Source organism: Cajanus cajan, chromosome 10 (assembly GCF_000230855.2).
Source record: "Cajanus cajan strain Asha chromosome 10, NIPB_CcT2T_4, whole genome shotgun sequence".
In the NCBI taxonomy this organism is placed as follows: domain Eukaryota; kingdom Viridiplantae; phylum Streptophyta; class Magnoliopsida; order Fabales; family Fabaceae; genus Cajanus; species Cajanus cajan.
In genome coordinates this window covers 42,846,055-42,918,143 of record NC_138526.1, presented here as the reverse complement: position 1 = coordinate 42,918,143, position 72,089 = coordinate 42,846,055, and the positions used below count along the sequence as shown (strand labels likewise).

Here is a 72,089-nt window from a genome sequence, read left to right as displayed (position 1 = left end):
ACGACCCGTTCTCAAACCAGAACGACCCGTTCTGGGGTTACAATTTAACCTACAACAGCCACATATGGAACGACGCGTTCCCATCTTTAGAATGGCGCGTTCCCAAATTGGAACGGCTCGTTCCCAAATTGGAACGACCCGTTCCCATTTAGGGATATAGGCTATTTTGGTGGTCTAAAACGACCCATTCCAATTTTGGAATAGCCCGTTCTGGGCTACCCAAAAATAGTTCTTTTGAGTAGTTTGGAACGACCCGTTCTAGGCTACTAAATCACCCCTAAAAAATTACTGAATTACCCTAAAAAAGTATGAAAATTGGGGTGTTACAAATACATTGAAAAAACTCTAAATACATCTTCTTCTTCTTTTTTTTTTTCCTAAAAAGGTTATTTTTTTTCATTCACCCCCTTTCTCCAAATGCAATCATCTGGCAAGTGGTGCTACCTATCAATTCTTCAAGTCACTTCTTATCGCAATGACCAATTGCAATTGTGTTACAAGAACTTCTACTTAATGATTCTTTGAGTCGCTTTTAATCGAGATGGTCAATTGCAATCTTGTTGCAAGTGGTCCTACTTGCTAGTTCTTCGAGTCATTTCTTATCACAGTGGTCGATTGTAATTGTGTTGCAAGTCGTCCTATACTCGTTGATTCTTCGGTGCTTACATAGTTGTCATCCAAATATAGAATATTACAATTTGCAAGTTCATTAAGATAAAAATGTCATTGACTTGAAGTGAAAATTGAAAACACAAGGCTTCCTTCATTGACAAAAAAATTTAACGAAACTTGACGGAAGTACTAAATAATAAAACACAAGCTTTCAAAACCTAGTGTTAGTTTCTACAAAATGATATTACTGAAAGTTATGTGTGAACACTCCTTCTCGCTTGCATGTTATTCTCCTAACATTTTTTTTCCACCTATTGGTCAACATAAAGCACCCTTATTGAACCGTCCTCCACATGATATTTAACTTTTAGATGAGCAATTGACACCAATGCACCTAATTTTCCAAAGTTGACCTCTCAAGAAGAATATTGTATAAGGATGGGGAATCCACCACCAAGTATTGTACCAATAATGTCTTCGCCTTCTTGCCATCACCATATGTGGTTTTTCTAAGTCCGCATAACCCCAAACTATGATTTGCTCACTTGTGAATGCAACCAAAACTCATGTATATGGCATAAAGAGGTATTTTAGGATCTTCAATATTATAAAATCATCCTAGTACAACATGTATGTTGAACTACCTTGGTCCACCAAAATGCGCTTTACATTAAAACCCATCAAAATTGCTAAAATGAGGATTGGATCATCTTCATGAGGTGCCACTCCATCATAGTTGCCATCCAAGAAAGTGACATCAGGATGATGACTCCCTCTTTTTTCCACCATTTTCATTATTGATCGAGCATATCTATTTTCTCACTGTCAACATGATCTCTCCCCCTACAAAGTCTCAAGAAATCATGTTAAAGTCTCAATATATTGTTTATTGGTGACTTGATGTCCCTTTGACCGAGGGAGGAGGCATGAGTGGATCTCTACCATCTCGATCATTCCTCATTTTTTTCTCCCTATAACCAATTTATCTCGAATACCTCCCCTTTACAATATTTGATAAATGTCCTTCCTTTATGAAGCATTTAATTTGCTTGATAAAAACAAAACATTTCTCTATGTCATGGCCAAATGTCTTATAAAACTTGTAATATGTTGACTTCTTTAACCCTATTTGTCAACCCGTTGTGGTAGAAAAAGTGAAAAAATTGGCATTGGTCATATCTCTAAGAATATGTCACCTTAGAGCATTCAAAGGAATCTAATGTTCCTTCTCTTTGTCATCCTTATCCCAATTATCCCTTCTTTTTGTCTAGTTACTTAACCATGTTTCTGGAAGTTTGTTTTTTGTGTTACAAAAAGTACTTTCAGAAATAAGAAAATTAGTATTTTAAGAAGTACCTTTCAGAAGTCTATTTTTTTACATAATTTTTAAAAGTTCTTTTTAAAACAATAAATTTAGTATTTCAAAAAGTACTTTATGAAAATATAAAAAAACGCATTTCCTTTAATGTTCTAGAAGTATTTTTGAGAACACTAAATTTAATATTGTGCTTTCAGAAAGTATGTCTAGTTATCTACTGTCATGCTTATATATATTTTCTAAAATATTATATTTTTCTTTTGAGTACTATTATTTTTTATTTTTATCACATTACCCTCTTTCTCTTTTCAATTTTTACATACATCAATGAAAACAAGTGAATGTAAAGTAAGTGGAGAAAGGGAATGCACGTGAAAGGAAAGGAAGTGCTTGAAGAAAAAATGTGCGTCTTACATAGCACCTTCGACACCATCAAGGAAATCACATACTCTACAACATTGTTACGCACTAATTTTGCACCTCAATGTGTGGGAAAATTGAAAAGGGAAAGAGGATAATGTGAAAATTGAAAGAATTAGAATTATTTACTGAAATATGTGAGTGGTGGGAGGAAACAAAGAGATACATGTGAAAATTGAAAGAGAAAGAGAAAGAGGTGTATGAAAAAGAAGAAATGCTAAATTGAATATTGAAGGTATAAAATTAAAAAAACTAGAAGGAAAATAGATTAAAAATATTTTAAGAATTTTTTAAATAAAAAAAAGAGTGTATTTATGAGAAGAAGAAAAAAAGGAGGTATGTGGAACATATTGCACTTCACAACACATGGCTCGTATTCTAACACAAAACTTTATGATTTAGGTCCAAGATTCTGATGTAATACTAAAAGCCGTATTTGTATGTAGTGTTGGATTCTGGGCTTCCATCGATCAATGGGCCTATTTTGTTTTGCAGGTAGCTTGGAATGTTGTAGAATTCATAATACAGCCCAAGCCCAAGTAGATCAGTATATAAATTTGAGGTCGTGAATGTGTCAGGTTTCTTGTATTGACAACAATCGAGCATGGAATTCACGATTATTATTTTCTTTTACTTCATTTAATTATTTTTATACGACTCATACTAAAAGTATTGTTTTTTTTTAATAAAAATCAATCTATATTATATTTTTTTAATAAAAAATACCACTAATTTTACATTTTTTGAAGCTAACCCGATGAAAATGAGGAGCTGACCCAATAAAATAAATTAGACTTCTTTATTATATAAAAAAAAAAACTGACTTTATTAATTAGCTTATTATATTCAAATCTAGAGTAGGAGGTCTTATTAAAAATAATAATAATAAGAGAGAGAGAGAGTAAATCTGAACACTAACCATTACTTTCTTAAAAACCAAGTAACAAGTAACAAGAGTATAAGAAAACTTGTGTGGCGAAAAGCAGGTTTATAACTAGAAATGAGTGTTTACAAAGGCGAAGAAGCAAGAACGGAAAATGGGCACTATATATGTTACAAAGGGGTTAGAATGATGAGAGAGAGAGAGAGAGAGAGATTATGGAACAGGGTAAGACTTGTTATGGCACATGCACCTGTAAGCCATTGGACATGACTCAGCCTCCGCAAGGGATGCACAAACGAAACTGACCATCACCAACCTGCATGGCGAGCATGACCCACACGCATGCGAACAATCCGGCAACCTCGACCCTGCTACTTCCACTGTCTCCACTCTTCCTTCCCAATACAACATTTCTTTTCCATCTTTTCTCTTTTCCTCTCCTCCATCTGCATCCCCATTTACTACTTAATTCACATCAACAACATATTCATTCAATAATAAACACTCATAACAACACATTTTTCTTTAACCACTCTTTTACTTCTTAAATTCAATGAAAATCATAAAACTATAAGTGAAGTAAATTTATTAAATAAGGTGTCTGAGTTTTCAATAAATTTTAAGGTTTAATTAAATACAATTACATTTTATAATCATTGGCTATTATTGATTGGAAATTGTCCTTTTTTTATAAAATGTAGAATGATTTAAATTGATTAAAAATGTAAAAGTTTTTATACTAAAAATATATCAAAATAACATTCTTGAATTCATATAAATGGGCAATTTACGTTCTAAGCTTTTCTTTTTCTTTCATAATTATGTATCTAAAGACATTAAAGAGCACACACATATTAAGGGTCCATCCACATGATTAATTATGCACGTAAGTTAACTACATAAAATTTGTTTAAATAAGTTTCTCGAAAAGTATTTTTAAAAGAAAAAAAATAAATTAAACTCTTTCTTAAATTAATATTGACTTATGCATAAGTCAATTTGTAAAAAAAAAATTCATATTATTTTTTAAAAATTTATTTTTAATTTATGTATAAGTTAATTTTTATAACTTTTCTCATTTTTTTTCTTATTATCTTTGATTTCTTTTTTTTTTCTTTCTAAAAATGGTTTTAAAGAAATTTATCTAAATAAACTGGTATTTAATCCTATGAATTACGATAATTTTTTGAGTATCTAAAATTAAGAATTTGATACTTACGCAAACGTGAGGGGTTTATGTGCCTTGCCGAGATGATTTGTGGAACACAGAGCAAAAGAAGGAGAAATGCAGCAGCAGCGTAGAGAGAAGTGGTCCTCATTATATATTTTGTGAGTGTTGGTAATATATTTGAGATCACGTAGAGCGGTGAAGGGAGGAGGAAAGGAAGGTGTGTATATATATAACTAAGCAACAAAGGGTGTGTGTGGAAATGGAATTGAAGCAGTTCACAGGCAAGAGGAGAGTGTGACAAGAGTAAGAGGAGTTCACATGAAAGAGGGTGGTCGAGCTTTACTTGTGCCATGGAAGAAGGAGAAAGCAGTAAGAATTTAAAACGAAAGAGTTAAAAGTGCTTCTTTTACGTGAAGCCTTGCCACATACGCACAAGTATTGTGGGGTAGCATAAATGCAGCACCCTAAACTTTGCACTTCCATTTCCTTCTTATTACTACACTTAATGTTCATGTGCCTTTGAGTTCGGCTATTAAATTTACTACCCTAGGCTCTCATGGTGTGACTATCATCAATACTTCTCTTCCATTGCATATATTCATATGGATTTTGAGGTTGGGATCAAAATGTCCACCCTCGATATGCTAACCCAAATTATAAATATCAACTCTTTATATATAAACACACACATATATATATATATATATATATATATATATATATATATATATATATATATATATTTATATTTTTTCATGACTAATTTTTGTTAAGAAACTTAATTATTTAATTGTCCTCATATCTTATTTATAGGCTAGGACTACTAAAATTAAGGACTCATTGGTATGAACTTTTAAATTTTGGTACATGATTTAATTAAAAATAATATATTTCATTACATTCAACAAATAACATTATTAACAAATTTTAAAAAGATGTACTATATTTTTTATTTAATGTATTTTTATATTTATATTATAAATAATTTTAATGATGAAGATTAAAAGTGGTGCATCTCCAAATTAGAAAGACTAAAATAAAATAATTTTTTTAAAGACTAAAACCAAATTTGAAAAATTTTAAAGATGTCAAAAAGATATTTTGTATATTTAAAGTTTCATAAAAATATTTTGAATCATTAAATAAAATTGAAATACATCTCTAACTTAATTTAAGCTTTAATGGTTCTCTTAAAAGAGCAAAAAAAATATACATGCAAGGAATGCTTAATATGTTAGTCTTGACTTTACATAGTACAATGAAGATTGTTTTATAAAGACTTAATGTTACGAATACAAAACATATAGCGGATAATATTCCTATTTACAGGATAGGATAATAGACTTATAATTACAAAAATCTTAATTAAATAATAAAATAAATTATAAAATAATTATTTAGGATAATCTTTTAAATATTCTAAGATATATAAAAGATAGATAAACTTAAATATATTTTTAGTCCTAGTAAAATGAATGAGTTTTATTTTTTGGTTTCGTAAAATATTTTCTGTATTTTTCATCCTTTTAAAATTTGTAAACATTGTCTTTGGTTCTTCTATAATGAACAAATTTTTGTTTTGATTCTTATAAAATATTTTTCTTTGACTTTCATCTTTCTAAAATTGAAAGTCACTATTTTTTATTTTTTATATATATATATATATATATATATATATATATATAATAGTACTTATTTCAAGGATTTATAAAAGATTTTAAAAGTGTCACATGTAGATAAAGTATTACAAACAATGTGAGTATCACTTAGGATGGTTAAATAACTTTCTAATAAATACATAAGTAGTTAAAAAATATCACACATGAATAGGAACTAAAACAATAATTTTGAATTTTAAAAAGACAAGAAATTTTTTTTCTTTTATAAAAATCAAAATCAAAAACATGTTTATTTCTCAAAAATCCAATGTTATTGATCAGTTCATGAAAATCATTATAAACCAATTTCTTGCATTTAGAAATTCTAAGGGACCTAATTCAATAATTGATTCCTCTAATTACCAAGCTAGACACCTTGCACTAAATGTTAATAAATTGAACAACCAACAATCTCAAAACTATTCTTAGCCTTTGAAATTGATAGGTGATTAGATTTTGAAATTGTTTTTCAACCAAATTCTAGATCAAAGATGAGAGATCAATTCATCCAAGCAGTAAGAATAGAACCATAATCACTAACACTGAATAATACATCATATATAAATGAATCAAAAGGAATATATAAGAGTTGATGGTTTACATTTAATCCCAACAAAACAAAAGGATCAACCCCTCATGATGATAAGAACCAATCCAAGATACAAGGAAAATGGAAAAGAGAACAATAAAAATCTGTAAGAACCCCTATTCCTAGTTGATTCCAAGATCCTTCAAGCTTTGTTCTTCTTTTCGCCATGTTCCTTTTTGTCCTTTGTTTCTCCTTTTATATGTTATCCAAAATAAAATAGAGTATGGAGGAGAAAGATTAAACTGCTTAGCATTTTCCAACCGATTGAATAATTTGAGCATTCTTCATAGTGAAGAAACATCAATGGTTAAGCTCCCAGAGATTTGTTGAGCCCTTTGAGGTTAGATTCTTCATGTTCTCTGGACCCAAACCGCTCAACGCTTTTCAAACGATTGAACAATTTTGGGTTTTCCAAAATCCTTGTTCTCTGCTTTCAAACTGCTTAATGCTTTACCAAGGCTGAGCAATTTTGGATTTGAGTTGGAAATATGCTTGCTTTTTCACCTACAAAACCAAAAACTCAAAATCAATATACAAAATTCTATCAACTCTCAACAAAATATATAATTTCATATCCTTTTGATTCTAGTTACAAACATAGGGAGTTTACTTATCGATTTCATATAAAACTAACTAGATAAGTGTTTAATATGATCAACTAACTAAGTAAATTAGACATTTATCAATCCAAGGTGAATAATATCATATAAATTTGGAGACGTGTGTGTGTGTGTGTGTGAACCCCTAGTGTCCAACAATGATATCAAAGCCCATGGTTTCGACCAAATGATTAGCTCAAAATTGATGGATTTAAGTGTGAGATCCCTTGTGTTAAAAGTCTTCTTAATGATGTGGATGTTAGGTGGCATGTTTCGTTGATGTGAACTAACAGTGATGCAAGTATCTAGAGTTAGCTATTGTCCATCATTAGATCATGAGGAGAAATAAAAGTTTATAAAGCATACATACTTATTGATGTGAACTAATAGTGATGCAAGTATCTAGAGTTAACATGTGTTCACTATAATGGGTTATTTTATATTTGTATTTTTTATATATATATTTTTAATTAGAGGAGCATAACCTAATTTTATTTATGAGTTCTCTATATATAGAGAAAAATTATAATACAAGAAACAAATGTTAATATTCCTATTCTAAAAATAAGGAAATAAATATTAAAATAATCTAAACAAATTAAATTTAAATATTTGAAACCTAAATAAAAGATTCTTATCACAACTAATTTATTCTCCTAAAGACATTTAGACATATTTCTAACACCATTTGATCAATGAAGAGAAATAAAGATTTATAAATCACACGTGATTTTCATTAGTATGAGACATTTTGGGTGTGACGTAGCAAGTTGGTGTTTTAGTAGCCCAGAACGAGCCGTTCCCAATCTGGAACGGGCCGTTCCAAGCTATTAAAATGACCATTAAATCGTAGCTGAGAACGGGCCGTTCTGGAGGGAGAACGGGCCGTTCTGGTTGGAGAATGGGCCATTCCGGAGGGAGAACGGGTCGTTCTGGAAGGGAGTACGGGTCGTTCTGGTTAAAAAACGGGCCGTTCTGGATGAGTTCCAGAACGGGCCGTTCTGATTTCAGAACGGACCGTTAAACATGTAATTTTTGTACGTGTTGAGGAGGTGCAGAACGGGCCGTTCCGGTTTCGGTACAGGCCGTTCTGGCCACTCCGGAATGCTATAAATAGGGGCTATGGGCAGTTGAGGGGAGGAGGGTTTTTTAGAGAGAAGGGCTCTGGAATGGAAAACTGACTTTTGAAGGATTGAAGTTTCGGGCTGAGCTTCGGAAAGGGGATTCCGCTTCTTGGCTATCTTGATCTAATCTTCAGGTAAGGGAAGCTAGTTGAAGTTAAGTTGATAAGTTGCTATAGGTGTGGACATGTTTATGTTGTAAAGTGGTTGACTTTGCTGACTAATGTTGTTAATGTTGTATGATGAAAAGTCGAGTTGTGAAGTATGTTGTTTATGCTGTTAATGATGTAACGTTGAGTCGTACTGTATGATGCTAATGCTGAATTCCGTTGTTGAGCTGATTAATGATGAGTTGTGTTGTGGGATGTTCATGCTGAATCATGATATTTAAGTCGTTTTGTATAATATTGAGTTGTTTTGATGAAAACGGGTTTTCGGGGTTTTCGGGGTTTTGATGAAAATCTTGAGGTTTTCTTGATTTTGGCTGCATGTGGGTAAAGCTGGGACTTTTGGGTTGTTTGATGAAAATGTGATGTTTTGGGCCGATTGCATGTGTTTGGAAAGCTGATTTGGTGCAGGTTTAGAAGAGATTTTCGAAGTTTGAGGGTTGCTGCTGGGTATCACGCCGGGCGCAGTTTTTCGCGCCAGGCGCGTGACCATCAAAGGGCCCCATTGGGCAAGTTGCCGGGCACAGTGGTGTATGCGCCGGGCGAGCTTGAGGGTATGAGCCTCTGGATGGCCCCCCACCGGGCGTGGTTGGACCGCGCTGGGCGCGATATCAGTAAGTGACATTGTTTAGGGATTTCTGGTGTGGCGTTGGGCGTGACCTTGTCTCGCCGGGCGTGGAGACTCCTTGGGAGTCTCTGCCAGAGGTGGCGCCGGGCACAATTTATATTGTGCTGGGCGTGAGACTTTGGGGAAGTCTCTGCTTACCCTGTGCCGAGTAAGGGTTTGCACGTCAGGCGTGTGAGACCCTCCGAGGTCTCTGCCTCCTAGCACGTCGGACGCAATGGAAATTGCGCTGGGCGCGCTGAGCCCTGGTGCTCTCTAGTTGTGCCGCGCCGGGCGCAGACATGATATTTGATGTTAAGCTGTTATGTATAGAAATTTGCTGATAGATATGCTGAGCTGAGTTGTAGTTGTTAAATATTGCTGTGCTGACTAGTTGATAATGCTGAATTATGCTGTTGAGCTGAAATTGATGAATATGTCGTGCTGTTAGATGTTATTGCTAATTAAGGATGTTTAGGTCGTGCTGTGAGCTGTGTTTAGATGTTAAGCTGAGTTGTGCTGTATGTTGATATTGTTGTGCTGTAAGTTGTTTAGCTGAGCTGTAAGCTGCTAATTGCTATATGCTGATATTGCTGTGCTGTAAGTTGTTTAGCTGTGCTGGATGCTGATATTGTTGTGTTGTGTTGAGTTGTATGTTGTTATTGCCGCTAAGTCGGTGTTGTTATTGCCGCTAAGTGGGTGTTGCTATTGCTGCTAAGTCGGTACTGTTATTGTCGCTAAGTTGGTGCTATTGTAGCCGCTAAGTCGGTGCTGTTATTACTGCTATGCAGTGCTGTGCTCCGTGCTGATAGGAGCTATTGTAGGCCGTAAGGCTGAGCTGTTGATCACTAAGACTAGAGGAGATGTTTTCGAAATTCCTCATCCCATTGTGTGGATTGAGTGGCTGTGGTGCTCTTAGAGCCCAATTTGTTGAAAACCCTCCCTGGAAAGCTGATCCTTGGAGTGGTAACTTGTTGTTCTCCTCTAGGTCCTTAGTGGTCCCGTGTGTGGGCAAGGTCGAGACACACGTGTACAAAGCGACCACGGTATAGGGGCCAGGTCGAGCTATACCGCTTACAAGCGACCAATACTAACTTATGTGCGTGACGACGCATTGTGTGTTTACTGCTGTTTACCGCTGTGTACTGTTGTTCTCTGCTGTTATTGCTGAATGATGTGAAAGGTGTGCTATTATATATATTAAGCTGATGTTGTTAAGATGATTGATGTGCTGATAGCTGTAACTGTTTATTATTCATATATTTATATATGTATGTTGTTTCTTTCACTAGCTTACCCTTTGTTGTTTCCATGTGGTTTGGACTGCGATGATCATACTATGTGTGGGAGCAGGGCAGGGTTAGGTTGGTGTTTGCTGAGGAGAGTCTGCAGCTAGCAGATGAAGTTTTCTTCTTTTGATGTATTTAGTTGCTTAGTTAGCATTTGCTGGATGTATTTTGTACACTCTGATTCTAGACGGATTTTGGACCTTGTATATATATATATTCTAGACCCTATATGTATATACTTGTTCGTTTCTGTGTAGTATTCTGGTGTGCTGTACTGTGTGTATTGACCAGGCGGGTCGTTACATTGGGAAATAATCAAAAACAAAATCAGGAGAGTTTAAGCTCAAAGTGAACTATATCATACTAATGTGGAGACATATATGTATATGAACACTAGACAATGGTGGCCCCGAACACGCTCAAGATGGGTGACTACCCAATGCCCCATTTTTATAAGAGTGTCAATTTTCTAATTTATATAATTGTAAAAAAATTGTATAATTAGATTATATAAGAAAAATATTATTGTAAAAAATAAATTAATCAACAACAATTAATCAATTTGATATGTAATGTTTCTATTTCTCAATAAAAATCTACTTATAATTTTAAGAAAAGTGTGATACATAATATAATATATTATTGGCTTGCTTCCTTTAAGTTTTCCTATTGTTAATAAATTAGAATTGCCTTGAAAATTTTCTCTTTTCCTTTATAAATACATACTTTTAAAGTAGTTATTGTAAAAATTAACAAATTTACCATACATGGTGATTTGAGATTGTATGATAGTATAAAACTATTTTATATTGTCATTTTTTTCTTCTCATTTAATACTTCGTTACATAAATTCAAAATAATGTATAATATGATTTTACAAATATGTTAATTTGAATTATTTAGGATCTGTTGACACTATATGTATTTGTGTAAGTTTAAAAAATTACACTAAATCCTATATTTTTAATAATTTTTTTTATATAATACAACTTTAACTGATTTAACTATTAAATTATATGATATTATAATTAAAATTACATATATTAAATTTCATATGATTTGAAAAATTCTAGATATGTTATCCAAAAATGAATATTGATACATATTTTAAATATTATATTATTATACATTAAAAAAAATTAATGTAATGAACCACTAAATAATTTTAGAATTATGTAAAATTTGATAACATGATCTTGAGTATAATATTATATAATTCAAGAATTAGTTTGATTAAAAAAAATTTATACAAAAGTTTATTAAATGTATAAAATTTCATCTATGATTTTAAACTTACACTTAATGTCAATACACCTTAATTTAATTTAAATTTATGTGACACATATCAATTAATTTAATTTCAAACTTTGTAAAAATATATAAACTTGATTTATTCAATTTTTTAATTTAATAATTAAATAATTGAAAGTGAAGATATATCACAAATTATTAAGTAAAATAATTTTATTTAAAATTATTATTAAAATAACATGATTGCCATCCAAATAATATATGTAATATCATTTTAAAATTGTTATATATATATATATATATATATATATATATATATATATATATATATATTTCTTAACAAGATTGGATGTAACGGCATTATACTAATAATAATTCTTAAATACTTAGTCAAGTCAAAATATAATTTTTTATTTTTATTTTTTACTGAAAAATAGTAGATATAGAAGATAAAAGAAACGTAATTAATATTTATATAAAAAATGTGGGGATCATGTTAATATTTAAATGAGTTATATTATTTACGCATATTTTTTGTAATACTCTTCTAGACACTGATAAAAAATAAGAACTCTTCTACTTCTAGATTGCACTTGGTAGAAAGTAGAAACGTATCTACCCCTAATTCAAGGACAGCGTCTAATTGCTCATGTAATCTCACCTAATCTGCCTTAACCTATAACTACAAATAAATTAAAGAAGAAAATTTCTTTTGGTTTGGATCGTTAATTTGGATTATTTTTAAAATTATAAATATGATGGTATGTTGATGTTGAATTTCTTTGCCTAGAAAAAAAAATGTTGATGTTGATTTGAGTATTGAATATGGGCACATGAAACTCGAACCCACTTAAACTTATATTATTTTTTTTATAAAAAAATCTGTACTTTTACAATTATAATATTTACACGGCGTAATCTTATAATTTAAACTTTTAGATTATCTTTCAAATTTTCTTTTATTTTACTATCTTTTCTTATTTTTATTATATACTCTTTTTTTTCTATTTTTTTAATGTTTTATTAATTTATTAATTGATCACATAATGAGATTGATTTAGTTTGATTGAGTTGGCAATTTATTTTTTGTTTTTAAAATTTCTAAACGAACTCAAACTATTAAATATTTAATATTGATGTAAAGTATTCCTAAACCCGATCTAACACTTATGAGTCCATCCCTATAATCTAGTGAGATAAAACAAACACCTTTTACAAATTTTTTTCTTCTGTATTTCTTTTTATTTGATCACTCCCTTTATTTGATATTCCTCCCGTCTTTTTCACCTCTCTTCAGTCCATAGAAAAAATTATAAGAAAAACTGTATTTTTATTTAAAAGATTCAAATAACAAGAAATATACAACTTCCTTAGTGTTTCGAGTCTTAGTTAGAAATAACACATTTATTTTTTATCCATCCACACACTAATATAGGAAGAGTCTTTTATATCAGTTGAAAAATACATTCTATGTTAATTTTATAATTGATGTAAATATTACCTATGTAAAGAAATATGTTATTTTTTTACATTAGTTACATTTTAACCGATGTATAAGTGAAAAAAAAAAAAAAAAACAATTTCATGGCAACAACCACCCCTAACTTCTCACCTAAACACAAAACAAATATCTATGGTTTTGATGTGGTGAGATATTGACAATTGTCATGTTCTCAAATGCCACATAACGTTAAATTTTGTGGACAATATAATGATTTTTTTTTTATTAATTTAAAATATTTTTGTATTGTGTAGTTGTATAAATCATTTTAATGCAGGCCAATTTAAATGTATATTTATGAAATTACGTACTTGTGGTGTCACATGTCGCAAGATATATATATATATATATATATATATATATATATATATATATATATATATATATATATATATATATATATATATATATATATATATATATAGGATGTTCAAATAATACCAGCGTAATTTTTACTAAATATTACACCGCTTAATAACTTTATATTAAATGTGAATTTTGAAAATCCAACTGGTAGATTGAAAGTTCATATTCCTTAGATCATATATACAAAATTTTATATTAATCCAAGATAATTTGATACTTCATTCTTATAAAACAAAATTGACGTAATATATATATTTTAAATATACTAAAATATGAACATTTTGATTACCTTTAAGTTGTTGTTCAATTTTAACAAAATTTGATATACAGATATGAACTTTTAATCTAACGGTTGAATTTACAAAATTCACATTTAATATAAAGTTATTGAACCGTGTAATACTTAGTAAAAATTACACCAGTATTATTATAACCCTCATTATATATATATATATATATATAATTTAGATGATTATTAATATATTTTATATTTTTAAATCTTATTTTTTACCATAAAACACTTACTCAAGAATTAATTTCATTTTATGATTTAATTGTTTAAATATTAGATACTTTTAATGTTTTCTTTGTTCATAAATAACACAGGAAGAAAATAATTTGGAAGTTGCAAATCTTGAAAGAAAACCATCATTTCAAGTTACATAGAAGACTCATTCCAAACAAGTGAAATTTGTTATGAACTAGCCAAGTCATAGAGCAACCCTATAAGACTATATGAATTCGCTTAGAGTAAGCTACTTCGATCCTCTAAGCGAGCAAAATTCACTTAGAGCTATCATAAGAACACTTTAAGCGAGTGAAATCAGAGAGCACTACTAGAGGCACACACACATATGCTCACTCAATGCGAGTTACATAAGTGTTTTGAGTGAGCGTATTAGATTTAAAAGTCCATCATAATTGTTATAATAGGATTTCTAGAAGGTATTTGTATTCAATTCCTATCATTCAATATAAGCATAATTAGAAAGAGTTCTTGTAAAGGTTATTATTGTAATTATGGATTGCTCAAAGGTTTCATTTTTGTTGTGTAATCCTTAGTCATGAGTGGCTAAGTCTTTATTGTTCGAGATTGAAGTAGCTACTCAAATTATGTAATTTTCTCTATGTTTTTCTTTCAATAAATTCTTTATTTAGTTAATCATTTTATTTTTGTACTTAATGTTTATTTTAGCCTAATCAACCTTTACATGATTCTATAATTTTTAATCCAAGTTGAAAAATATTTTTTAAAATCACAACCTATACAAGATATTGATACCATTTATTATAAAGAAATTGAAATATAACTTATCAACTTTTGGTCCTTGACATCAATATAGAATTTTATCCAAAGTTACTAAAGAATTGAGATTCTCCTTAAACAACCTAGACTTTTTCACCTAAGAAATTAGTAGGGGTGTGCATAGTTTGTTTTTTTAAAAAAACCACACCAAACTGCACCACACCATTTTAATAAAATGATCTGGTTTATAAATTATATAAACTACTTTAACAAACCAATTTAAAACTGAATTACTTTAATAAACAAGTTTATAATCGGTTTAAAACCAGTTTCATAATAAAACCAGTTTTTGAACCAAACCTTATAAACCAAAGGATGAAGGAAGAGGTGGAGGTGGCGCAACAACAGAGCAGAATCTTGATCTTGACTGATTTAATGGTGGAGATCGCGAAATGGCGGTAGCGCTGCTCTGTCTGACGGTTCCAGCAGCTCCCTCTCATCACCGCCACAATGCGTGTTTCCGAGACGAAGATCTCTCCGAGCCGAACCAGTCCGGTTCAGCGGCGAGCCATCCCGAGCCGGAGCCTCGAAAGCAGAAAAAATGCGCACGGAATCGCGAGATAGGTTGCGTTGTGTGAAAGTGAGAGTTATCGCTGAACAGTACCACTTGTTAGCGTTTGTCTCATATCACATTGACAGGAATAGATGCGAGAAATGAAAATTAGAACTGTTGAAGGGATTCCTTATTTTTTATTTTATTTTTTCTCCACTGGACATCATCACTTTGGGGTGCTGTAGATCGTTTCCCACACTGTGGAGAAACGGTGAGTCCGAGCGAGCAACAGAGTGAGTGTGAGAGTGAGTGCGAGTGCCTGAGGGGGCAACTAACCAATCTAGAAATCCAAATATATTAATAAACCAAACCTTTAAAAAAATAGGTTTAGTTTTTTCGTTTTATTTTATAAAAAATCTGGTTCAGTTTTATTATAATTGGTTCTAGTTTTTTAAAAATGGTTCAGTCTAGTTTTAAATTCAGTTTAGTTTTTTTAATTTTTTTGAACACTCCTAGAAATTAAGGTTGTTTAAATATAATTGTGAATTGATGAATTAACTATATAATTACAAAATTGAGTGAAAAATTAAGAGGTTTTAAATAAGGAAAGTTAGTGAATCAATCTTTAACTATTATTATTATTAATTCAAATCACTCAAAAGTTATCACTTTATTCAATTTTTATTAAATTTAAATATTTTTTGTTGATCAATTTCAAATTCTTATTAAATTATTTGTTCAATACCAAAATTTTAATTTTGACTATATGTTGTTTAATTTTGATTATACGTTGAATTCTTTCCACAAGTTTATTCTATATTTTCTTTATGATTGAAACTACAATAATCATACTTAATATGAGAGCGGGATAAGATTATAATAACTAATACAATCTGTGATAAATCACACCGAGTAAATTTTATTGATCACTACTCTAATGTAGTTAAATATTGTATAAATGTCAACCAACGCTTAAATTTATTTTGCACTTAACTATATATTTTGTATATAGTATGTTATTTATTCCTTACATATAATTGTGTACATGATATTAGTGACAAATTATATATTAAATCATGAGTTGAATGTATCTTATTTGGTTTTTTAGCAGTGTAGTAAGTGAACCGTATCAAAGTATAGTAATGAGTTGGGTGAATACACTAGCAAAGGGCTACTTGATGCTTGATCCAAACGAAATCAAATGCTTCATTCTCTTTGGCATGGACCTTATTTACAAAGATGACCATACCACAAGCTTTCCCCACATCAAATCTAGCCTCCTCACCCTCACCACGCACCACCTCCTTTGGCTCTTGGGCTCTGCCGTAGGCAATATGCATCATTTCCCTCGTGATCAGGGATGGTAAATATACCTGTACCCGCGAGTAATACCCGAACCCATCTCGACTTTGACGGGGAATATCCGGTTTGACCGGGTACAGATACGGGTATGGGTAAAACCCGATATATTAAATCGGGTACGGGTACGGGTACGGGTACGGGTATGTACTTACCCGCCCCGTACCCGTACCCGTAACCGTCCCCGTTTTCATTTTTAATTTAATATTCACTTTTAATTTAATTATATTAAAAAAATTTAATTTTTTTTATGTGTGATTATTTATTATAATATGAGATAAAGAAATAACCTAATTATAATTATAATATAATAAAAAAATAATTTAAAAATATCATTTTTTTTACAAAAAAATAAAAAATAAAAAAATTGACGGGTACGGGTAAGGGTATACCCGATACTCGACGGGAATGGGGGTGGAGATGAAAATCTATACCCGACGAGTATGGAGACAAGGATGGAGATGAGTTTAACTTGCGAGGACGGGGACGGATATCATGAAACCCGTACCCGCCCTACCCGGTTGCCATCCCTACTCGTGATTCTGGTGGCGTTAGGCAGCTTGAACCATGAAGGCGTAATGTCTGAGTTAATGGAGGGACTAAATAACAAACTCTAAATTATTTGTCGAATTATGACTAGTCAAAATTTTTTTGAGGAACCAAAAGTAGAAAGGAATATAAAACCAGAGACCAAAGGCATAATTACTCTTTCTTTCTATATAAAACAATTTAATTATTTTTAAGTTGATATTACACATAACTTTTAATCAAACAGTTTCAAAGTTTTTTCTTTAACTATTTTGAAATTCACCTACTAGAGTACTAGTTGTGTGGATACCTATAAATTTTCTCTTCAGTTGTGTTAAATGAGTAATTTTAAAATTTCAAGGGCTTTAAAATGTTTAAAATTTAAATTTCCTTCTCCTTTTAAAATTTAAATTATTTAAAGGGCATGCACTCTAATTTGTTAGGATAAAAATGAGTATTAAATAGAAAAGAAAAATAATATAAGACATATTCTTTAATTAATTAAAAGATATATAAATATTAATTAAAAAAAATAGTATAATAATTTTAAATATATATATATATATATATGATAAATTTATTGTTATTGATTAAATTAACTAGTTTATTTATTCTTGATGAATACTAATTCAGTTTTATATATAAAAATGGATGTAATGCAAGATAAAAAAAATTTAACAAGTTACCTTCAATTTTGCGTTTCTGAACATCGGTCACTACATATCATAATAGATTATGATGCTCCTTCCCTGTACAGCTAATAATAATAATATAATTAATAATTAATTAAAATAACATAATTAATAATGATAATATTTTTAATAAATAATTAAAAATTAACTTTCCCTTTATTTCTTTTAACTAAAAAAATTATACTTTTGATGATCTATTTCATATAAAATTTTCTTTACTTCATTTTTTTAATGAACTTTTGTTTCAAGCTTTACTAAAATACCAGTCAAGTCAAATTATAAATACACATATTTGTTATCGATATTTATAGGATTTTATGGTATTTGTCCATATAATTTTACAACGGTCAAATATTATTGACATTTAATTTTAATCTTCGTGATTTTACCTTTTCAAAAAAAAAAATAATGATATACATGTGTTTAATAAATAATTATTTTTTATTTTATGGATGTAAGAGGTTGTTTTTATTTGGAGAAGAGAAGGAAAAGAAAAAAAGATGATGATAGTGAACTAGCACCTTTTATAGACGCCTACCCACCAATGGGAAGAGTAGGGACAACACAATAAAAAGGAGACACCGAACGATGAATATGATGACGACCCATCATTAACAAGAATCAAAACCTTATTACTCTATGTTCTGTAACCACTGAAGGAGAGTGTCTGAGACTGTGTAGCCACCACACCATGCCCACCTTTGTCCGCAACACCTCCCTCTCACGCAGCCGCAGGGAACAGATTTCCAAGTCTAACAGCTACAGACGCAGGAGAGCCAAGGAAAGGAAAGTCTTTCTCACTACCTATAAACTTCATTCTTTCACACAGTCCACATCGCCTAAGCCAAACAAAGTCCCTGCTCTCAACCTCAAGAAAGTTGTTGCCTCTGTCTTTAAGCTTGTGCAAACCACCGCAGCTTCTTTCACATCCAAGTCCTCTCTCTCCACCCACTTCTGAACTCTCTTCTTCCCCACTTTTCAACCACTTTCTTTTTTAGACTGCTCTCTCTCTCTCGTTCATAATGGAAAATGACTACATTCTTCCGTTTATTCTGTATATATTATCAAATATATGATGCTTTATGTTTTCTATTTTCACCATATGAATTGTGTAAGCTAACTTTAATAAATCACCCATCTTTCAACTTTCAAGAACTTCCTCATGTTCTCTAATTTCTTGGACCCTTTCCCTGAATTATCATATAGAAAGTTCAACAACCATCATGTATAAAGTTGTCAAATAATTGTATCTATTAAGCGTGTGGTTATAAATTTACTCATGAGTTGCATGTGTAGTAGATATCAGTTGGAAGAAATCAGTCTCTTAAGATCAGCAAAACTAATGAAAGTTCAACAAATAAATATATTGAATGAAATGTGCAAATTTTAGTCCACACCCCAGCTAATCATAATTTAAGATCAGCAACCTTTAATTAACAAGTGCCTAAATTTAGGATGGCAAAAAGAAGAAAAGAAAAGAAAAATGAAGAAACCAGTTTGAGCCTCACAAAACCTGGTTAGAGAACCGTGTCCATACATACGTAACAAAATCCTTAACCAATGGAAGGTTCCCTAATCGAACAAGCAGAAAATTGCACCTCCTGTCATGTTCAAGACAAGGAAATGAGAAAGAAAAAAATGTTCTTTACTCTTAACGTTGAATGCACTGTGCCACATTCTCAAAGGGTTAATTAATCAACAATCACCGTCATTATTTATCATGACACCTGAAACTTATGTCCTTAAGAACCAATCTCCTTTTTATGGCCACAAACCTGCTCGCCGTTCCCATCGTAGCTCTGGTGGATGCGGGTGTCTAAGTCTATGTTGCTGCTGTTTTGGTTGGTGTCGTTGTTGCCTTTGCATAATCCTCTTCATAATTATACTCTTGGTGGCCCTTGCTTTGTGCTTTTATTACCTTCTTAAGCCTAACATTCCCTCCTATGACTTTGAAAGCATTGACGTTGTCGCTTTTGAATTGCGAAAGGAAAACAAGGTGTACACTGATGTTGTGGTTATTGTGAAAGCAGATAATCCAAATAAGAACATTTGGTTGGACTACTTAGAGAATAACATTGGGGTGATATATTCAGGGTCAAAACTTTGCTCGGGACAGATACCACCCTTCTTGCAACCAGGGAATAACATAACAACGGTTAAGGCAGAGTTGAAGGGGGAAAGCCAATTAAGTTCTGAAATTGAATCCCAGTTTATGGAAGACCAGAAGGAAGAGAAAATTCCTTTGTTAGTAGTAGTGAGGCTTCCCATAAGACTTGTTATCAACGATTTTATACATCTCAGGAAATTTGTGGTTCATGTAAATTGTTCGCTGGTTATTGATAAGGTGCAACCCAATAAAAGACCTAATATTTTGAAGAAGGATTTCACCTATGGAATAAAGTTCTAAATGGTTGGTTTGTCGGTTATTTCATGAATCTTTGTATATATTGGTGGCTGTTAAGAAGTGGAAGGCAAAGGAAATTGGGGTTGACATGGCTTACATTTTGTTTTATCTGTCAGAATCAAACTCGGTAACAAATAACTCAGACACCTTACTCATCCTACTAAAATCGGTGCCAAGGGACTTATTTGCTTTGATCATGGTGATTGGAGTTTGGTTTAGAGTTTTTGTTATGTTTTCTTGGAAGTCATAATACAGGGGAAGTACATTTATCACACAAATAGATGTGTTTGATCAAGTTTTTCTTTGGATCAAGTTTTTCTTTGGATTAAATAGGGAGGGTTGATGGTGAGAATTTTGTAGAGACTTTTAAAGCATGAGTTATCTCAGACAGAAGATAGTCAGAGAGGAGAAAAAATTGCTTTCTGTGTAGAATTTAGTTTAGCTCAACTGTACATGAAAATTATCTTTTACTCAATCTAATTGGTTTCAATACTTTATTCTTTCTAGCGTTCTAATACTCTATTGAATAATTTTCATATTATTATTTTCATAAGTTTTCTTGGGTGTCTGAATTCCTGGCTGAATTTGCTAATGTCCAACTTGCATGTTGCAATTTGTTACAACTTGATCACAAAGATAAACCAAAAAACAATGGCAACAACCATATGATCTGCCTCAATCCATTTCCTAGACTCTTTAAGAGATGAAAAGAAAGTCACATAACATGTCTTGTTAATGCTACAAATTTCAACAATCCCAGATATATCACCATCCAACTTCAATCATACAAACATGGTTTTGTAAAACTGTCTACCAACACAATTTGAATCACAAAGTTAAGGTTTTTCGAGTCTTTGTGACTGCAATTACGGCCACATTTATCTATATTTTCCCATGACATCACAGATTACAACGAAACCACATATCAAGAATTTAAAACTCTGCATATAAATAATTAGTGAAAGAGGTTTCTGCCAGAATTGGTAAAGAAGCATCAATATTTAGGGATCTCTTGGAGGAAAACAGAGGATGCTGTGGTGTAACCAGAAATGAGAATAGGATTTCTTACATACATAACACACCTAAAGACAAAACCCAAGTTGCAATACCAAATCAATATTCAAGAGGTTTGAAAATCTAAGTAGGAACTCCCTGGGTAATTTTGTTAATTTTCTTTATATATATGACACATATTCATGTTTATTTAAAAAAAAATCTCACATTATTTAAATCACTCAAGATTTGAGTCATTATATATCAAAATGTTCTTAACACTTCTAAAAATGTAAGTAAAGAGTATTAGGCTTGCGTGCACCAAATTGAGACTTGTAAACCTGTTAATTTACACGTATTTCTTGGATAGAATTATCTAACATGTTAATCCATGTATCTGCCTTATAAACTAACACTGTTATCATAGTATCATATTTCTAACATATTCAATATGGTGTCAATTGTTGGGATATAAACAAGTCTCACATCGATAAAATAAGAGAAAAAATAACAACTTATAAAAACACACATATATTCCAATGCTAGAGAGGTCTTTTGGATAATAACTAAAAGTAAAACCGTGAACAATATCTCATCACTGTGAAATTGTGTGTGTAATAATTTTATATAAAAAAATACCCTTATAAAAAATATCTCCTCACACAAATACCATAAAATAACCTTATATAAAAAAGTAAAACCGTGAAAATTTAGGCTTAAAGTAGACAATATCTCATCATTGTGAAATTGTGTATGTATAACCTTATATAAAAAAATACCCTTATAAAAAATATCCTCTCACACAAATACCATAAAATAACCCCAGTATCAGAGCCGTAAGGTTGGATGCCGTAACAACCCTTATACTTGCATGAAAGGATTGTTGGGATACAAACAAGTCCTACATTTTATAAAATAAAAGAAAAAATAACAACTTATAAAAAACCCTTATACTTGCATGAAAGGATTGTTGGGATACAAACAAGTCCTACATTTTATAAAATAAAAGAAAAAATAACAACTTATAAAAATACATACATACTCCAATTTTAGAGAAGCCTTTTATGTAATAACCTTATAAGAATAACTCTCATAAAATATCCCCTACAAATATCATAAAATAACCCCAGCATCAAGAAGCATGCACATGCACCACCGCAAAGTTAGTATTGAGCTTAAGGCTGCCATTACCAAAAAAAAAAAACAGAAATTGATTGTCCTTGTCGAATTTCACTTGTCATATTTCAACTCTTATTTGCTCAGTCTGTAGGTGAATTAATTTAATCACTTTGAACATGTTAGTAGCATTAGCACACTTGTATGATGTATGTCTTCCTGCTGATCCCTTCAGAAGTCCGATAATTAACAACAAATAATTTCTAGAGAGTGCATCTATATGTGCTCATACACTAATAACGTATATGTATAAACAAGAATTGAATGCCTTTTTAATTTAACATATTGTTGTCTATCTTTTTAAGTAAGCATGCCTCTCTAATTTGTATCAAAGTGCAGGATCTACACTCTACACTATGTATGTCTCAAAAGTCATGTTTATTAATTGTTAGGTTAATGCATTTTTCTAAAACAAGTTACGTAAAGAAAGATAACGAAGAAAGATTATAGGTAGATTTCACGAGATAGAGTGATATCTTCTAAACCAGAAAGAAAAATCTCAAGTTTCAATAAAAAAATATATTTTCATTATATCTGCAATTATGATATAGAGTTGTCTGAATATTGTTCTCTTTATCTATAAACGTATTAAGAATAATTCGTATATATCAAAATGTCCTCACGTCTGTCTGACGTACATTTAGTGGATATGTTTATGAGTAACATAAATGAATGATTAGTTTGAGTATTTTTATGAGTAACATTGTGTAACCTTGATGGGTAAAGCTCCTTCACAAAGCTGCTAGAAATGTGCACAGTTATAAAGAGCAAGGTAGTTTACAAGAAATTATAACTTCAAACTTTGATATCATCAATTTTTTTTATTCGGAAGAATCGAATACACTAGTAATAGAATTTATAATAATTAAACACTTTACTTAACTTACTAAACTAAACTCTTTCGTTATCATCATTGTAATCGTAAAAGAAAAGAAAAAACTCAAATTTGAATTAAGAATTGTATTAAAAATCATTGTGATTGTAAAAGAAAAAATAATCCCACGTTTGAATGAAAGAAATAATATTCATTTACCCATAAAGTTAGAACCTAACTTTATTCCTTATCCAAATAATTGTTGAGTCACACTATATCGTAAACAATTGTAAACAAGGAAGAAAACAAATTTAATAGCAATACAACATAAAAGAATAGCATACGATTCTCTCACGCAAAACAAGTAAACAACAACCACCTAAAGTGCAACTTAAGAACATAATACAGGAATCCTGAGATGCTGCTTCGGATTAAAATATACACACATTTACTAATAATTGTACTTTTCCACATTTTTCCTTTAAGAATGACACTAAATTAACGAAAGTTGAGAGTGCTCGATGATGATCATCCTATGTGTCTTTATTATTTATTTTTTAAGCTACCTAAGTTTTCTCTCTCTCAATAAATTATTTTTTATATGTACAATTAATAAATCAAATTTCTGTAAAAAAAAAAACATGTTTAATTCAATTATTTATTAACTATGGTGAAACTTGTTGATTAATTTCTTTGTTATTTTTAAAATCTTTATGACCACGCCTAAAAAATGTGCACCCACTTTGTGGATGCACCCTTGCATGTGTTAAGAATAACATGAGTTGGTGAACGTCCCAGAATGGTGTTACAAGGAGTGGAGAGGAGGTGGGTCAAATTGGTTATCGGTTTTTCACTTTTGCTTAACATAAACGCAAGTAATAGATTATGAGTTTCTTGAAGCACTGAGTTTGTTTTTTACGTAATTTTTTTTGAACTTGTTACCCTTCAAATAGAATTTGCAGGCAAAACAATTAGATGTGTCAGCGCGTGTTCGTTACAGTTCAGTTCAATCATATCATTCTGTGCCACACCACTGTGTTTGCTGCGCGTGCTTCTTTCTTTTTCTCTGAGGAACGTGTGATTCATCAATACACTCAACTCTAATTTTAATTATCCATTAAAGTATTACTTATGTGATTAATTAACTATATTAAGAGTTGTACTTGGGGTCTTCGTATTTCTAAACCATAGGCGGTAAATTTCAATTCTAATTACATACCCAATTCGCTATATATTAATAAGTGATTATTATTTTATATCCTAATATCATATTATAATATATTGTTAATAGAGTGACTCACAACTTAATTAAAAACTCTTATTGTTTCGGTGATTTACACATTGTTTTTATGTTATTCCACAAAGAAATAAAGGATCTGATTTTATGATTGTAAAATAATAAAAATAAAAATAACTATTAGTGAAAGTGTCAATCATACATTTCTAATTTCCCACAAAATGAAAGATTTATATACAATTTAATATCCACACACTTTTATTTTGTACAATTTAATTAATATATTCACATTTTTATAAATATATACTTTTTATTAAAAGCAATGATTGACCTATACCATAGAGGTTTTTTACTTATCATTTAACTATCACACATGATTATTATTCTCATGTATAAATATAACTAACTTTATCTCTCGATATGAGCAAATAAATTTAATTATACATGTGTATTTATAATATTAATGGTTAATATTTTTATAGAATTGTTAAAATGTATAATAATGATTAATTATTTTTATTTACAAAGTTACAATTGGTTAAAACTAAATAAATATATACAATTATCATCTTATACTTCCTACACTAATGATTAAAAATAGATATGAAATAGACTATTAAGAGGAAAATATTTATCTAATGTACATTCACAATCTCTAAGAAAGATTAATAACTAAAAATATCTTGAAAGTAATTAAAAAAATCTTGAAAATAATTTAAAAAAATCATGAAATTATTAATATTTAATAAAATTCAACTTCTATTTACAAGTAGTTAACTATAAATAATTATATATATATACAATTATTATCTATATTTTTCATTTCAATGGTTAAGTGTCTTACCAATGTTCCAAAATTTTTGAAATATCCAATGATTAAATGTGTCTTAAAATGATTAAATATGTATAAGGTGGAAATTTTCTAGCAAGACATTTATAATTGTTGTTTAATTTTAGCTTGTGGTCCAAATATATAATTTTGGTGCGCAGTTTGTGTCAAAATACTAAATATTTTGTATGTTGAAGTAACAAGTTAAGACTAAAAGATAATTAATGATAACAACTAGTAGTAACTCTAGAAACTTGGTGTGCATAATTCCAACGATGTGGTACTAAATTCAAATTGTTTAGGCTATCCGTGGATGTGAACAAGTAGAATTTCATGACCATGCCCTGCTAGCCTTTTCCACTGGGGATGTTATCACTTATCATAGCAGTTTGCAAAATTGACGTGTCCAAAAACTGAGGTGGAGTGGAGCAGTTATTTTTCAAACACACCACAACCGTCTCCTTCTTCCTTCTTTCAATAAGTCCCACTATTTTGTCGCACTCTTCCTTTTTCAAACCACTCTCATCTAATCATCTCCACAAAAGTGCTTAAGTTACTCTTCCATGTTCTTCCTTAACTTCTTCCTCATTACTACTCTGTGTCCATAACCAGCTCATTTTTCATCAGGTTTAATAACTTCTACCTTTCCTTGCTTGTTTAATAACCTCCAATGAATTCAGAAACTGCCATCAAGTTATAGATATGTTTGGCATATTGTTCGGTTGGTCCAAAGCTTCCAAATGGTAATTAACTAAATTACATGTGAATTGATATTTTGCTTAATAACCATCATGCATGCATGTATGAGTTCAATATTATATAACCTTTGTTTTTGTTTTGTTCTTTGGTGAATTTCAAGTAAGAAGGCGATCAAAAGAGCGAGGTGCAGGCTCGGGCTACTCAAGAACAAGAGGCTTGCAATAGCAAGGCAACTGAGAAAGGACTTAGCTGAGCTAATACAAAGTGGCCATGAAGAAACTGCATTTAACCGGGTTTGTTAATGCTACATACTCATTTGTTAATTATTTTGCCTGCATAATTATCTCCCTTCATATCATGCTTTTGATTTTAACAAGAGGGAGTTTTCTTTCCATTAAATATGAGTATTAGAAGTTGCACAATTGTAGATACTGTTACTGTTCAATAGCTTAATATGCTACTCTGTCTAGTTTGCTAAATTCTCCTTGTAAATCTCAATCTACCGACAGTATGTGTATTTTTTACGTATATACATGTTAGCACTCGTAGATTTTGTGCATCCACTTCAGGATCGGTGTCGAGGTAGCATTTGTATAGGATCTATACACTATATCACAGTTGTAACTAAAATACTGCTGGTAATGATTGATGAATGAGGTATAGAATCACTTGAGCCTCTATAACTCTTATGAATGATGAAGAACAAAAGTTAATTAGTGCCTGAACTAAATCTGAGTTAAACTATGAAATTTTGTATGCAATAGACATAAAAATGCGAATGGTTGATGGGGTATTCAAATTTAGTAACTTATCTCATCAGTGTTTTATTTTTTTTCTCCAATCTATGTTAATAATGTAGATTTTTACTGAGCATCCCATTCTTCAGTCCCAATTCCAAATCTTAGCTATAATTTTTCTCAAAATTTCAGGTTGAACAGCTTTTGCAAGATGAAAGCCTAGCAGCTGCTTATGAATTGCTAGATCACTTCTGCGAATTTATCCTTTCACAATTCTCCTATATCCGGAGGCACAAGTACTAACTGCTTTCTATCTGTCTAAGTCTAAATCTAATACATTTGCTAGTCACAAAATTTTTCTGATGGTTCATATTTATAAAATCAGGGACTGTCCAAATGATATTAACGAAGCAGTTTCTAGTCTTATATTTGCTTCAGCAAGATGTGGAGATCTTCCTGAGCTTGGTGTCATCAGAAACCTCTTTGGACAGCGCTATGTGAGAGGTTTGCAACTACAGCTGTGGAGCTATTTCCAGGGAATCTTGTAAACAAACAAGTACTGTTTTATTTTATTTTTTTCAGTGAAGTATAATCACTTTACATTTGATGCAATTCAACATTTGTTAATGATGTATACACATATTCATGGAATTTCAAAATCACAGTTGAAAGAGAATTTGTCAGTAAAGTCTGTGCCGGATGATCTGAAGTACAGAATGATGGATAAAATAGCGAAGGATAACTGCCTCCAACAACAGGTTTTAGCCATAGAATACTACCCGGATTGGCAACAAGTGCAGGTCACTCTTCTTTTCTCTGTTGAATGTATCAATGAATTTAAGTTATAACCCTCTCATTTACTAAAACTACCAAATTATGTTGAATGGCGCTTTGTACAGGTTCAAGAAAATAAAGGGTATCAACTTGTGGAAACTGATGCCCAAATAATTGACACAATTGCAGGATCTAAAGTCCACCCTTCAGAGATTGAAGAGATAAAAAGTGATGTCACATATGTTAATTCATCCATTACCAAACCAAGTGATTCTTTTTCTCTGCCAGAATCTAGCTTGGCTGATACTTCTGTGATGGTGTCTGCTGTTCAGCAATATCCCCCATATATCCTGAGATATCCTTTGGAAAAGAAAGTTGTAGAGATAGACTTTACTGGGCTACTTTCTTCTATAAATTTTGATTTGCAAAACAAGGGGGAAAGAATGGCTTTAACATCTTCTGCACAAAGAGTAAGTTTCTCTCCCTATCCTGAAGAAGTGGTAGATTATGTAGATGACATCAAGGAGTTTTCTTTACCAAAAGATGGTGCCTGCCAAGACCAAATGCTATTTAAGTTCAGATCTTCTGGTCTGTCCAGGAGAGAAAAATCTCAATTTGGTTTTGGTGATAGTGAAATGGATCAAGAGGGATCAGGGAGTGATAACTCAAGCACAATGACCTCTAGAAAGAGCAAAAGGAAACATGAGAAAAGATATAGAAGGAGATCAACCTCCCTGGAAAACCTTGGCCTTATGGATATTGGATACATGATATATTATCACAAGCCATGCAAAAGTCCCTTGGCTCATAAACATGGTACTCATTACCACAGAAAGCATCACAAGCCTTCACTTGAAGGAATTCCCCCATCAAGTTATTGCCAAAAGAGACTGATGCTACAAGGTGGCACAAGGAGAAAAACTTTCAACTTCAAAATGAGTGGCTGCAGCTTGGACCAGCCTTGTTATTTTTGCCTTTATAATGATGAGGACTATTTGGAGGCTCAATTAATGAATCAAAAGAGAGGGATCAGAGCCAGACATGTTCTGAGTGATGAATGTTGTCATTGCCAACCCTTTTGGGATGATGAGATGAACCAAGGAGTTGAATTGGTTACTAAACCTCGGAGACCAAATAGGAGGAGTTATAGTTGTGCAGCTGAGTATCATGAATTCAACTACCCACGTTGCCAAGATGGTAATGGAAACAATGAAACAAAAGCAGAAATATCTGGTTCTAACAAAGTTTCCAATACAAGGACTAGTGGTTCCTCAACAAGAATAGAAACAGAAGCTATCTATTCAAGGGCCATGACCATGCCTCAAGAGAGGCACAGAAACAACAATGATAAGATGTTAAGGACATTTTCATGTCCTTCTCCACACCCTAATCATGTTCATCCTAAGTTGCCAGACTATGATGACATAGCTGCCAAGTTCACTGCTCTCAAGAGAGAGCACCTTGAAAACATGGACTGTAGTAGGGATCAAAACATGTAGAGGAGGCATATATACATTATTTTTATAGTGCTGGCCTATTAAATTTTGAATCACCCATTAAAATAACTTTTTTTATGAGATTGTTTTTGGATATCACTAAATATTGTTTGGCATTCCTCCATGTAAAATTACAATGATTGATTGTTACTAGAATATTGTATCATTTTTTTGGGTCTTGGAACTACTTAGAAACAAAGGTTTTCAATGTAATGGGTGCTTAATACTTTTAGAGAAAAAAATTATGTCCTGATAATGTAAAAAAAAAAAAAAAATGTATGTCATAATCAATTTATTTTTAATTGACTAAAAATGTAAAATTTGTTACACTAAGTATTCATTAAACTCACAATTTAATGAGAAAATAGGACATGCCCTACACTATATACACCTCATCACAAACCATATATACGGTAAGTTTATTAATTTCAATAATAACTATTTTATATAACTCAATGAAATACGCATAAAGAGAGAACAATTTAACTAATATTACACTTACGTTTTTACTGGGAAATTTGAAAGAGGGATGAGTATCTTCTCAAAATTAATACTTAAAGTGAAAAACTGTTTTTCATAGATTATATGTATCCACCGGATATAATATTATTCTAGTTAAATAGAATCATTATGAGCGAAAAAACTCTTGGTCTAAGTATTTAACATAATTGTATATGTTAAAGATAAATATTGGAGTGAAAATCTATAAGCATGGAAAAAAAATTCTCTACTTTTTTCTTATAACTCAAAACTAAATATTCTACTTTATTTACATATTCATTAATATTTTTAATATGTTAACCTCAAGCTTGTGATTCAGCGGTAGGGGTTGATTTACGCTTAAGCAAGGTCAGAGATTCGAATCCTGCCTGATGTATGCAGCCGCGTTAAATCTTGGAGCCAGTTATCTCATCCTTTGAGGTGCCTCCAATGTAGTGAGGGGATTAGTCACGGCTATCGGCCCTGGATACTCTAGGGACGAACAAAAAAAAAATTCTTAATATGTTCTTAAAATTACTATCGGTCCTGTATACTCTAGTGACGAAAAAAAAAATTCTTAAAATCACTATTATCCTTCTTTCTTTAGAAGTGTAGGATCACTAATATAATTGCTATATTTACTTATTTACCAAATTTGATGACTAATTCTAATGATATAGTTGCTATATTTGTATATTTACTAAACTTGATGATTGATTACAACAATAAAGTTGTTATAATATAATTAATCAAATCTGTTAGCATCAATATTTTTTTTCTTTATTGAATATGATGGGAATTTTGTTAACAGTCCTCGTAAGTGTGAGGAAAAAAGAAAAGTTGAGTTTTTTTTAAAATACATCAAAGCCTGGCAAACACAAAACCTGCCCATTGAAAGGCGTACACTCATTCAGCCATTGGGCCTTTTGGCAAAATTGGACTTAAGTAGGCCCTTCTTGCCTACCGGGCCCTTCCAAAAGCCCAAAATTATTTTCAAATAAAATTAAATAATGGGTGATGATATATACACCTCCTATTTTTTATAAATACACCTTCAATCTTTTTTTTTTATAAATAAAATTCTTAAAATATATTTCTAACTAAATACGATTATATTGATGAAAACATTAATTTTAGCATTCCGGAAAGTATTTTCCGGAATAGTAAAATTATTATTCCGGAAAGCATTTTTTGGAAGTGTGTTTCTTATATAATTCTAGAAAGTTCTTTTCGGAATATTAAATTTAGTATTTCGGAAAATATTTTCCATAATTATGTAACAAACACACTTCCGAATTTATTATTTTTCTAACTTATAATTTTTCAGATTTACACCCCCCTTCTCACCGTTCTTCTTTATTCTTTGTGCACCCCGTTTCTTCTTCTTTACTTTTTTCTCCGCACCTTCATACCTCCCCTTCTTCCTTTTCAATTTATGCATTATCCTCTTCCCTTTTTAGTTTTGTTATAAGTTGTAAGTGGGTTCAATATCGAAGAGAAATGTGTCAAACCATATGCATTTTTTCTTCCAAGTAATTCTTCTCACTATTTGTTCCGGAAAGTGTTTTCCAGAATAATAAAGCTTTTATTTCGGAAAGTATATTTAGGAATAGTAAATTTTTTATTCTGGAAAGTATTTTCCAAAAGTGTACTTGTTACATAATTCTGGAAAATATTTTCCGGAATACTAAATTTAATGTTCCAGAAATAAGGAACATACTTCCGGAAAATGTTTTCCGGAACAATAATTTTACTATTCCGGAAAATACTTTCCAGAATACTAAAATTAACGTTTCCATCAACATAATCATATTTAGTTAGAAGGATATTTTAGGAATTTTATTTTAAAAAAAGAGATTGGAGGTGTATTTATAAAAAATAGGAGGTGTATATATCATCACCCTTAAATAATTAATGATGGGTGATACTTTAATTATTAAGTCTAATAATTAATTTAAATATTATTATAAATGTTGTGGTTCCAATATTATAAGTTTTAAACATATAAAAATTCTTGAACATTATTTTAATACCTATATAACCTCTCCATGTGTTTAACTTCAAAAATTATTCCATCCTTGCACATCAATGTTTTTAATTTTGAGTTGTCTAACTTCGACACCAAGTTAAAACGAGGATAAAAAACCTCATAGAAGATGATTCCATTTAGATAGTTGGTACAATTATTTTAATTATCTTCTACAGAATTGTTTCACCCCATTTTTACTTGGAACAAATTAGACAATTCCTTTTATTTTTAAAGAAAATAATACGAATATTGTATGTTTCAAAAGATAAATATAGCATATTTAAAAATGTTAAAATAATTTTTAGTACTTTGAAAAGAATTATTTGTTAACATTATATATCTCTTTGTTGAATGAAATACTTTTTTATTGTTAATAACAATTTTAAATCTTTAAAAGTTATATATTTTTTTAACTTTATTATTAAATTGAATAATCCTAGCTAATAAGTTAATTATAAGAAAATTACATATTAATTAATTTATTAATATTTACAAAGAGAACTTTATTATTCATGGTGGTCTTAATTGTATAGAGTTTGATTTCTCTTATAGAAGATATTTGTGATTTTTAAAAAATTTTATGATAATCGATCACTTTCTTATTTTGTCACTTTTTCTTTATTTTTTTCTTTTCTCTCTATCTCTTTTCTTATATCACCCCATTTCGGCGCAAAATAATCATTAGTTATGAATTAATCTATCAAAGTGTAAATACAAAATACTACATCCAACCCTAATTATAAGTAATATAGGACAAATCATTAAAATTAAGAAAATTAATTAATATAATTCCTTTTAATTAATTTTAGAATAAATTCAAGTTGTATTTCAAATATACCTTTTACTAATTATTATATTTAATAATAGTTATAAACAAATGTATAGAAAAAAATAAATTTAACAGTAAATGAATGATATAAAACAAACTTAACCTGGATAACTTTTAAAACTAATGACGTTACTTATAATTAAGATCAAAGAAATTTTAATTTATTAACTATAATTAGAATAAAAAATAGTATTTTTTTTATATATAGATCACATGTATTTTTTTGAAAAAAAAATAATTATTTTGAATTAAATAGGAACTATCTGTAGGTAGAAAAGGCTTCTCTTTAAATATTTAAAATAGTTATATACCTAGAATTCAAAATCAAAATTACCTATTATGCTGAAGTAACTTGTGTGTCGATTGATTCCTTTGGTTAGCGATAACTATTAGTAAATATTCAGTGTTGATTAAAAATTAAAAAATGACAATATTTTATTAAATATTTTTTTATTCTAACGGGTTTTAATGAAAAAAATGTAAAATATTGTTATATTTCCATCAATCATAAATTATTGTACAGTGAATTTGATGACTTTAAAAAGGGTATAAATACTCGATATACATCGAGATATCATTCCCTTAAAAGAAAAAAGAAAAAAAAGTATATCACAACAAACAAAAGTGTATAACCCATCACAAATTTCATATACTAAAAAATAAATATATATTTATCTCTGAGAACGCCAAACTAAACAGAAGTTAAGGAATTTTTTGGACTGCTGAAGATATTAATCAAAAACCAAACATAAAATCCTTGTGATTAATAAGTGGAGCACCATTAGAGGGCGTCTAATTATGAGTGGCAATATATATACCTCGAGAGTGGAAAGCAATTGATATTGGAACAATTTACCTAAATGGTGGCAGCAATGATTATCATGACAATGCTTTGATATTACCGCACGTATGCTTCATCCAGTGGCATATATACATATATAACTATAATATAATCATGTAATATTTTACACTAAAGTGATTATTCTTGGAAAATAACTATGCATTCCATGCCAATGGCAAGTGAACAACTTATAATTTGCTATAGCCAAGTTCTTGGTCACTCCCTTGCTTTAACTGATTAAGAACCTCCACCCATGTTGGAGTCAAAATGGGATAATCTTTTCTTTGTCAATGTCTTAATTCTAAGTTTACTACAATGGTGCTCCAGAATGGCCCAGTTTCTATGATTTTTGTCTCAGAGTGCCTGCCATTCAATTTTAATATTGCATAGTACAACAATAACTGAGCAGAAAGAAATTATAAAGACGCCGAAATGTGAAGTAGATGGATAATTTTAAATATTGGTGATAAATTAATGTGGAATTGTACTTTGGTTACATAATATAATTGATTGAACATATATACATTATTCTTCAGGGACACGGAAAGTCTTGTTTTTATATTTTGAATATGCGCCATGTTTGGAGCACTTCCAATCTAAAAACGAGTTGACTTAGCTTTTGAGCATTATTTTGTATTCTATGGCCACTAGTGGCGATGACTTTCCCCTATAGATTGAAATGCTTTGAACAAGTAGGATGTGACCTCCAATATATGAACCAAAGTCCACTCTGCTGTAACTGTTTGTCCAGCTATATATATAACCTTATAAGGAAACTCATATTGCATATTATGCTTTCCTCCCAACTTCTCTACATATTTATATTTAACCCTAAAAGATTGCTAATACACAGAAGCCTAGCTAAAATGGATGCAAAAAACAATTAATATATATATACATGAGTGTATTTAGAGTAGTGTTACTTTATTCTTAAGAAAATTGAATGATTACGTGTTTAACTCAATCTTATTAAATTAATTTATAATTTGAAGATTGTTTTTTACTCATATTTTGTATTTTGGTATTATTACTAGTGAGATCTTCAATACATGTTCCTTATATTAAAAATTGAATATATATCTTGAACATAAAATTTAAAGGAACATATACTTCAATAACATGTAACTTGATAAATCCAACAACATTTATAAGGGTAAACTTTGATATCATTTTAAAAAATAGATTTTGAATCTAATTTGACTTTACCAAATTAGTTTGTAAAATGATAATTATTTCTTATTTATATTTTGACTATACCACATGTAGAGATAGATATCTCCAATCATTTTTCTCATTTTCTCTTACCATTTTTGCAGATGCTAAATTTTTTTAAATGAATTTAATAATTTTTCATACCTATTTTTAAAACAATTCATTGAATCAAACTGGAAGAAACATTAAGTCCCAATTCTTGATAATATTATAAATTAAAATTTTTGATAATATTATAAATATTAAATAAAGCATACATGGGCACTTCTGGTGTGAATACTAGTGTTTAATTACGTGATAGTATATTTATGTGATGGTAATATAACGTACATTTTCCATGAGTGAGTGATAGACATGTGAATGTAATGTAAGTGCCTACATTTTATTCGGCAGCACATTCATGGTACATACAGATAGATACGTGTCATAAATTAGTGCTGAGAGAGGAGAGAAGTTGGTGAATTGGGTGGTCAAAGAAAGAGACCCCTTAAAATGTCCTTCCTTCAGTGCTATTAATTAAAGACATGGAAAACGCATCTCCCATGTTTCCACATAGATATTTACTTCAACCCACAATCTAGGAATTGGAGCCACGTGTTAGTATACCAAATCACTACAAAAAAGTATTAATGATATAATTTATTTTATCTATTATTATAATTTATATCTATATTTTTTAATAATATATTAATATATATTATATTTATTATATAAGTAAAAATAATTTTTAATGATTATGTTATTATAGGATGTGTATTACTCTACCATAATTTTTTTTTTAGTGAATTATTATGTTTTGTTATATGGCTCCTACCTATCACCCATGATGTTGATATTTTCTGGAACATTTGTTTTATATATAATATTGGTTTGGAACCTCTGTTGTTGTTATGAAAACTGAGTTTTTCCCTTAACTTTCACTAAATCTGAAAAAATTAGCAGTTATGTGATTCAACTTAATTTATGTATATTACATAGTAAATAAGAAATGTAAGAGCTCTCTCTCTCTTTAATTTGTGTTTTAAATTGATCGTGAGTTGCGGGTTAATCACGCTAGCAAAATCAATATCAAGGTCATTCTTTTGAATTTGACGGTAACAGTTGTGTTAGCGGTACATTATGTTAACACATTTATATTAATACAATTTTTATTAATAGTTAAATTTTGTTTTAGTATTAGTCAAAATTATTAAAATCTACATGATTATGAAATAAATTCATGTATAAAAGTTTACGATTTTTAATTCAAATTTCAACCAATAGGAATGTTTAAAAGAAAATAGGTTTAAATATTTTATAATCCTGTAAAATATATAAATTTTGTTTTTGATTTTTGATTTTTTAGTTTTCATCCTTTAAAATATGAAATTATTATCTTTAGTCCATAATATTACACTACACACATTAGATGTATATGTGTTTAGTCAAAAATTAAGGACATGATCATCTTTAGTCACATCTACTAGTGTATATACTATATAGTACCATATTAATATGTGATACTTCAATTTTTTTTTCTAAATTTTTAAAATGAATGTTATTTAATTTATCCATCTTAAATGATTGTTAGAAAAAAAATAATGATTTTAGATTTTAAAATAATAAAAAATATACTTCATAAAGACTAAAACTGAAATTCACTCATTTTACAATAATCAAAATAATAATTTTAAACTTTAAAGGAACGAAAAATAAAAATAAAAGTTATAATGATAAAAATTAATTAATAGATACTCATTTTGTAGAAACTCAAAGTATATATATATATATATATATATATATATATATATATATATATATATATATATATCATATGTTAAATGTTAACATAATCTTGTTGAGACTGCTCGAAAATCAGGGAAATCGAAAGATGTACTTATGAAGTTAATCGAAAGATGGAGGAGGATGAATACCCGTCTGGAATTAGGAGTTTTATGTATTCGTGTTAGAAATATAGTCGAAAACTTCGAAGCATATATAAAACTTCTCGAAAAATTGAGATTAACCCCTGCCAATAATAGTTGATTTGAGATCGAAGACAATTATTTCGAGTTGAGTAAAGTTGTGTGAGTACTTATGATCATACAAAGACAGTTAGCGTCCAAGTCGAGAAGTTAGTATACGCGAAGAGCGATTATGAGAAGTTACACTTTAGAAGCCACATAATGAGCATAGTGGGTAGCGGTTATCTCATAGTGGCCTACGTGCACGAGCGTTTGAGTGAGTTAACCGTCATTGATTCACTCTATAAAATCAAGAATTGTCACAGGGTCGGAAAATTTCATACTAAGACTATACTCTGAAACACTCTCTGCCTGCGCTATGGCTTTCGTGCATGGAATTGTTTTTGGGTATGATTCCTTCTCGGCCATTTTCATTTTCTTTTTATAGGAGTAGAATTAGCGTAGTTTCTTGTTTTTAATCTTGTAATGTTCGATCATCATCAATGTTGTATTGTTCTAAACCTTGTAAAAGTGAACCATGATTTGTATTGCTAATATCATTATTGTTCATTCTGTTCATCTAAGTGTTTACGTGCATGGAAATAATTACTTATTAATCATTGACGAATGCTTAGAGACTAACAATTATTGATCATTCCTTTTCATTGTAAACCGAGAAACATATGCCTAAATTGAAACACTTGCTGTGCTAGTCTAAATAAAAAGAACTCATAAACAAATTCCACCATAAACAAATTCCACCGTAAACAAATCTTAAATATAAAAATTGCATGTTTACCCCTTTCTTCATGAATGTCCATGAGAGAAAAAAACATATAAATTTTTTATATAATAAGAAGATTGGATGAAAGTTCGCTGTATGATTGATCCATTCACAAATTTCAGAGCTATGTTTGATTAAAATAATAGACAAAATCGTCGAAAGTTAAAAATTAATTAAAATGTAAGATATAATTTTTAATTGAAATTCATAAATCAGAAATGCTTAACACAATTAATTCTTTAACTTTGTTGGTAAATGTAAAATACACGAGATGATCAGTCCAATGAGTAGATTTAGTAATATAAACAAAGTCTTATATTTTAACCTTTTTGTCATTAGTGCACACCAAAAAAATGTAAAATACATAAATAGATATGTTATATATATATGGTGATTATAGTTTTAAGTTCTTCAATTTTCATGTTTTTTTTTTGTTGAAAAAATCAAAAATTAATTAAAAAAAATAGTGAAAATGGTGTATTAATTAAAATATAGTATAATATTAAAAAGAAGCATTTATTAAAAATGATGTAATAATAACGGAAATGATATTTTTTTTGTTATTATAAAAAAATAAACTCGTCAACTAATTTTTATAATGAATTGTATTGATGCGATATATTTACTAATTTTGTCAACGGTTAATATTTATCAAAAAATCTAACTAGATATTTTTAGTAAAATTTCTTCTTTTAATTATATTTTTTTAATCCACATGATTAAAACAAGTTCAATTCTTATTAATTGATTGATTATTAACAATTTTTTACTAGTGTATTTAAAAAAAACAATTGAGAGAATTTTTTTTTTACTATAAAGATATTTCATGTTCAGTCAAATTTTTGGATAATTTTTAATTATTATTAAATTTAGTAAATAGTTCATAGTAATAATATAATTAATAAAAAAATAAACATTATAGGAAACACCTTATTATAATCAAATAATCTTATAAACTAATTAAAAAATGATAAATTAATTAAAATAAGTTATCAAATACAGTTCATCTGATGCCTGCTGCTACCAAAAGGGTTTTGGCTTTGACCGGAAATGATATTAAAATATGAAGATAAAAAATGTAAACAGCGGAGAAATAGTATTATAGTAAGAGAACAAAATGATGAAGGTATATCATGGACCACCGACACGTGCCGATTTCCACCGACCTATATGAAAAAAACAATGTTATGGTGTTGACTTTGTAACGACAAGCATATCCGAGAGTGGTTTCAATGTTTGAATTGAATCCTTGGCACCGAAAGTGAAAGTGAGGGCAGCAATACGTGGATCCTATGCCTCACACTAACTTCCACTGCTTCACTCACCTTTTCTTTTCTTTACCCACTAAATTTATTCATCAATTCACCAATTCAAATTACCAGTTAAGTTTTTAGGTTTTTTTCAATCTTACCACAGCTATTCTATCCTAGCTAGTTTCTTGGGTTTAAAATTTATTATTTGTATGATTATAATTGTTTAAGAGTTTTTCACACCAATAGTTAACATGAAATTCGTTACTAAATAAATAGTCTACATATAGTATATAATTGCATGATGTTTAATCACTGTGAATTTCATCGAGTTATTTTAGAGTTTGGTTTAGTGATCTTAATTTCTTGCTAATCTCTAATTCTTAATTTGGGGGTTTAGCTAGGTAATTAAGATGTGTAATTCGTTACAGTTAGGTGTTATATGCGATTTATAACATATTTAGAAAAAGCAACTTGATTAAAATTTTATTCAAAAGTTCTTATGAGTTATATTGTGTGGAATTAGTATTCCCGATAAAATATTGAAATATGATTTATTTACTTTTTTGCTTATAATTGAATATTGCTTCTTTTATTTTCCTTCTCTAATGTGTGCTCTTCTCGAATCTATATTTTATGTGTTCTTCCCGAATTCATGGATAATATTGATCTCATAGACTCATAATATACAGTAGAAGAAGAAAAAACGATAGTGAAATTCAGAGAAGGAGCTGATCGAGCATGAGCTCTCATTATGAAGAGATTTTCAATGGCAGTGATGGTAAGGGGTTTTACTTATAAGGACTTCAACAATGAAAGAGTAAAATCAAATGTGTAGATAAAATACTATTTTTTATTATTATTCAAAATAAATTACTATTGTAATAATTGGTAAGTGTAGATAAAAAAAGTTAATTATTAAAAAGACTTTAAATTTGTAAAATATCAAACATACTTCAAGAAAATGCTTCTATGACCTAATTAAACTTTAAGAAGAATCTATACATTTTCAAACACTAGCTTTTTCATTTTTAATTATACTTTTCTATGTTATCTAAACTTTAAAGAGTTTGTTTGTTTTTATTAGAAAAAATATCTATGTTGATGATCAGATACTTATATTTATATTAGGAATCCTAAGATCTAATAACTAATATCTATATTAAAGACAGTGAACATACATAAAATAATAAGTATTCCTTTTTTAACATAAAATATTTCATATTTTAAGGCAAAATTTAAATTCTAAATAATTTAATTAAGAAATAATTATTATCATTTATCTTAAGCAGTGTTAGTTAAGTTTCAATGAATATAATAAAAGTTTATGGTAGATAATTTTGGTGAAAAAGCTCAACACAAAACTGGCCATTGTCTACATGTGTTAGAAATAAGTCAAGCACATTCCGACCTAATAAAAAGTAACCAAGACCTTTATCCGACCCAATTCTTCCATCTTTGTTTACTTGTCTCTCCAGCTTAAGACTCTTCCAAAACCATAAAGATACATATACATGAATGTGTTCTATTTCTAACACCCCACATTCCCATGATGCAAAGAATATCCTAATCAGTGTGCAAGGGACCTTCTTTGGAGCAACACTCCTCATGCAACGTGCAAACCATGTCTTTAACCACAATGTTCATAAATATGTATATTTTGGAATTGATTTGAATTAATGCAACTGTGGTGTGGTACGTAGTTTTGTTTGTATATATATAAACTCTTAACCAATCACTAGGTATCCTTTTTATCTTCTTTAATTAATCTTCTTGATAACGATAGAAAGATTTAAAAACTGATAATGTTCTATTATGTATTATTGACTATCTTTAAAATATTGTTGTATTTTCTAGTATAGCTACAAGTGATTTGAAAAAGAAGAAGAAAAAAACTAATGACAAGCACTTGTGCTAAAGGTCCTATCAATTAGTTTAATAGAATTTGGTAAGAGTAGGTAAATATATGCACAAAACTTATTGTTTGTGTTAATGATTAATTTTATCTCCATAATGTATATAATAAAGACTTGCATTGAAAGATTATATAGTTTATATTGACTATGGAAATAAAATTTTGATTTAATCGAAAACAGTATAAACAATATATATAAGAAATAATATATGTTTTGTCCTTAATCTATTATTGTATATTTGATATTGGGAAGAAGCCAAGGTTTAAATTGTGTAGGTACTGCTACTAAAGTCATCTCTACTTGTATCTTCCTCCTAATTTTAAAATACTTGGACATATACAATTATTTAAAAACTTAAATATCTTCTATGCAAAATATCTTTTGTTTATCCTTTTTGCTCTGAGTGCATGAATCACTCACCTTTGGCACAGCACAATGACTGTAAAAGTTTTTTCATCAAGTCGTGAATCTTGTCTCACATTAATTTTTAATCTTTCTTGCAAAACACTAGTTATTATATAAAAATATAGAATTTGTCTATAGAAAATATCTGAGCAATATCTGAGCATAGTTAACTGTTTGCCTTAGAAGTCCTGTTGTTGCAACATGTGGAAAGCTAAAAGCTAAACATAGACACATTAATATCAAAGTGCGTGACTGTAACGTGACCAAAGGTGGTTGAGCATGAAATTAAAGGAAGGAGATTGGTGTTGAAGTAAAGACACAACCGCGTGGGTCCCACTCTAGCCAACCAATAAGGGAACTGTTCAAGTCCTTGCTTCTTTCTTCCATTCATAAAAATTAAAAATAAAAAAGGATATAAATTTAAACCCCTTTCTGGCTCTCATATAAACCTCTCTCACACCTCTTTCCTCACTCACAACACACACAATCTCCCCTGCTTTCACCACCTGAGTTTCTTCTCTCTTTCTCATCTCACAAATTGACACAAAAAAAACATCGAAAACCCATTGAGCTCTGATCTTGCTCGCTCTCTGATTTTTGTTTTTTCTGTAATTAATTGATGATGGGTAGCTCCAAGGGAAAGAACGTTGGCATCCGATTCTATTTTTGATTTGATCGGTGTAGAACAGAACACACCCAGATTCCAAAATTCAGTCTTGAATCTAAGTTTTAAGCTTGGATCACTCTGATTCGAATATTTCTTCTTTAACTCGCACCCATCTAGAAGAGCTTTGGTTTTGATCGAGCGGGCAGAGTGTTGTGTATTTATAAGACACTCATGGCTGGAGCTAACAGTGGGAAATTCGATGTGGGAGATGAAACTCACAAAGCTTCCCAACAGGGTTGTGGTAGTAGTGAAAGCCGAGATTGGGAGATTGAGAAGGGAAAGGGCGTGGATTCGAGCTCTCAGAGGCGTCAATGGAAGCCAGTTTTTGATGACGCTTCCATCTCACACAATAGACCTCTGAAGAAAATCCGCAGCCCCGATCGCCATAACACAAACCAATCCTATTCTTCTTCTCTTCCTTTTCAACCTTCTCCACTCTCAGCTCTTCCTTCATCCTCTTCAAGAATAGTTTTCCCCTTCGCCTTCGACCCTTCCCAAATGCAATTCCCACACCAATCACCTCTCCCAAACCAACAACAACAACAACAAATGATATCATTCGGCTCCCAGCAACAACATAACCTTCCCTATCCACCAATCATAGCCCGAGATTCTTCGCTTCTACATCAACATCTTCATCATCATCATCAACATCATCATCAACATCAGCATCATCAACAACAGCTTCTTCAGTATTGGAGTGATGCTTTGAATCTAAGTCCACGAGGAATGTTGGCAAGGGTGGGGCCAGATGGAAGGCCATTGTTTAGGCCTCCAACGCAGCCCATAAACACGACTAAGCTCTATAGAGGAGTGAGGCAACGCCATTGGGGAAAATGGGTGGCTGAAATTCGTCTTCCTCGAAACAGAACACGTCTCTGGCTAGGCACATTCGACACTGCCGAGGACGCCGCCATGGCCTACGACCGTGAAGCCTTCAAGCTAAGAGGAGAAAATGCCAGGCTCAATTTCCCTGAACTCTTCCTCAACAAGGACAAAAAACAAGAACAAGAAGAACAAGAATCTTCTTCCCTGACCACCGGTAAAGAACAGCATGAACCTCTGTCTGACCGTGACGTCCAATTACCCTCGAGTAATGAGAACGACTCGGGAATTGGGTCGAGTGACATCACGGCCAGCGATGAGGTTCATGCTGAAGTTACCGGTGGTTCTGAGGGAATATCTCAGGAACTGGTTTGGGGAGAAATGTCTGCATGGTTCAATGCTATTCCGGGTCCTGGTAGTCCCATGTGGGATGATTTGGATACCACCAATAATCTTCTCTATCACTCACACATTCCTATTGCAAATCCCAATCAACAACAATCCAATGATGCCTCTAATGATGCTCAGAGACAAGAACATAACATGGGACCAGGTTACTTATGGAAGGATCAGGATTGAGATTGTTGTTCCGACCTCAAGTCCACTACATTGTTAGGCTCTTTGCCTAGATTCTTACCTAATGTGTGACTTTTTCAAGGAACACTTACCTTACTTTTTCCTTTTCCAGGTTACAGTTTCATGATTATGGTTATCATTATCATGATCCACTCCTTCATTACATGTTACGACCCTTTGATGGTTACTTACTTGATACACCCAACTTTCTTTACTACTCATGGTTCTGGTTGCAGATATTTTCACCAAACAACCTCTGAACCTTGGCTATATTCATTTCCTTAGAAACTTTGTGCTCTCATACTCCCTTAATCCTTCACAGCTATTACTCTTACACCTTACTTTTCTTCTCTTCCTTCAGTTAACTATTTTCTTGTTTTCACTTACTGTAGCTTGGCATGACCAGGGGAGAAGGAAACGGTTTTGTGATTTCCTTCTCTGTTGTTCCATCCGTTACACATGAGCTATGTTTTTCAGCTCCAAGGATGGATTTATTATTTATATTATATGATATGATATGATATTTCATTTGTAATTTGCACGTTATGTATCTATTTTTGTTGTTTTATTAAATATCCAGCACTTTGTAGTATCATTGCAGCATATGTATCACTTTGGTTATATATACGGTCCACCTTTTGCCTTCCCAAGACTTTGTTTTGTCCAATTAGCAACTGTGGTTTGGATATGGTTAACTTTAGGCCAACAAAAAATGAATAATTAAGAAGGAAATTAGTATGAAAGTATTAAATATCTATACTTGCCTTGCGATGTAAGTTGGAGACATAGGTCCCTAGTCTAATAATCAAAGCAGATAATGTTGACTAACAACAAATTTTACCAAGATTACCACCGTCTGTGGGAAACACTAGGAATTTTTAGTTCCCATACTTTGACCACGCAATGATTTTTTTACATAATTTTATTTAATATCATTTTGGTAAGTGTGAGCCTGAGGTAAAACTTATAAGCACCATGCATAAAACTGAAAACATTAATTTTTTAGTTTCAATTATATACATTTGCGATCTTTTAAATCAATTGTCTCATTATTTTTAAACTTACTAAAATTTATTATCCCTACATCATTTTAATTAAAACTCTTAAGTTCTCATTTTCCATTCAAAATAATCGCCAACTTTTTCATCTTCAAACCTCATTTCACATACAATAATTTTTAAAAAAATATTTTTTAACTTTTGAAATTATTTCAAATTCCAAATCCAGTATACACTCCCCAAATATTTAAATATATAAAAAGATGATTAGGGGATTTTAGGTAGAAACCAAATTTGCATAATATTCAAAATGCAAAAACTTAATTCTTGTTATAAAAAGAAAAAGGACGTGGTACATCAAAATTATTTTTAGTATAAATTAAAAGGTCAACTAAAAGTATAATTAAACTAAAATGAAGTGTCAAGAGGAAGATGACTGACATGACTCTAGTCTCTTGGTTATAATATATACAAATATTTGAAGTTTCATTCTTTTCTTTTTCTCTCTCTTTCCCCAGCTCATACTCATCCCTGATCAATCAGAACAATTAAGAATTTTCTTTTAAAAAAAATTAAATATTTTTTTTGGCCAATATAATAATACAAATGATTAAGTTTAACTATAAGTCTGAAAATATCAAACTCTCTCATCATTGAGCATGCGCGCATATACAACTAATCTTATGTATTTTCTTTTGGTTTATTGTACTTGTTGATGGGCATATTATTCAACAAGAATTAGATATTATAAATGCAATATTTTAAAAGAAATCATTCTGTGTACAAAAGTATTAACAAATCAAAGGAAAAATTAAGAAAATTACCGTGAATAGACATGAACGTTAGGTGAGGATCTTACCATTTAAATATTTCAATTAAGAACCATAACGGATTCTTTTTCCAAAAAAAAAAACATATAATGTATGGATTTGATCAATTTCCTGCATTTGGCTTGAAAAATGCCAACTAAAATGATAAGTGATTTATGTGTTTTAAATATTAATAATTTTAACTCAAAACAATCCTATATCTGTTTAAGAATTTTTAGAATTTAAGAAACTCTAAACTATATCATTTTATCTACGTATATACCAATTATATATAACAAATAGTTTTTTCTCACATTACATTATTAAATAAACCTAAAATTTGAAGAAAAAAATAATTTTAAAATTATATGTACATAGGCATGCATATATAAGAAAATATTTCATATTTAGTATTCAATAGTGTCTCAAATAAATTTGCCTATATAACCAATCGTATTTATATTGTAGAAAATAGGAAAGATGAAATCATAAATTAATTAGAAAATAAAGCCAAAAGTATTTAAACTACACTAGAAGTAGCTAGGTGTGATAAAACAAACTCTTTTATTAAGATTAGTAATAATGAGTTATTTTTATTTGAGTAATCTTTTCCTAACTATATTTTTAGAATAGTTTTTAATTATAATATTTTTTCCTTTTTATCACATTATTTAATGTTTTACATTTTTTTGCTTCTCTTGATATCTTTCTCCTATGTGTATATATGAATTTAAAATAATAATAATAATAATAATAAATAAAAAAAAACTATGAAAGGAGAATTGCTCATTTGCTCTTTTATTTTCTGGATTATGAATCCCACCAAATATGGATCGAAAATTGTGTCTGGCATATCTATCTTCGTGACAAACGAGAAACAAATAAGGACAAAAGTAAACGCAGACTTTCCACGTTAATTATTGCAACTAATATTTTAATTTCAAAGGATAATTAAGTATGATGAGCAAAAGTGGGCCCAATCACCGGCCCATGAGATCATCACATTTCTTACTTGCGACGGCACGATAACGATGATCTTTAACATGATTATTAATGATATTAATCCAAAATCATGTGGTTAATTAAACAGCATGATAACGCTTAATATACATATACAAGCCAATACTAAACGATAAACAAAATATCTACGAGCAGGATGCTAGTGACGTACCCATACATACACAAACTTCACTATGTCATCTTCATCCTAATCTAAACCAAACCTAATCTTTTGATGCTTTCTTCATTATAAATAAATAAATCAATAAACGTTTCAAGCAAACAGGATTTCTTTTTTCTTCACAAGCACGATATATTTTTGGTATATATATATATATATATATATATATATATATATATATATATATATATATATATATATATATATGTGTGTGTGTGTACATGATGACACTAGCTTTTGATTTGATCCTTGTATAAAACTAAAATTTTAATTTTAGTCATATTAATAATCGTTTTCAATTTGATCTATATTGTCGATTGCTGTTGCCACGTCATTTGTTGGAGTTATATGAAAATAAAGTGTAGGAATGAAATTGAAAATAAATGCTACATATAAAGGGTAAAAAAAATATTATACAATTTCGTCTCCTATATGTTGTAATCTTTTTCAAATTGGTTTTTATACTTCACATAAGTACAAAACTTCTAACCGATTTTAGTGTGGTATAACAGCAGCAACGAGTAATATATGGGGAGAAATCTGAAAATGGTGGTATATGTAAAGACTAAATTAAAAAGAAAAACATATATATACCAAAATTAAATAGATATTAGTGTATTACGTACGAAGAGTGCTATTTAGTAGGACCAGTGTAATACCAAAAAACTGTAAAAAAAAATATAATTAATTTGAGGAAAACACTAATTCTATGTGTTATAATTTTTGTGTTTATATTATTTTTTTTTCAAAAAAAAATTATACTAGGATAAGATATGACTCTATAAGGACAAAGTCAACGAACAACCTCTTGGAGAATTTCTAATAGAATTATGGACTATTTACACAAGTTAAGGATTTCTAATTAAATTAGGATAAGTTGTGAAATACAAAGAAATTAGGATTTAATTTTAGGCTCTAATTAGTAATAAGAATGAAAAGACTTATCCAATTTAACATACTTGCAAGACATGTTGCATATTAGTATAATAAAATATTTTATTCTTCTTAATCTTTATTATAAGCTATTTTTAATCGAATCACACAGATTAATATAAGAAGTTATGTTAATTGATTTTATTGAGTTTCATACAATAAAAACATGAGTTATCAATTTTATCCTTCTTATTAAATTTTTATGAGAGAGATAAAGATATTATCACATATCAAAGCTTATGTATCAATACCAACAAAAATAATAAATGTCAATTGGAGAGATTTTAAGAAGTGAGAGAGAAAAACACATATTCTCACAATCTTTAATAGGAACAAATAAAGAAAAAAATAATTTTAGGTAAAATTGCACTCACCTTACTAATGGTCTAATTAAATGACACACATTTTTCGTCGAATTTTTAAAAATTACTTACCTCGAATAATGTCATTAGTTAAAATAACAAATGGAGAAAAAATAAAATTTAATTCATTAAAGCTAATCATATGCATGTTTATTCTTTGTTTTTGAATTACATACAACGCTATGTCTTCTTAATGAAAATTTTCATTATTCTTCAATTTTGTAAACAATAATTTTTCAACTCATTCTTTGAAAATGTTCCTTGAAGTTGGTATATTTTTTAAATCACAACATACATAATATTTAGAATATGATTTGGGAGTTAAAATTGAGTAAGAGATTAAATCTTATTTAATTATTGACATTTGCATTAGTAATTTATACTCTTTTAACAATATACACATATAATGTTATCTTATATAAAGGATTGTATGTGTTACTTAGATAAATAAATAAGAGATATTAATGTTCATTTAAAAATTAAAGAAGAAGTGTGTGTCTTTTAATAAGACCTTAGTGCAATTTTTTCATAATTTAATATTTTCTAGAAACTATGAGATGCATTATACGAAAGAGCATAAATTTCTTCTAAACTATGCATATTATAATATAGACTAGAGTGAGTAAGGGTGGTAAAACGGGGCAGTCCGACCCGTTTTGGCTTGGTCTAGCCCGTTTTGGCTTGACCCGCCAAAAACAGGCCGGGCTGGCCCACCAATGAAAAACGGGTTGGAAACGCTGGCCCGTCCCTCCTAAGAACGGGCTGGTTGTCAGCAGGCTAGTCCACATACCACAAAAAAATTGAAAAAAATGAAACGACACCGGTGTAACTTTTACTAAGTGTTACACCGCTCAATAACTTTATATTAAATGTGAATTTTGAAAATCTAACCGTTGGATTGAAGGTTCATATCTCTTAGATCATATATATCAAATTTTATATTAATCTAAGATGATTTGATACTTCATTCTTATAAAACAAAATTGACGTAATATATACATTTCAAAATATACTAAAATATGAACACTTTGATTACCTTCAAGTTGTTGTTCAATTTTAACAAAATTTGACATATATGATCTAAGATATATGAACTTTCAATCTAACGGTTGAATTTTCAAAATTTACATTTAATATAAAATTATTGAGCGGTGTAACACTTAGTAAAAGTTACACTGGTGTCGTTTGAACCCTCCTCATATATATATATATATATATATATATATATATATATATATATATATATATATATATATATATATATATATATATATATATATATGGAACATATTAAGTGAGAGAGAATTTATTATGAGAGACGAAAGGGTTAAAATATAACCCTTAGATTAATCAAGTGATAGGAAATTAATCTAAGGGTTATATTTTATGTTCAAATATAAAAAAACTGCTACAAATAAATAAATATAACCATATAAAACTAAAAATGCATACATATTGTACATAATAAATGTTTAACAAAAGCAAATTACAAACTTAGAACAAAATCAAATAGAAATTATTCCACTTACACCAAAATCAAAACCAAATTATAAACTTAAAAATTACTAATAATCTTAATTTTTTGATAGTCCACAAAACAAGTCTATTACTTATGCAAACAATTGAAACCCAATTACTTATATAAGTTGACGGGTTGTGATGGGTCAGCCCACTATTTGGCCCAACGGGTTGGCGGGTTGGTGAGTTGAAATGATGGGCCCGGCCCGCCAATTTTTGGCTGGCCAACGGGCTGGCTCGCGGGTCACAACCTATTTTGTCATCCCTAAGAGTGAGTATATTATGAATCCATTTATTTAAATTAAAAAAATATTTCTAAATAAGTACTTTAAAAAAAATATTTAAGAAACAGATAGAAATTACCACTAAAAAAACATAAAACTATTTATTTGAAAAAATTTAAACAAACAGAATATATATATATGATTTAGTGAGGGTTTAATGTTTAATTAAGTAGTTGAAGTGATGTATAAACTGCTACTTGAACTTCATTTATTAATGTGTTATTTATACAAGCTGCTCAGGTTAAGAAACTAATGATTTAGTACCTCGTGGTTCAATTTAAAAAAAAAATCCTAAAATTACTTTCTAAATAAAAAATGGGTTATTCATAGCATTTTTAGCTACGCCTCATCAGCAAGGAATCCACTCTTAAAAATGATGTTGTGATTATGATTTTGGGTGTGGAAATAACAAACTCACTTCATTGTTTGGGTGAATATTAACCTCCTTTGAGGTACAACCTTCTTAATTTTTAATGGTACCACCAAACCTGTTAATATTATATCAGATAAAACTCTCCTCCTCTATAAAAAATATATTTATTTTGTTTAGTCTCTATAGAATATAATCTCACTCGAGTCGCATAGAACTACTGTAGGCGAGGAAGTCTTTTCTCCAAACATTGAACACAAATAGGACTTGAACTTGAAACATTTAATTAAGCCTGCACAATTCCGCGTCAGTTTATGACAACTTGAGAATAAAGTCACTTACTTGAGATGTTTCATTACAGAATTACACCATGTATTTCTTCGAAGTCTCTATGGATATTGAAAGTATTTGATGTCTAGAAGGATAAAGTTGGAAGAAGACCAGCTCCAAATGCAATTATGTTGGAAAAAAGTTTATTCAAACCAAGATTTTGCGACGTGGATTAGATAGAATGCGAAATTCCATGCTCAAATTAACTCGTTAAAGAAGATAAGGTTAGTTATTTGTATTCCCATCAGCCAATTAAACATCATTCATATAATAACAAATCATTACACCGAATAAAATTGGCATGCATCTTTTAAGCTTATGAGTGGAGAAAAAAAATGTGAGAGAAATGAAACTTGATAAAGAGTGTTTAATCAAAATTTTCAACAAAAATTACAATAAAATTAGTGAATATTTCGTATTTATATCATTCTTATCCACTAAAGTACATCACTGATAGAAGCCCCTAGGTCTAGTTTTGATCACACAAGGAAACCAAATGAGGCAACTGTCTAATCAAGTGTAATGCAAAAGTGAGGCAGTAAAAGCAAAGAAAACCTTTTGAGCAAGTTCAGATGCAAGTGGGCTTCAAAGTTCCTTGATTTTTCTCCAAGTTGCCTTGCCCACAAGCATGTATCCAAAATCATAATTGCTTTTCTACTATTTGAACTACATTCATCACCTATGTCTTTCAATCCTACATTAATACCATATCACATCATACCCTAAATTCATAGTCAGAAGCAACGTCTGCTTCAATTCTAACCAGCAATTACTTCTATATCTCCCAACACTCAAGCTTACACACGGTTTTCTTTGTTACCACAAACCTAGCATCATATATAACAAGAGCATAAAGCAACTACATGCTTCTCCATTTGACTTTTTCTACGGACATCTATTATCAATTGCTTTTTAGCATAGAAATATTTGACAAACCTAGTGTAACAACCAATAAAACACAGGGGCAGGTATGGTTATAACTTCAGCAGCTTTTTCACAAGATAACTCTTCTATAACGCAATCAAGTAAGCTCTAGTGCTATTATAATGCAGGTATGGTTGTAATTTCCCTTGTAACTAAAACTGTGTATTTGACAGAATTAGGAAACTTAGTCCCACTTGTCTATGTAAAGTGTATACAAAGGAGGATATAGGATCTTTTTTTCCCTAAAGAATAGAGATAATGTCTCAGTGGTCATTTACAAATAGACCATAAAGAGTTGATCATATCACACTTTAGATAAAGCAACATGAAATTTCGAAAATGATCGTAATCAATTAGAGAATTAGTTGCTTTTTGCAGCAAAAGGATCTAACCAGAAGAGTAATAGATGGAAGAAAGTAAGAGGAAAGAAAATACTATTTAAGACTCCCACTCCTCTTAACATGTGCCATTACTTTTGGGGTGAAACATGAAACACTCTTCAATTTTAAAAAACTTTCTCAAAATCCTAGTTGGCTGGGACCAAATCTCGGATTGAGCTATCACCATCCTTCAATTAATCAGATGACCATATAAATTCCCCTTTGCCAATCCACTCAATATGAAAAATACCAGCATACAAATTTCCCTTTGTCATTGGTGGCCGTTATCACTTATTAGACAATGAAAAATACTAGCATAAATATATTGAATGCTTCATCACATTATAATGCAATAGTTCAAGAATAGAAAAGCCATGCTATTTTGAAAGTGCAATACATGACACTTCAAAGAACGCCACATTTAACGGACACATAGTGTGTTTTGTTTGGTGGTAGGAAATCATAGTTAGTACAAAATCAGGGTGACTTCACCACAAAAACAACTATTCATTGTTTCCAAAAATCATACTAAGTTTAAGTCACCACTAATTCAACCACACATAATTCACTAACAACAAAAATAGCACTTCTATCATTTTGTTCATGAAAAGATGAATGATAATTGTTATCCTCGCTTTAAACTCCAAGTAGAGCCACTTTGAAAGATCCATTCATTGTTACATAGATATGTCTGACCCTTTGGAATCAAAATGGGCCTAGAATTATCCACTGCCTACATGTCCAATAGGACCAATACCAGTTGCTCAAGCCAACCCTTTTTTCCATTGTTTAAAAAGTGCATCAGCCATCACAATTTTTAAAACTCATGCAACTCTTCTATTTTTTAATGTATTTAATGGTGATGCACCGTTAGTGTAAAATAATTTTACAGCGTTCATCTAATCACAATTCATCATAAATGATAAAATTGTTAATTTTTACAATAATTATTTAAGTCATACAAATCATAATTCTGATGGATTATTTGTGTAAGACTTTTTAATCGAATAGTTTATCACCATTAAGCTCCTCACAAATTTCAATTCAAACAATCAGAGAGAAAAAGAAAATTCCAACAGGAACCTTCCACGCTAGAGCGCAACTCACCCTAATTGCACTGACCAAATTTTTAAATAACTACTTTTCATGCAACACACAAATAACTGCTAACTAATACTTTCTGAACGAAGGAAACAGAAGCTTATAGAAAATGAAGATTTGCCAGGTTATTCAAAAAAGGCACTAAAAAATAATGAGAATAATTAATATTGTTAAGGATATTGATAGATTACACAGTTGGGTAACTCAAATGGAAATTTATGACTATTAAAATTTATGAATCTACTAAAAGAATAATTTATAACTCATGTAGTCAAGTTGGTTATACACCACGAAACCATTAAAATTTTCATTGAGGAGTTGTTATGATACCTTTTCGTGAATGTTATCTTATGTGGGTTGATTATAAAGCCAATTTAGGAGTGATATTGATGATCAATGCATTTGTTTTCATTAGGCGATCAGGACTAACATCCAAAGGAAATAATTTAATATAATGCAAACGAAAATATTTTAAGGAACAATTGCCAGTTTGCCACGTGACAAGCTAAAAGACAAAGTGTTAAACCACTTCTAGAAAAGTATCATTTTCTTGCAAATTTTCCTGCAAAAAAAATATTCGCAGAAATTTTTTGCGAATTTATTTACGAAAAATAATTTACAGATATTTCTTACAAATTTTGCTACAATTTTAATAATCATAGAAATTTTTTTCCATGGTAAAAATTTGCAGAAAATATTGTAAGAATTTTATTTTGTTTCTTGCAGATTTTCATGCAAAAATAAATTCGCAAGTAATGTTTACTAAATGGTAGAAAAATTTTGTAGGTAACTTTTCCTGCGGATTTTCTTACAAATTTTAATCTGCAAGAAAAATAAAAAATATATATATTTAAATTTATAAGTTTAATATTTTAAAAAAATTTCAAGTCTCACATCGATTGAAAATAAAGCAATTAAAGAGTATATAAGTTGGGACAACACTTACCTTACAAGTTGATTTATATGGTTGAGTGTTAGGCTTATAATTTACAATCTTAGAATTTAAAACATTATGTATCACATGTTGGAGGCATGGAAATAAATGTTTCGGATGAATTCATTGTGAGCATTTGAAAGTTAAAAAATTATTGATAGAATTTATAATAATTTTTTTTGTAAAAAATATTCCTGCAAAATTTCTTGCGAAAAAATTCGCAGGAAACTTTCTTGCGAATTTTTCTAATTTTTTTTTGTAGGAAACTTTCCTGCAAATTTTTTTCGCAGGAAAATTTCCTACGAATTTTAAAATTTGCAAAAAATATTATCCACGAAGGTATTACTTGCAGATAAAATTTCGCAGAAAAATTTACAGGAACAACATTTCCTGCGAATTTTTATGAAAAATTTGCGGGAAAAATCGCATGTAATAAAAGATTCTAGTAGTGAACCTTCACTAACATTGATCCATCTCTCTGTCTAGTCCAAGTGCAATTGGTTCGATTATGAATATTATATTCTAATTGCAATAACATAATAGCATGTTGTGTTAGGACCAGAGTAGGCTTAATAGTTACTCACAGCTAAAATAAGAGATGAGTAAAAAGAGACAAGGGAGAAAATAACCACAGTAAAAATATTATTTACTGAAAGGGAGGAAATTACAACACTTCTCTCTCTATAACTTACTCCTTTGAATTAGGAGACTACTACTACCGAGAACAGATCTCAAGGTGTATAAGAGAGGAAGAGAGAAGAGAAGAAGATTTGGGATGAAAATTATGATTTTCAGCTTCCCTATTTATAGGAAAGTCCCAATGGAATTTTCGTAATTTCTCCTAAACTTTTAATATTATTTTATTATCATGTGGGACCCGCTTTTAATTTTAAATTAAAAGCCACCGAAAGTGGCATTGGCAGCTGGTGGCAGCTGTTCCCAACATTTCTCCCACTTGAAGATTATGATTAAGTTAATCATATCTTCACACCATTGATACTTCATGTTGCTTATGTCTTCAATAGGCCAAATAAGGATCGACAGCATGTAAACTTGTCAGTGTTGACAGGCTTTGTCATTATGTCTGCTATGTTGTCTTTTGTATGGATCTTCTGCATATCCACTTTTCCTTCTTCTACTACTTCACGAACAAAGTGATATTGAACTCCTATGTGCTTTGTCCTGGAATGAAAGGCTGGATTCCTTGCAATGTGCAAGGCACTCTGACTGTCACAATACACAGTAATTTTCTCCTGCTTGTGCCCGAGTTCTTCCAATAACCTTTGAATCCAAATTGCTTCCTTGCATGCTTGCGTAGCTGCCATGTATTCAGCTTCTGTAGTAGATAGAGCTACAACAGTCTGTAACTTAGACAACCAGCTCACTGCTCCTCCAGCAAGTGTAAACACATAACCAGTAGTAGATTTTCTTTTATCCAGATCTCCTGCAAAATCTGAATCAACATAGCCTCTGACAACAAACTCCGATCCTTCAAAACATAATGCAACATCTGAGGTTCCTTTGATATATCTAAGGATCCTCTTTACAATACTCCAATGCTCTCTACCAGGATCTGCCATAAACCTACTGACCGCTCCCACTGCTTGTGCAATGTCTGGTCTCGTACAAATCATGGCATACATAAGGCTTCCCACCGCTGATGCATACGGCACTCGAGACATTTCCATCCTCTCTGCTTCATTGCTAGGACTCATACTTGAGGATAATTTGTAATTGACAGGAAGTGGGGTAGAAATTGGCTTACAGTCTTGCATGTTGAAGCGCCGCAAGACTTTCAATAAATAATTCTTCTGAGAAAGCCAAATCCTCCTGTTTTTTCTGTCTCGGTGAATTTGCATCCCTAAAATCTTGTTTGCTGGTCCCAAGTCCTTCATATCAAACTCCCTAGCCAATTGTGCCTTTAATTCTTGGATCTGATCTTTGTTGGGGCCTACCACCAACATGTCATCCACATACAACAGCAAGATGATGAAATCATTGTCATCAAACCTATTGTAGTACGTACAATGGTCTGAACTCAGTCTGTTGTAACCAAGGCTAATAATGAAGGAATCAAATCTCTTATACCAACACCTTGGCGCCTGCTTTAAACCGTACAGAGATTTGGTCAACCTACAAACCAAGTTTTCTTTTCCTTGTTCTTTAAAGCCTTCTGGTTGGAGCATATATATTTCTTCTTGGAGTTCCCCATGAAGAAAAGCAGTCTTTACATCAAGTTGCTCAAGATGTAAATTAAATGCAGCACACATAGCCAGAACAACTCTGATTGTGGTTAATCGGACAACTGGCGAGAATATCTCGTTAAAATCAATGCCCTCTTTCTGAGCATATCCCTTAACCACCAATCTTGCACGATATCTCTCCACTTGATCATTGCCATCACGTTTGATCTTATAGACCCATTTGTAACCAATGGCTTTTCGACCTTTTGGAAGATCAACAAGTTCCCATGTTTTATTTCTATGTAAGGCCTCTATTTCTTCCTGCATTGCTGCCATCCACTGAGAAACATCAGAACTCCTCAACGCCTCTTGAAAGGTTGATGGTTCTCCTTCTTCAGTTAAGAGACAGTACGCATCATGACTTGCCATAACATAGTCTGAATGCCAAGATGGTTTCTTCGTCTGACGTGTTGTTCGTCGAACATCTCCATCATTGTCCTCATTTGGTTCTTGTTCATCATGCTCTTGTTCTGCTTCAGAGGTGTCATCTTCTTTAGATTTTCCTCCTATCTCCACTATACTGGTGTCTTTGATAGTGCTGTCATTTTCCTGCTCCTTTTGCAGTTCAGTTTCTACAAACACTACATCCCTGCTAACAACAACCTTGCGGGCAGTGGGATCCCACAAGCGATACCCCTTAACATTGTCAGCATAACCCAAGAATATACATTTCCTGGATTTTGGGTCCAGCTTTGTTCTTTCTTGGGAGTTGTACATCACGTACACAGGACATCCAAACACATGTAATGAAGAATAATTAGATGGTTTTCCACTCCACATCTCCATTGGTGTCTTTAAACCAATTGCTGTTGATGGTGAGCGATTGATCAAATAACAAGCAGTTTTGACTGCTTCTGCCCAGAAAGACTTGGCTAATCCTGCAGTTCTCAACATAGCTCTTGTCCTTTCTAGAAGAGTTCGATTCATCCGCTCTGCTACCCCATTCTGCTGAGGTGTATGAGCAACTGTAAATTGCCTCTTGATACCCTTTTGCTTGCAGAATGCCAGAAAATCACCATCTATATATTCTCCTCCATTATCTGTCCTCAAGCACTTAATCCTTTTTCCAGTATCAAGTTCTACTTGTGCTTTAAATTCCTTGAATACTGGGAACACATCTGACTTCTTCTTGATTGGGTACACCCACAATCTCCGGGAATAATCATCAATAAATGATACAAAATATTTTGCTCCTCCCATGGAAATTTCTGGTGATTCCCAGACATCAGAATGGATCAAGTCAAGTATGTGTTTGCTCCTTGTAGTTACTTTGGCAAATTGTAATCTATGTTGCTTGCTTGTCACACAGTGCTCACAAAATGGTAAGGTTACCATTTTAAGCCCTGACAAGAGATTACGTTCCGCAAGAATTTTCAGGCCTCGCTCTGACATATGTCCTAGTCTACGATGCCACATCATCGTTGCCTCTTCTTGACTTATTGCTGCAACTGATGCATCTGCTTCTTGCAACGTTTCTCCCAAAAGCAAGTATAGATTTGATGTGATCTTCTCAGCTTTCATCACCACCAAATTGCCTTTAACTACCTTTAAGATTCCACCTTCAACGTGGATCTTGCACTTGAGATCATCTAGTTGCCCAATGGACAATAGATTCTTTTTCAAGCCCTTCACATGTCGTACCCCTTGAATTGTACGAACAGTACCATCATACATTTTTAATTTGATAGTACCAACTCCAGCAATTTCCAAAGCATGATCATTTCCCATAAATACGGATCCTCCTGAGATTGATTCATAAGTGCAAAACCAATCTCTATTTGGAGTCATGTGCCAGGTTGCACCTGAATCCAATATCCAACATTCATGGAGTTGTTTTTCGCCTCTGGAACTTATTGCTTCACTGTACAAGATTTCTCCATCTTCTTGGGTACTAGCAACACAACCTTGAGAGGTTGACGCTTCAGAATTCTTCCCTCCTCCACTCTTCTTGTGCCAACAATCTTTCTTCATGTGCCCTCTCATGCCACAATTATAGCATTTGAGGTTCTTCCTTCCTCGAGATTTTGATCTACCATGATTTTGACTCCCATTGGAGCCACGTTCCATTGATCTTCCTCTCATCATCGTCAAAGCTTCTGCTTGCTTTGAACTTTCCAGTCTGTCTTCCTTATTCTTTCGCCTGGACTCTTCTTCAAGAATAGCTCCGGCAACATCCTCAAAGGATAGACGACCAACAACATTATTGTTTGTTATGTTGATGATGAGTTGATCATATGAATCTGGTAAACTCTGAAGTAGAAGCTCCGCACGTTCATTTTCCACTATGTTGAAATCAGCTGTTGAAAGCTGAGCAAATAGCGTATTCAGATTGTTGATGTGGTCCGTCACTGCTGTGGACTCACTCATTCGAAGAGTGTAGAGTTTCCTCTTTAAGAATATTCTGGTGTGAAGTGACTTGACCTCATATAATTTTACGAGCGTGTCCCAAATCTCCTTTGCAGTTGTCTTCTCTGCTATGCTCGACAAAACTGAATCAGCCATTGCTAAGTGCAAATTGGCAACAGCATTGTCATCCATTTCTCTCCACTTTTCATCAGTAATATCTGATGGCCTGCCTTCAATTGCTTTAAGACAGTTGTCTTTTCTCAAAATTGCTCTTATCTTCAACTTCCACAGGGAAAAATTGTTCCCGTTGAACTTCTCTATCTCAAACTTTGCTGCCATAATTTCTTCTATTAAACCGACTTAAGTAACTTCCACTAGAATAGTACCGCCTACTGGAACAATGATAAAATCCAGTAACAAGAATAATTCTTTTCTGATGTGACTGATCAGACAATACTGTAGCCACAGAGCATACTAAGAATTTTCTCCGGCACTATACCAATGTACACCACAGCGGAATAATAAACAACCTAGTGGCTCTGATACCACTGTTAGGACCAGAGTAGGCTTAATAGTTACTCACAGCTAAAATAAGAGATGAGTAAAAAGAGACAAGGGAGAAAATAACCACAGTAAAAATATTATTTACTGAAAGGGAGGAAATTACAACACTTCTCTCTCTATAACTTACTCCTTTGAATTAGGAGACTACTACTACCGAGAACAGATCTCAAGGTGTATAAGAGAGGAAGAGAGAAGAGAAGAAGATTTGGGATGAAAATTATGATTTTCAGCTTCCCTATTTATAGGAAAGTCCCAATGGCATTTTCGTAATTTCTCCTAAACTTTTAATATTATTTTATTATCATGTGGGACCCGCTTTTAATTTTAAATTAAAAGCCACCGAAAGTGGCATTGGCAGCTGGTGGCAGCTGTTCCCAACATGTTGATGTAGTTTATAGCCAAAATTCAGCAATTGGGCATTGTTATTAATGATTTTAAGATGTTGCATTGAAAGAACCATTTAATCTTTGATAAATGTGAGGTCAATTCCCTGTTATGCTTTGGCACGTAGGCCATAGCTCATGTCACACGACTCACACATGTATGTGATATAAAATATGGTATTAGGAAATGGTGTTGCTTTTGCTTTCATGACAAAAAAAAGTGCCCCACTTGTTGCTGAATCTTGTCCTTGTATACGGTAAGGTCAATCTTCAAGATCCATGGTATGGTTTTAGACTCTTAGTAGTCTCAGAAACCAAAACAATCCCTCAGAGGTTACATAGAAACAAAGGACTGATATGGGGTTCCAACAACATGGGAATAGGGAAGTGGGGTTGTCTTTGGGAACAAAAAACAAGTACAAGAGGATGAACTCCGAGCTTCGAGAGGGTTACGATGATGTTTTGCATCAAGAAGATAGGAGGAACAGTACTAGGAAATATGTTATAGCCTGTGCCATCTTTGCTTCTCTCAACAATGTCCTTCTCGGCTATGGTATGATTTATTATCGTAGTCTTTGATCTTTTTCTGATTCATTTTTGTATTCGTCTAAAATTCATGAAAGAAGAACTTCCAACACTTTCAACTTTGGACTCGTGAGTACTGATTTCAGTGCTGTTTTAAAACCATGATAAAAATACAAGTTGAGTTTGATAGATGTACATTGTCATTGTTTTGGGATTTTGTGGCAATCGTACCAAGTTTGCTATAGTATAGAAAAGAAGTACAAGTTGTCGATTCACATAGACTAATTGGACACTTGCTGAATATTTTGTAATTTCTATTATCCTAGTTAAAACTTGGAAAAGAAAGATGTACATTGAATATGAACATATTGTTTTGCATTTTAAACATTAAATTTGTAAAGAAAAAAACAATAGAAAGAAAGTAGAGTTAAGAGGTAACTGGGCGAGAAACTGTTGGGATTGAATTTCACCTATCTTATTCCTATAAGATTATCAATATATGAATTCTATCATTCAATGTTATTGAATCCTCTGAAGTCATTTTAAAGCAATTTCTTATCTTTAGAAATTCCGAAGATTCTAATTTAATAAATGATTCCTCAATTTACCAAAATTAAAGTTCTTGCATTAAGTTCGAGAATTTGTTCAACTAACAACTATTTATTTCTAGCATTTAGAATTATTAAGTGATTTAATTCAAAATGGATTTAAAAAATGTTTTCCAATCAAAAATCTAAATCAAAGATCAAAACATGATTGATCACTCTACCTTAAACGTTAAAAACATAATCGAGTTACTAACACTAAATAATAGAATATCATATATATATATATATATATATATATATATATATATATATATATATATTAAAATGATTACATAAGAGTTTGATAAATTGCATTCAATCCCAACAAAAGAAATGATTAACTACTCATAATAATGAGAGCAATCTCTATATACATAGAAAGTGTAGAAGAGAAAAGGAACACAGAATCCCTATCTCAAGTTGTTCTTCTCCTCAGCTCTGTTCTTGCTCTGTTCCGCTCTAACTTATCTTGATTTTCTCTCCTCTTCCCTTAAATATATCCAACAATTAAAACAGATTAAGTAGGAAAGAGACAAATTCATTCAGTTTTTTCCAAACAGTTGAACGGATTGATAAATTATTCAAGGTGATGGAAGTTCCATCAGCTGAGCCAATTCCAATCCGTTGAGCCCTTAAGGATCAAAGTTTTCACCCCTTTCTAGACCAAATCCACTCAACCCTTTCTAAATGACTGAACGGATTTGAGAAATCTTGGAGTCTTGGGACTTCATCAAATCTTCATGAAAAATAAGGGTTCATAAACATATTTACACATCATTTTGATTCTTATAATATTTTAAGGATTAAAATACATATTTCTTTTAAACTTAGTTAGATAAATGTCAAAAAATGTTATAATTTCTAAGTAGAATGGACACTTATCACATTATAAATGTTTAGTTCTTACACTATTGATCAAACAAAAATCATTATTAGTATAAATTCAGATTTTTGTTGTAAATTCAAGTCACTACACATGACAATTTATGATTGAATTTCAATATAAAACTTTTACACTATCGGTACATATTATTTAAGAGAAATGCTATTAACATTCTTTCTAAAAGTCTCTTGATTATACCATTTATTATTGGCTGAAAATCACTCATGGTATGCCCTATCACTAAATCAAGAGAAAGACTCATTAAATGAAATGTAGGATCCACAAACTAGTTACTTCCAATAAATTTCAACCGATAATAAAAAGTGTTAGAAAGAAAAAGTGTTGCTAGCATTTCTCGATATTTATTCACAATACAACTGTGATTCACTCTTGTTAACTTGCAGATGTGGGTGTGATGAGTGGGGCAGTTATATTTATCAAAGAAGATCTTAAGATATCTGAGGTGAAGGAAGAATTTTTGGTTGGTATATTAAGCATTGTTTCTCTGCTGGGAAGCCTAGGTGGTGGAAGAACTTCAGATATTATTGGTAGGAAATGGACAATGGCCATAGCTGCAGTGATCTTTCAAATAGGTTCGCTCATAATGACTCTTGCTCCTTCATTTTCAATACTAATGATTGGAAGACTTTTAGCAGGAGTTGGAATAGGATTTGGAGGCTTGATTGCCCCTATATACATTGCAGAGATATCACCAAACACCACTAGAGGCTTTCTCACCACCTTCCCAGAGATTTTCATTAATCTAGGAATTCTCCTTGGTTATGTCTCAAATTATGCATTTTCAGGCTTTTCAGCACACATAAATTGGAGGATAATGCTTGCTGTGGGGATTTTGCCCTCAGTGTTCATTGGCTTTGCTCTTTTCATCATTCCTGAATCACCAAGGTGGTTGGTAATGCAGAACCGGATCCAAGAAGCAAGATCAGTGCTTCTGAAAACAAATGAAAGTGACAGAGAAGTGGAGGAGAGGCTAGCAGAGATTCAACAGGCTGCTGGTGTGGCCAATTGTGAGAACTATGATGAAAAACCTGTGTGGTATGAACTGTTGTTTCCTTCGCCTTCGCTTCGCCGAATGATGATAACAGGAATTGGAATTCAATGTTTCCAACAGATTTCTGGAATTGATGCAACTGTGTATTACAGTCCTGAGATTTTCAAAGCAGCTGGGATTGAGGATAATGCAAAACTCTTAGCTGCAACTGTTGCTGTAGGTGTGACAAAGACACTTTTCATATTGGTAGCATTTTTTCTCATTGACAAAAAGGGTAGGAGGCCACTACTCTTTGTAAGCACAATTGGGATGACACTTTGTTTGTTTAGCATAGGGGCTAGTCTTTCTTTGTTCTCACAAGGGTCATTTGTGATTGCATTGGCAATTCTATTTGTTTGTGGGAATGTGGCTTTCTTTTCTGTTGGATTAGGCCCTGTGTGTTGGGTTGTGACATCTGAAATCTTCCCTTTGAGGTTGAGAGCACAAGCATCAGCACTTGGAGCTGTGGGAAATAGGGTATGCAGTGGCCTTGTTGCCATGTCTTTCCTTTCTGTCTCGCGTGCAATTACTGTTGCTGGAGCATTCTTTGTGTTTGCTGCTGTTTCTTCTCTTGCCATTGTCTTTGTCTACATGTTTGTTCCTGAAACCAAAGGGAAGTCTTTGGAGCAGATAGAGATCATGTTTAAGAATGAACATGAGAGGCAAGGATGTGAAATGGAGTTAGGAGATGTTGAAGTTGAACAACTTGTGAAGGACAAAACAGTTTTAACAAGTTAATTGATTAGGTTATATGAATCTGTTTGATGGTTTGAAGAGGTTGTTGGGGAGTTATGCCAGGGATACACAAATTCCACTGCTTATGTCAAAGTATCCTGTATGTGAAATTCTTGAGGACTTAATTGGCTTGCATGGATGATCTTTCCACAATCACAGATTTGAGATTAACAACAGCGAAGAACAGAAGAAAATATGAAAAGAAAATGCATTCTGACTTTACTTTCCTAGTTGTGCCGTTATTGTTTTTATTTTAAGAATATAACAGTGGTAGTAGTATCAAAACATGGATAGAGATTTTTGACAAATTTAGTACCAAACCATCATTATAATGTATTATTATATACCATTATTTGAAGTAATGTGATTAAGATGGAAATTCTTTTAACAGATTGCTGTTGAGAAAATCATTTTGAATTTGGTAATACCGAAATGTAATACTTTATAATGTCATTAAGATGAAAAAAATTGCTCTCTTTAGGTAGGAAAACCATTAGCCTTGATATATGAAACTCTGATAATCCTTGAATAAACTTGTTCATTGTCAGAATGATCAAAGCTATGATCGGTAGACAAAAGGTCAAAACATGAGGTAATATCTTAATAATTAGATAAAATCAACATTTTATTATATTTATAATAACTCGTTTTCAAAACATGAAATCTTTCATGCGATTTCAAATTTCCTTTTTGTTAATTCTATAGTTGCCTTAACATATCGTGTTTTATATTTTATAGCTCACAGCTTTACAGGCAATAAGTTGAATCAATTTCTCTGCAAGATTATAATATCCGTTGGATGCACATCAGTTCTTTGTATGTTAAACACAGGGCATCAAAGAATATCCGTTGAAATTTTTTTGGCACGCAATGATAGCAGTATCTATATATCCAATTTCATTTGTTTGTATCTGCACGTACACGGCATGGACAAGGTTTTTCATTTGTCCATAAGGACCATGACCATTTTTTCCCTCATAATAATTTCCTCTCCCTTTCACACACACAGACACACTCTGTGGTAAAAGACCTTGCAATTGCACCTAAGATGGAGACCATCCAGCACAGTCACGTGGAAGTGAAGGGAATAAAGCTTCATGTTGCTGAGATTGGAAGTGTTCAATCCTTAAACACCCCTAACAAAATATTATTGATTGATTAGTTTCCGAGTTTAATATACATGTTCTGTCAGTGTGAAATGTTTTACATTATCAATCAATTAAAAATCATAATCGGTATAAAATCAACAAATTTATTATATATAATGGTTGTAATTGGATGACTATATAAAACTGTAACTTTTTTTCCTTAGTTTCATCGTACTTCACTTGTAGTGATGATTTTGTTTGTGCAGGTCAAAGGCAGTGGTTTTCTTACATGGATTCCCAGAAATATGGTACACATGGAGGCACCAGATGATTGGTGCAGCAAATGCTGGGTACAGGGCCATTGCCTTTGATTTCAGAGGCTATGGACTTTCCAACAATCCAGCAGAGACAGAAAAAGCAAACTTACTTGACCTTGTAGATGATGTCGTGGGTCGTTTAGATTCATTAAGCATTAGGAAGGCATGGAACAACAAGTGCTATGAATACGATAATATAAAATTCCTTTGAGTATAATTCCTTTGAGTACTATCTCTCATTCATTTTATAGACAAAAATGGATTAGGCCGAACAAGATTCGTATAGGATTGAATTATTTAAAAAATAAAAAATAAAATCAAATTAATCTAAAACAAATTCTTAAGACACCAGTACGAAAGCAAATATATATATATATATATATTTGTACAACTAAATGAGAAAAAGAGAGACTAAAATATAATCAATGTGATTGAGAAACAAACATAAGAAATGATGTTATACAAATTGTTGTATTGCATCACATTTAAAAAATAAATTAATTAAAACATTAGTCTAACTTGTTATTTGTCATAAACTTATTAAGGTTGATTTGATCTCTTTAAAGCTCTTTTAACCTATTAAATTTATTTCATAGTAAAGTTTTGAGACAGACTTGGCATGGACATAGTAGTAGAGCTAATAAGCCAATAAAAGTGTTTAAAACAAAAAAAAATGAGAATTACAATATTAGACGCATACTGGATTTATTTAAAACTGTATGTGAAACAAATTATAAAAGTTAAAATTGCTGATACTTGAGAGATGAGAAAACGGTAAAAATAGGTAATCAGATTCTCACACTCCATGTTAGAAACATGGAAAAAGTGGATTCATTCTCCTTATATTTCAGTATTGGCATTTATTCTCATAGAGTGACAAGTGACAACTAAGGTTCTTATTTTATGAGACATGACATTTTCCTTAAACCAGGTTTCTTAAGTTGAAGTATTTTGTTTAAGTGCTCTAAGTATAAAATGGTTTTTTAGTTTAGGGTACTAGAGTAATTTTATAAAACGTAGTTTATGATCCATGTAGGAGTCTTGGAGTGGACAAATGGCAACAATTTTGTTGACAAATGGTATTTGTTCTATCCTCAAAATATTAATAGACTGTGTGTTTATCCTTTTGCCTGGCTGCATGGATCGTACTCGGTTGCCTAATGTTGTTCTTATCCTGCTTCATCCCCCAGCACATGCTTAGCCTCTATCGACCCGCAGAAATTGTTTCATCAATCCTAATCAGATTACTCAAGTTAGTTGTTCAATGCACAGTGTATACTCATCAACTTTGGTCACCGTAAACAATCCTAATGTGGCTATAAATCTAATACAACTCATCTTCAAAATTTGAATCTTTTCCATTTTCAATACAAAAGAACTTGAATGAACCCGCGGGTTTATAGGCTTCAGCAATTGATGGCACTGCGCAGAGAGTAACAGATTGCCTCTAAGGAAAAGCTAGGGCGGGGCAAAATGAAGTGCTATTTCAACCAATTTTTCTCGATATTGTACCTGAAGCAGTAGAAAATTCAGAACAAGGATGGCTAAATTAGGAGGACAACATACAACAAATCAAACTTACTACAACTCGATGGATCAAATACGGGAGCCATAGACACTTCTAGATTTATTCCATAAAATCAAAGACTTAATTTTCATGTGGCAACCAAGTGGACAAAAAATCATTGTTATCTAATTAATTCAAGTGAATCACACCTCTCCTATATGCATGATTTTCCTAGTGCACTACTAACAGACAAATGAGAAGAGCCAAGTAACTGTTTCCTATCTCAGATGTTTCGTGCAGAAATTGTTTGGAATATGGCATCCAAAAACTAATAAACCTTGGGTAGGAATTCTGGGTTCCTCATTTAAAATTCTGTAACAGCATAGAACGTCTCATCTATTAAAGTTATTTAGCAGCCTATTTAACCAATAGCAAAACAACATAAATCCATCAATGGGAAATTGTAGAAAGCATGTGTTAACTATTCGGATCATCTAGTCAAGCATTGATCCACAACCTTGGTTGTTGGTTCAATATGATACAAAAGTACAAAACCAAAACAAACAAATCCTCAAACAGGAAGAATCTTTAACTGCATCAACCAAGATAACGCGCATATAAATCACACAGATTTTTACATAAGAAACTCAACCATGTACAATAACTTGTGGAGGGAAGATATACGCAACTTTACTCCCAGAAACGAAGACCCTTTCCAAGAAGTGAAGCTGTGATATCCATATAACAAGTCAGCAGCAACCACAATATTGTGCATAAGCTCCCCCTCCAATGGTTGAAGACTTGTTAAAATTCAATTAGAACAGACAAGTAAGATTTGTGGAAAAGCTACATAAAAATATGGCTCAAATTCCACAGGTTAAGAAGTTCTCACTTCTTTAGTTAAATTAAAGTAATCTAAAGATTTCTGCCCAAAGGAATATGAGAACAGATGAAATTATGTGCGTGTAGTACCTAAGCTGAGCTCATGTGGCGCATAATCTGTGCAAATTGTGGGAGGCTCAGTTTTCTTCCGTCAAGGAATTTAATGGCTGCTCTTAGTTTCCTCATATCACTATTCTAACAGAACAAAATATGGAATTCAATGAAATTAGCATCAAAATATTATAATGAAGGACAACTTTAAAGTTTAAATAACTAGCTTCGAGATTCTTTTTAGTATCCCTAAAATACCCAGAACGCACAAAGCTAAAGAGCTTGTAAACAAAATTGCCTATAGAACACACTTAAGAATACTACACTACCGATACCAAAGAATTTAATACACAAAAATACAGAAGTTACAGATGAAGGAAAAAATTCAAAAGAAAGAAGAACATGGATCAAACTAATGTATAAGTTCCTTCGATATTCTACAAGAGACATATTCAATTATAAATTAATAATGAATATTCAAAGTTGTATTCAAAGCTAACCAGTTATGACACAACAGCTCGAGAACATAAACGATGCTACAACCTTGGCAAATCAATGTTTATTATTGTCAGCTGCATTCTCTTCCTTCCCGTGCGCAACCACTACTTTCTTCAAGATGGATTCGGTTGGTTGATGAGAGTTCTCAACTGCCTTCGAGATTGCTTGCCATTTCTCTCCATGTTTTGGTTCAGCAGCGATACATCTCTTCAACACATCCTTCTGGTTCTCCTCAGTTCCATGCTGCAGTTCAAATTTGTAGCACAATGCCCAGAAATCCCCGATGTCAGGAGCTAGTGTCACAGCTCTATTCAGCCAAGTCCTAGCTTTGTCCACCTTCCTATCATGCCAGAATAATTTGGCCACAGCAGCAATAACATGGGGATCATGGTCACATTTCTTGAGGGCATCCATGCTCTTGGTTTTCCGCTGGGGACGAGGAACCATCTCAATTGATGCTGCCCACAGAATACCACTATTAGGACACTCCTGCAATGCCTTGGCCATCAAAATATCAGCTTCTTTCTTATATCCATGCTTCAATTCCGCTCTAACAGCAGCAAGCCAGAGTTCAGGGTTTTGAGGATTCTTCTTCCGAGCCATAGTGAGAACTGCACGAGCCTTACTCAGTCCATTCATCTCCTCTTCGAGATTAGCAAGAGAGAGCCAAAGTGGTACACAATTAGGACAGTTTTTAAGTCCAGATTCATAGACCTTCTTAGCTTCCTTCAAGTGATCAAACCGCTTCTCAGGCTGATCAAGCCGCTTTGCATTCTCTGCAAGCTGTTCCTCAAGCTGGCCAAGCATCAACCACAATTTAAAGAATGAAGGGAATTGCCTCAGACCCTCATCCAACAATTTTCTCTCCTCTTCAATGTTCCCTAGTTCTCTCTCAACAATGGCTGATTTCATCCAGACTCTTTCTGTACCTCCTCTCTCTCTGGCTTTAGCCAACAACATCCTAGCTCTCTCAGGTTCATGGTTTTCAAATTCCAGCTTGAAAGCAGCAAGCCATATTTCCTCAGAATTGGGAATGGCAGCATAAGCTTCTTGGAGGATAGCACGAGCTGCAGGCACATCTCCAGCAAGCCACTTCTCTTTGGCACCCATAAGCCAAAGAACTTCGGCCTGCGGTCTGTAGGTAACTGCTTTACGAAGTAATGCATCAAGTGATTCCCTGGTACCATGACTCTTTTCCAGCTGTGCTGCTTTGAGCCATATGCTCTTCTTAGTTAAGAAGACAGTCAAGGCATGAGCATAAATAGCTCTGGCAGTCTCAATGGATCCTCGTTTCTTACATTCCTCTGCATCAGCAACCCATGTCCTCTTCCTATCTTCTTCTTCAACTCCAATCCCAATAGTATTATGGATTATTGCTTGGCAAGTTACAACCGACCCAGCACGCTCTGCGGCCTCTGCTTCCTTCATCCAAGCTTCCCTGTCAATCACCAAACCTTCCCTCTGCAAAGCCCTTATACCCCTTTCAATGATCTTTCCAACCATGGAAGTATTCCCATTAGCTTCCTCCAACTTGGCAGCCGTTATCCATATAGAAGGCTCCTTGGGCAGCCTCTCCCTCGCCCTATTAAGAACCTTCTTAGCATTGTCATAAGTCTCCAACCTCGCAAGCGCAAGCCAGAGTTCAACATGCAAGGGACAACACTCCACAGCCCTGTGAAGCAAAAGTCTAGCATCCTCCTCATTAGCAAGCTCCACAACAGCCTTCCACAGCCTAACCGAATCAGGAATGTGCTCCAACCCCTTCCTCAAAACCCTACTCCTGTTCACATCATCATGCTCCAACTTCGAAGCCTGCATCCACAGCTTCACCGAATTGGGAATCGCCTTAACACCCCGCGCAATCACAGCCTTTGCCTCATCCGGATTTGCCAGCCTACAAGCCTCCAGCCACACATCCTCATTCTTGGGACACTCCTCACACCCTCTCTGTATCAACTGCCTCGCCACCTGAAGCTTCCCCGCCAACTCCTCCAACCGCGCGGCAGCAATCCAACCCGGCGGGTGCTTCGGATTCGTCTGCGTGACACTCTTAAGCAACAACCTAGCCTTCTTGAAATCCGAAATCTCAGCATCACTAGTTATCTTCATACTATTCAACACAGTCAAATACCCTTTGGGATCCACATTAGTCATCCCCGACACCGAATCAGACAACCTATCCAACTTCAAAGACAACACAGTCCCTCTACCCTCACCAACAGCAGTTAAATCAGTAACCGGGGTTTGTGCCCAAGGGGTCTCAGTCCCATTAGCAGCCCTACTCTTAGGATCCAAAGCTGTCACATGCTCTTGTTCCTGCCTTGCCTTCTCAAGAAGAGTATCAGGCACAGGCACAAAACTCTCAAACCTCTTCTTCTTATTCCTAGAAGAATAACCCCCACTCTCAAACTTCTCAAGACTCTGCCAATCATCCGAAGAAAGCGTGTACAATTTCCTCTTCAAATCAGCGAACTGTTCCGTGATTTTAGGGTTCGACGCACGGTACTTCTCAATCTCCTGCTTCAACCTCGCCTCCCTCCGATCCTTCCGCCGCGAATCCATTCTCTTATCAATGGCTTCCCAAACGGCATCGGCTTCCTTGTCGTCTTCGTCGTACTCCGCCGAGGCGAACAATCCCACGTCGTTCCCTTCGAACTCGTCGAACTTCTGATTCTCGTCGTAGCCCTTGTCCTCGCCCTCGTCGTCGTCCTCATCCTCGCCGGGCTTCCCGCGTCCCCTGCCGGCACCGGCGGTGCCGCCGATGGTGGTGGCGGAGCGGTCGGGGAGGTCCGGCGCGGCGCGGGCGGGCCCGATATCGGAACGTGTGGTGAAGCCGGTGGCGCCACGGCCGAGACCGGCGACGTAGTTGGGAGGGGGCTTGGAGTTGAGGAAATCGAAGCGGGGTTTGGGAACCGCCGGAGGGTTGGTGCCGCCGAAGAAGGGGACGTGGAGGGTCAGGGTGGAGTAGGGCCCGACGCCGAGATCGGAGATAAGAAGGGAATCACCGGCGGCGTCATTGTCGGCGGTTAATCGGCGACTGTGGGAGAGGAAGAGGCGTTGGTGGGAAATTGGAATGGTTAGGGTTTGTTGGATTGAGAGTTTGAGGAGGTGGAGTGTGGTGGTGTTGGGGTTTAGGTCTATGGCGAAGGTTTTGTGGTTAGGTGATACAACAAACACCATGGTTAGGGTTTAGGGTTATGGTGTGTGTATGATGTATACGTCGATTAATGGTTCCAATGGAAGGAGAAAGAAATGAAGGTGAAGATGGAATAGGAGTTTCCAACTCTCTTCTGAATCATATGCTCTTACCTCCTTGCTTGCGTACCTGTGTTTCCGCCTGTATGGCGGTCCTAATTATTGGGCTGTGGGCTAACATTTGGGCCTATTCATGAAAATTTTGGTCCCAGTTAGATAAACACTTTTTTTGTTTATGCAAAAAAAAAAAAACAATGAATTTTATATATATATAATTCATTCCTAACCATTCCTCTAATTTTCATGTCAGAATCAAAAATATCATATCATATCAAGTTATAAAATATGTTCCAACATACTAACCAATTTATACAGTTTACTATTCGCTTGCGCATAGCATTAGTTCACATCTATTGATAGGTTGAGATAATGTTCAACTTTCTAGCAACATAACAAAGAAAGAGTTGGTTGTGCATTTTATGTGGAGGAGAAAAATGGGCACGGAAGCATCAAGTTGAAACAAACCGATTTATCATTATTATTAACATTTTTGTTTGCCATGCATGGTCAAATGTAGCCCACATATTAGGCCTTCATCGGAGTTCGTTAGAAAAATTAACATTAAAACAAAAAAAAAAAAAAAAACATGTGTACATTACTAAATTAATATGTATTTATTTTCACAACATTAGCTCTTTTATAGTACTTTATTATAACATGTAGTTTACACATCAATTTTCATTCTAAAATCATTCCTATAATAAATACTAATGGATCGAGATATTTTGTGTCTTATTTCAATAAATAAAAAAAATAGAATGTAAAAAAAATGATGAGTATTAACTTAAATTGAAAAATATGCTTAAAAAGATTAGGTAACAAAAAGTAAGGTAAGAGATAACCTGAAACCCATGATATAACATAACATACATTACGATTGCAACATTATTTGAGTTTAGAAGTGATTTGTGATCCGAAGGCAGCGTTGGAGAAGTATCCATCAGAAATGGCATCATTCGACTCGTTTGAAGATCAATCACATCAATCACCGACAAGAGGAGCCTTTGATGATGACAGTGGCTACATGGACATGGGCATGGGTTATGAGTCCCAACAACATTATGATTATGATGACCAACAACCTCAACTCAATGTGGATCAAAATAACAACAACAATAATGTCGACGACGAGGACAACAATAACAATTTCACCGACAACCCACATTCTCCTTCTGTTTATGGCTTTGGTGTTTCCACCCCTAATCCTGACTTTGTTTCCCCTTTTGAACCTGCTCCCATTGATGACTCAACCTTCACCTCTGATGGCCCCCTCCTCCCTGACCCATCTCATATGCAAGAGGAAGGTCATGCTAGACGCGAATGGCGACGGTCAGATTTATTTTAATTTTATTATCTTCATTTCATGATCATATGCTATAGTTATACCACATTTGATGAGTGCAAGGTGTAATGTTTTTTTTCCTTCATTTATGAAACTCTCAAATTTCATGATTTCTTGTTGGAAGTAATATGAGCATGTTTTTGTTTTGTTTAGAATTTTTTATCTTACATAAGGAAACATGACCTATCCAATACAATGTTCATTTTTTGTTCAACTAATCTATATGAATCCTCTTTTTTTCATCTCATGGGTAGAATGAGGTAGAAACTTTAAAGAGTGGTGTAAATGTGAAGATATTCTTTAAACCGCGTATAATTCCTATAGATTTATAAATCTTGTATTGCAATAAATGTTGCTTTTATATGTAGCTCACTTGTTATATTATATGCTTTTAGGAGTATTAAATGGAACTCCATATGTGTGATGGTGAAGAAAGAATTGTTCTTGTATGTTGTGTGTGGATGTGAACATGTTTTAATAATAGTTATACAAGCAATATTGACATTTGTTCTTTTGATACTATAAGTTTCATGGCTTCTGCTAATGCAGTCAAAATGCCATTCATCTTGAGGAAAAAGAGAAAAAAGAAAAGGAGATGCGAAATCAAATTATAAAGGAAGCTGAAGAGTTTAAGGAAGCCTTTTATGAGAAAAGAAGACTCAATTGTGAGTCAAACAAAAAGAACAACAGGGAAAGAGAAAAGGTAGAAATATATATCATGTGTTATAATTTGATTCCTTAAGTAATTCCCTATGTTATTACTCTTACATTCCTTTTTGTGAATCGTGCATTAGTTGGGCATTATCGTACTTGTTTATTTGTATGGAAGTGAAAAAGAATGAGTATATATATGCAGATATACTTGG

At 32.2% G+C, this 72,089-nt stretch overlaps 7 protein-coding genes across 18 annotated transcripts in view; 5 read left to right on the top strand and 2 right to left on the bottom strand.

Moving 5' to 3' along the window:
- The window catches only part of EPF1 (epidermal patterning factor 1), a 5,852-nt gene extending 1,103 nt beyond the window's left edge, over window positions 1-4,749 (bottom strand). The window contains exons 1-2 of one of the 2 annotated variants that reach the window (XM_029273769.2): window positions 4,453-4,749; window positions 1-3,694 (exon numbers count right to left, since the gene is read on the bottom strand). The exon at window positions 1-3,694 is cut by the window's left edge and continues 1,103 nt beyond it. In XM_029273769.2, the coding sequence (XP_029129602.1) occupies window positions 3,447-3,694; window positions 4,453-4,552 (348 nt within the window). In that variant the 5' untranslated portion in view covers window positions 4,553-4,749 and the 3' untranslated portion in view covers window positions 1-3,446. The remainder of the gene's footprint in view (window positions 3,695-4,452) is intronic. The other variant, XM_020373777.3, reaches the window with a different exon arrangement.
- A 14,898-nt stretch (window positions 4,750-19,647) lies between these two features.
- LOC109810392 (NDR1/HIN1-like protein 6) lies at window positions 19,648-20,334 on the top strand. The gene has a single exon (XM_083064879.1). The coding sequence runs from the start codon at window positions 19,648-19,650 to the stop codon at window positions 20,332-20,334; it is 687 nt and encodes a 228-aa protein (XP_082921005.1).
- Window positions 20,335-25,668: 5,334 nt separating this feature from the next.
- LOC109810414 (uncharacterized) lies at window positions 25,669-29,299 on the top strand. The gene is given in 7 exon segments (XM_020373875.3): window positions 25,669-26,123; window positions 26,240-26,372; window positions 27,009-27,112; window positions 27,202-27,311; window positions 27,314-27,372; window positions 27,482-27,616; window positions 27,716-29,299. Coding segments are annotated over 7 exon segments (1,956 nt in total). The 5' UTR covers window positions 25,669-26,082; the 3' UTR covers window positions 29,090-29,299.
- An 11,916-nt stretch (window positions 29,300-41,215) lies between these two features.
- On the top strand, window positions 41,216-43,438 carry ERF53 (Integrase-type DNA-binding superfamily protein). The gene has a single exon (XM_020373807.3). The coding sequence runs from the start codon at window positions 41,614-41,616 to the stop codon at window positions 42,844-42,846; it is 1,233 nt and encodes a 410-aa protein (XP_020229396.2). The 5' UTR covers window positions 41,216-41,613; the 3' UTR covers window positions 42,847-43,438.
- A 15,223-nt stretch (window positions 43,439-58,661) lies between these two features.
- On the top strand, window positions 58,662-62,673 carry LOC109810399 (putative polyol transporter 4). 2 transcript variants are annotated; one of them, XM_029273792.2, is made up of 3 exons: window positions 58,662-59,055; window positions 60,902-61,090; window positions 61,304-62,673. In XM_029273792.2, the coding sequence occupies exons 1-3, from the start codon at window positions 58,860-58,862 to the stop codon at window positions 62,284-62,286; spliced, it is 1,368 nt and encodes a 455-aa protein (XP_029129625.2). In that variant the 5' UTR covers window positions 58,662-58,859; the 3' UTR covers window positions 62,287-62,673. The 2 variants fall into 2 exon arrangements, with proteins under 2 accessions (XP_029129625.2, XP_020229444.2); XM_020373855.3 differs by having other exon boundaries at window positions 60,902-62,673.
- A 2,020-nt stretch (window positions 62,674-64,693) lies between these two features.
- Window positions 64,694-69,954, bottom strand: EMB2770 (pre-mRNA splicing factor-like protein). 10 transcript variants are annotated; one of them, XR_014430341.1, is made up of 4 exons: window positions 66,629-69,954; window positions 66,168-66,272; window positions 65,885-65,995; window positions 64,694-65,200 (listed from the first exon to the last, which is right to left on the bottom strand). XR_014430341.1 is itself a non-coding variant. In XM_083065913.1 (2 exons), the coding sequence occupies exon 1, from the start codon at window positions 69,804-69,806 to the stop codon at window positions 66,681-66,683; it is 3,126 nt and encodes a 1,041-aa protein (XP_082922039.1). In that variant the 5' UTR covers window positions 69,807-69,954; the 3' UTR covers window positions 64,694-65,200; window positions 66,672-66,680. The 10 variants fall into 10 exon arrangements, 1 of the variants encoding a protein (XP_082922039.1); XR_014430342.1 differs by having other exon boundaries at window positions 66,168-66,267; XR_014430343.1 differs by having other exon boundaries at window positions 66,672-69,954.
- A 745-nt stretch (window positions 69,955-70,699) lies between these two features.
- Window positions 70,700-72,089, top strand: part of LOC109810426 (clathrin light chain 1) — a 3,425-nt gene continuing 2,035 nt past the window's right edge. Inside the window, exons 1-3 of the mRNA XM_083065914.1 lie at window positions 70,700-71,210; window positions 71,773-71,926; window positions 72,080-72,089. The exon at window positions 72,080-72,089 is cut by the window's right edge and continues 2,035 nt beyond it. Of these exons, the coding sequence (XP_082922040.1) occupies window positions 70,828-71,210; window positions 71,773-71,926; window positions 72,080-72,089 (547 nt within the window). The 5' untranslated portion in view covers window positions 70,700-70,827. The remainder of the gene's footprint in view (window positions 71,211-71,772; window positions 71,927-72,079) is intronic.

Excerpts from the sequence above, each read along its gene's own strand:
- LOC109810392 (XM_083064879.1), top strand. The coding sequence starts at position 19,648 with ATGACACCTGAAACTTATGTCCTTAAGAACCAATCTCCTTTTTATGGC.
- ERF53 (XM_020373807.3), top strand. The coding sequence starts at position 41,614 with ATGGCTGGAGCTAACAGTGGGAAATTCGATGTGGGAGATGAAACTCAC.
- LOC109810399 (XM_020373855.3), top strand. The coding sequence starts at position 58,860 with ATGGGGTTCCAACAACATGGGAATAGGGAAGTGGGGTTGTCTTTGGGA. Across the intron at positions 59,056-60,901 it reads CAATGTCCTTCTCGGCTATG|ATGTGGGTGTGATGAGTGGG; the intron begins GTATGATTTATT and ends GTTAACTTGCAG.
- EMB2770 (XM_083065913.1), bottom strand. The coding sequence starts at position 69,806 with ATGGTGTTTGTTGTATCACCTAACCACAAAACCTTCGCCATAGACCTA.